This window comes from Gobius niger (genome assembly GCF_951799975.1).
Source record: "Gobius niger genome assembly, chromosome: 22".
NCBI classification, from domain to species: domain Eukaryota; kingdom Metazoa; phylum Chordata; class Actinopteri; order Gobiiformes; family Gobiidae; genus Gobius; species Gobius niger.
In genome coordinates, this window is record NC_136873.1 from 5,867,177 (window position 1) to 5,939,265 (window position 72,089).

Here is a 72,089-nt window from a genome sequence, read left to right on the forward strand (position 1 = left end):
CAGAATGCACTTGGTTCAGGTGGGAGTTAAGAGGTTAAACAACTCAACGAATCAACTGAAACATTACAATGAATTATCAAATTAAAATGAGTAGAAATGGCACAGTTTGAGAACCACTAGAAGCTTCACAGATTGTATTCTATTTATTTATTTACTCTGACTACGGATTTAGTGACAGGTTTTGAAAATACTGAACGACACGAGCGTGAGCGTGAACGTCACCTGTTGGGAGCAGTCGTCTCGCTCAGCTCCGGGGATCACGTACGCGCCTCTCGCCCCCGTCACCCCGAAAAGCAGCGCCAAACACGGCATGAGGGGAGCGAGGGAGCCCGCTCCGAACCGAGCCATGGTCCAGCCTCCGGTCCGGGTCCGGGTCCGGTCCCGAGCCGAACCGAAACGTGTCTGCAGTAGAGTATAGAGCCACCAGGAAGTTTACAGAAGCAGGAAGAGGGTCACGTGACGCACCTGTTTACCGTAACGCACGCGCTCAGGTGTGTCTACGTAAGAAATATTGACGTGACGCCGTTGAGAGAGAAATGTGCGAGTCAAAAACGATTAAGTAAACAGAAAGAGGACTAAATAAGCGTCTGACTGTATGGAGGACCAGGGCTGCCAATAAAAAAAAACTAAGAACACAAAGAACACTCAAAAAACTTCTGAAATGTTGAGTTTGAGTGAAGTAGGTCGACAACAGAGTCACTAATGTGTGGGTTATGAACAAGGAAGTGACACGAGGGACTTTCCACAGTAACATACTTTTACAAAACAGAAACATGAATGCGTTTGATTCAAGAAGACAATGTGGAAACGTCATTTATTATGCAGATTATGGAACATTTTATCAACAACAAATCTTAATGTACTTTTAACAACACTTGTTTAACCGATTGGTATAGTGGTATAGCTAGTTTAGGCTATGCAGTTGGCTATTATTATTATATTATACAGGTGCTCGTCATGTAATTAGAATATCATGAAAAAGTCTGTTATAATTTTGATCACAAAGGCTTACAGTTCATTTTTAACCTCTTAACTCCCGCCTGAACCGAGAGGATCTTTTTCCCCACGTTATCAGATTATTTTCCATCATTTTTTTGTTGGGGTTCAACTCATTTTTGTAACTTTTTTGTCATTTTTTCCTCACATTTTTGTCTTTTTTTTTTTTTTCATTTTTTGGTCAATTTTTTTTCATTTTTTCATTAATTTTTTATCAAATTTGTCATTTTTTTGTTACATTTTGTCACATTTTTGTCATTTTTTGTCACATTTTTGTCAAATTGTTATCACATTTTTGTCACATTTTTGCAATTTTTTGTCAATTTTTTAATCTAATTTTTGTAATTTTTTTTGTCACATTTTTGTCATTTTTGGGTCAAATTTTTGTCATTTTTGGGTCAAATTTTTGTCATTTTTTTGTCCATTTTTTAAATTAATTTTTTCTCATTTTTCCGTCAATTTTTTTTATCAAATTTGTCATTTTTTTGTCACATTTTGTCACATTTTTGTCACATTTTCGTATTTTTTTTGTCATATTTTGTCAAATTTTTGTCATGTTTTCAGCAATTTTTTTATCACATTTTTGTCATTTTTTCGTCCATTTTTTATCAATTTTTTGTCATTTTTCCGTCCATTTTTTTAAATCAAATTTGTCATTTTTTTAATCAAATTTGTCATTTTTTGTCACATTTTTGTCATATTTTGTCAAATATTTGTCATGTTTTCAGCAATTTTTTATCACATTTTTGTAATTTTTTGGTCAATTTTTTAATCTAATTTTTGTAATTTTTTGGTCACATTTTTGTCATTTTTTCGTCCATTTTTTGTCCATTTTTTGTCAAAAAGTGGCAAAAATGTCACAAGAACATTTTTGCCACTTTTTCATCAATGTTTTCTCACTTTTTTGTCACATTTCCCTCATTGTTTTCGTCTCAGATTTGTTGCTATTTTCACAGCTTTTCTCCAGAAGCTTTTGGATTGGGGTAAAGCCAAACTGGAAAAAATGTGCTCAGTTCAGGTGGGAGTTAAGGGGTTAAAATATTCCAATATTCTGAGATTTTTAATTTGGGTTTTTTTTTACAAGCTGAGCCACAATAACCAAAGTCACATGACAAAATTATACAAAATCCGACGCTTTTTAATCAGTTTTACCTGAAACTAGTTCCAGCTCACTTGTTTATCGTTACAATGGAAACGGCTGCAGTGGAGTGATACAGAACGTGATTTAACTGTGGTACATTATCACGTTTTAACCAGCCAATCAGAATCGAGTATTCACCCAGACCATGGTATAACAGCAGTGAATGCACTTTTTCATGATATTATATGACAAGCACCTGCATATATAGATTATTTTTCCACAGTCCTTTCCTTTGCTAATCTCAGCCGGAAATAAGAATCCCCAGTGCCATATCTTCGACCAATGAGACGAGCTTTTCCTGTCAGCTGGTCCAATCAGGAGGGAAGGGGGCGGGAGCTTGATCGTCTGCTTTAGAAATGTCTGTTATTTCTCTTATTATTCACTTTAAAATAAAGTAGAAGCTTCCGGGTAACTTCAAATAAATCACTCAGGAGGTGAAAGGTAAAGCGACCGATTTTACTAAAGTAAAAACACTCACATGACGTCAGCTGTAGCGTTTTATTACATGATTTGGTTCAGGTCTTTTGGAGACAGACGAGATACATTTCAGTCATGATTATAAATAGATAAAACACATAGAATTTAAATGGACAGTTCATACTTTCAACAACATGTTTCCTTGACCCCGTCCTGATCACACCTCTTGTCTATATGGCAGGGGAAGAAAAACGTCTGGACCGGGGATCAAATCTGGCCCCCGAGATTTAGAAAAATACTAATTACACAATATAGTAATGAAATACTCAGGTTCTCCACTGGTTTGGCTTTGGAACCCGCGATCACGCAAGGTTGGACAAGCCGGCTTTTAACCCCTTAACCCCCACCTGAACCGAGCACATTTTCTCCAGTTTGGCTTTACCCCAGTCCAAAAGCTTCTGGGAAAAAGGTGTGAAAATAGCAACAAAACTGAGACAAAAATAATGATGAAAAAGTGCCAAAAATGTCACAAAAAATGACAGAAATTTGATTAAAAAATTGACGAAAAAATGGAAAAAATGTGACAAAAAATGTGACAAAAAATGTGACAAAAAATGACAAAAAAATGAAAACAAATGAAAAAAATGACAAAAAAATGTGACAAAAAAATACAAAAAATGACAAAAAAATGACAAAAAAATGACCAAAAATGTGACAAAAAAATACAAAAAAATGACAAAAAAATAAAAATACAAAAAATGACAAAAGAAATGACAAAAAAACGACAAAAAATGACAAAAATGACAAATGTGATAAAAATTTGACCAAAAAAAAAAAGACAAAAATTTGACAAACAATTACCAAAAAAATGACAAAAAATGACCAAAAAAATTAGTTGAATACCCACAAAAAAACAATGGAAAAAAAATCTTATGACGTGAGGAAAAAGATCCTCTCGGTTCAGGCGGGAGTTAAGAGGTTAAAGTTGCATTATGGAACTTTGTGTGTATGACCTTACAGTGACCCAGTGGAAGTGTGGGTGGTTAACATGGCACCTTGTCCTTTACTTTCCATCCAGGTGGCCTCTGGATGCTCCTGGACCAACTGTCTTTAGGGGTTTCTGATAGGTTTTCACTGCTGATGGAACCGTCTCCATGGTAACGCCTACATTCCATCCTGAAAACCTCCCAGAACCCCCCAAAAAAACTTGGACTAAAAGCTGGGATAGAAAGTAAAGCTGTCAATATAACCAACCCCTGCACCCGCTGGGTCACTGAAAGGTCAAATACTTACAAATATGATTTATTTTATACACAAAAAGTACAAATACTGCTGAGCCACAACCCAGAGAATTTGCCTTCCCCTGGCATATGGGACATTAGTACTAGTTGTAGTAGAAGTAGTAGTGAAAGTACAAGACAAAAACAGAATCAAACCCACAATCCCCAACTGACAGGCAGGAGACAGTGAGTATTTTTTTCTTTTTAAACATTCAATAATATCCCAGGTTTTAATCAAAATGAAAAGATAAATATCGTGTTAGTAGCTTTGGCCTTTAGCAGCGAGTCCCTCCCAGTTAAACAGCCGTGTTGAACTGGGGCGGAGGCAGTAGATACAAACACAAAAGATTGTCCCGAGTTCTGTTTGACCAGTGAGGAGTGTGCAAGTCCTGCTTCGGTCCGGCTTTGGCACAGCTGAAGACCCGGTTCAGTCCCAGTTCGGTCCTGGTTCAACAGTGTTCATAAGTCTAGTCAAAGTGGTGGTTTTGCTGACTTTAGTTATTACTAAAAGCAGTTAATGAATAAATGAATGACCATGAAAATGAAAAGGGACTAAAAACATCTGAGACAGTTTGAAAGAGCCAAAAAGGGCAGATTATTGAAATAGTTTAGTAATGGATTAATTATTTGTGGTAAACAATCAAATAGAGCGAGAATGACATGAAGATTTTTGTATTTTTGCTTAACCTCTTGACTCCCGCCTGAACCAAGAGGATCTTTTTCCTCACGTCATCAGATTTTTTTTCCATAATTTTTTTGTTGGGTATTATTGTCATTTTTTTGGCACATTTTTATCAAATTTTTGTCGTTTTTTCGTCATTTTTTTTATCAATCTTTTGTCATTTTTTGTCACATTTTTGTCATTTTTTGGTCAAATTTTTAATCACATTTTTGTCATTTTTTTGTCACATTTTTGTCGTTTTGTCAATTTTAATCAAATTTTGGTCATTTTTTGGTCACTTTTTTGTCATTTTTTCATAAATTTTTTGATTTTTTTCATAAATTTTTTATCAAATGTTTTTCTTTTTTTTCGTCAATTTTTTGTAATTTTTTTTGTCAATTTTTTATCAAATTTTTGTCAAATTTTTGTTATTTTATTGTCATTTTTTAATCACATTTTTGTCATTTTTTTTGGTCAAATTTTTATCACATTTTTTTTTTTTTTTTTTTTTTTGTCAAATTGTCGTCACATTTTTGTCATTTTTTTGTAAATTTTTGTCAATTTCTTGTGACTTTTTTGCCTCTTTTTCATCAATTTTTCATCACTTTTTTGTCACATTTCCTTCATTGTTTTCGTCTCAGCGCTGTTGCTATTTTCACACCTTTTTTCCAGAAGCTTTTGGACTGGGGCTAAAGCCAAACGGGAGAAAATGTGCTCGGTTCAGGTGGGAGTTAAGGGGTTAATGAATCCTTTCCGTAGTCCAGGGGTAGGCAACGTCAGGCCCGGGGGGCAAATCCGGCCCTCCAGCACAGAGCCTCTGGCCCCCAATAGGATTTTGAGAAATATGATTATGCAAATACCTGTTAAAGTACACTAACAATGCGAGAAATAGTGTCTTTTTATGGTGTATTTTTTAAATGTCTTTGCAGAACATCCCACTTGGTCATATATATAAAGTAAAACAGTGATTCTCAACTTGTGGGTCGGGGACTCAAAAGAGGGTCGCGAGCCTACAGGGAACTTTCTTTCAATATTTTCCATCTGAAACTACACGGAAACACACTATTGGGTTGTTTTGATCATAATTTCAGTCTTCAAAGCAAATCTACGGCTTGTTCAATAAAAACATGTGGTAAATGCAATATTTTATGTGACAAATGACAGTTTTATTTGGGTCACACTTTGTCATTAAGCTAATGGCGGGTCTCGGAGCCGGACCACTTTAGAACCACTGATGCAAAACATTGGCATTTGCAGAAAATGGTTCTTAACTTTTAGCTACAATAGTGAGGTCCGGCCCTTGGTGTTCATAGAATCACAAAGTAGAAGCTAACAGGCTAACGGGTAAAGCTAACTGTGGGCTAGCGTCACTTAAACAGTATTTACAGCAGAGTTTGAGTGAAAAAAAAACATCTCCATTGTGTAATTGGATGTACAATATCCCTCTGTCCCTTTGTCTTTTCTGTCAGCGTAGTATTTACTCTCACGGACAATTAATGAGTAAAAAAACGTAAAATGCAGTGGCGCTTATGGCCTCTAGGGGCATGAGTTACTTATTACTGCTTTAAAGTTAGGGTATGCAGTGTTTTGTACGTTGAACATGTCTCACCCAATCCGAAAGCAGAATCAGCACCAAGAGCCTCACACAAATACTTTAAGAAATTCAAATAAAGATCGATTAATCGCCTAATCGTTATAAAATAATCTGTAGGTTAAAGGATTGCCAGAAAAAGCAGCGAAGAACATTAAATATCACATGTTATTAGTCCCTTTTTTTTTCATTCTATTTTTTCATTCTATCTAGTTTGAGTCAACAAAAATATCTGAAGATTTTAGCCATAGTTTTGGAATCATTACCTACTTTTAATTTAGTTTCAGTCTAATTCTTTATGACCTGGTTTAGTCCTGGTTTGGTCCTCATTCAGGCTCAGTTTTCTCAGAGTAAAAGAATGCAGAATGTCAGGCCCGGCCATATTCATATTGCACATTGGCTGAAGGGCATCTGATCATTGCAGATCCATAAAACAAACACAAGAAAAGGATATAAAATATGTTAAAGTGATGTAAAAATGTTGCATATACAAGAGACAAAAAAGGAATGATAAAAGTAGCAAAGGAGGCACTTTTTGGTTTAAACTGGCAAAGTGAGGTCAGTCACAGAATGGTGCAGCTGGACGACGGGGTCTCTGCGCTAAAGGGAGCACATGGATGTTAGCACAGATTTAATAACAGGTTTTATCCCCCAGGTTAACCCATTAACTCCCACCTGAACCGAGCACATTTTCTCCAGTTTGGCTTTACCCCAGGAAAAAAGCTTCTGGAAGAAAGCAAAACTGAGACGGAAATGTGACAAAAAAGTGAGAAAACATTGACAAAAAAGTGACGAGAAATGGATGAAAAAGTGTCAAAAATGTCACAAAAATGTCACAAAAATGTCACAAGAAATGGACAAAAAAATGACAAAAATGTGACCAAAATATGACAAAAATTTGATAAAAATTTGACATAAAAAATACAATGTGACAAAAAAGACCAAAAAATGACAAAAATGTGATAAAAATTGGACCAAAAAAATGACAAAAATGTGACAAAAAATTACCAAAAAATGACAAAAATTTGATAAAAATTTGACAAAAAAATGACAAAAATGGGACCAAAAAAGACAAAAAAAATTGACAAAAATGTGACAAAAAATTACCAAAAAATGACAAAAATGTGACAAAAAAGACAAAAATGTGACAAAAAAATGACAAAAATGTGTCAAAAATGTGATAAAAAATGGACCAAAAAATGATAAAAATGGGACCAAAAAAGACCAAAAAAATGACAAAAATGTGACAAAAATGTGATAAAAATTTGACCAAAAAATGACAAAAAATTGACAAAAAAATGACAAAAATTTGACCAAAAAAACGGCAAAAATGTGACCAAAAAAGACCAAAAAATGACTAAAATGTGACAAAAAATGTGATAAAAATTGGACCAAAAAATGACAAAAATGTGACAAAAAAAATGACAAAAATGTGTCAAGAATGTGATAAAAAATGGACCAAAAAATGACAAACATGTGACCCAAAAAAATGGCAAAAAAATGATAAAAATGGGACCAAAAAAGACCAAAAAATGACAAAAATGTGATAAAAATGTGATAAAAATTTGACCAAAAAATGACAAAAATGTGACCAAAAAAACGGCAAAAATGTGACAAAAAAATGACAAAAAAGTTGATGATGGAAAAAAATCTGATAACATGAGGAAAAAGATCCTCTCGGTTCAGGCGGGAGTTAAGAGCTTAATATAAACCTACCTTTGGCCTGCTGGTTCCGGTCTGCTCCTCTTGGGGGCGCTGCTGTCCGTGTTGTCAGGACTCTGCTCGCTCAGCTGCTCAGAACAGAAACATTTTACAGGTTTGACGAGTGTCCGACGCTGCACAGCTCTTAACGTGACCTGGATCCTCACCGCTGTCCTCTTCCTGCGGGGGGCGCTCTCTGGCGGCTTCTCCTGAATCACCGTGGACTTGGACTGCAGCTTCCTGTCAACGAAAACAAGGAAAAACATTTCAAATTTGGCTTTTCCAGGAGTTATCGCACCAAACATTCATGGGGACAGTTCCTTTGACCCCCAGCCCCACTCCAGTCACAAGAAAACAGAAAATATTTGAGTATCTGGATTCGACAGACCGATGTGAACCTATGAACTGAAGTTCCTTGTCAAAAGATATTGAATTAAACCCAACTTGTCTTAAAGGGAATAAATCCTCTATGTTTCTTAACTTGCCTTTATTCTGTCAAGTTTAACGGACCTTTGTTGCTTATGGATTACGGAAGCGATTTATTAAGCCCTTAACTCCCACCTGAAACGAGCACATTTTCTCCCAAAAAAAAAGACCAAACTGCAACAAAAAAATGACAAAAAATGTGACAAAACTGTGATAAAAATTTGACGGAAAAATGACAAAAAATGGGACAAAAATGTGATAAAAAAATGACAAAAATGTGACAAAAAATGACCAAAAAATTACTAAAATTTGACAATTACAAAAAAATGACAAAAAAATGTGACAAAAATGTGATAAAAATTGGACCAAAAAAAAAAAAAAAATTTACAAAAAAATTGTTATTTTTTTTCACAAAAATGTGATAAAAACTGAAGAAAAAATGACAAAAATGTGACAAAAAATGACAATAATGTGATAAAAATTTGACAAAAAAAAATACAAAAAATGTGATAAAAATGTGATAAGCACGGACAAAAAAATGACAAAAATGTGACCAAAAATGACAAAAAAGTTACAAAAATGAGTTGAATACCCAACAAAAAAATGATGGAAATTTTTTTTTTTGATAACGATCCTCTCAGGCGGGAGTTAAGATGTTAAAGTCAACAAGTTACTCAGTACTGCTTTAAAGGGACTAGACGCAAGTTAGTCATTTTATACTCACTACTGCCACCTCAGGTCTTATGCGTAACTGCAGCTTCTATATTAAGCTCGTGCATGACGGAATTAACACCTTTTTGAGTGACAGTGCAGGATTTTCCCCCTAATCCTATATCTCACTGCAAAGAGATGAAGATCCTAACGGGGCTAAACCTGGAGAGGGGCAGAGGGGGCAGAGGACAGGAGGCAGAGGGGGTAGAGGAGGAACAGGACAGGGGGCAGAGGATGACCTGACTGCAGAGGTGAGGCAGTTGAACCAGTCGTTGAAGTCGTCCTGGTCACTGGACATCAGGAGCAGCTTGGCCTTCGGGAACGACAGCTGCAAAGAAACAGAGACATCCGAAACTACAAGGGGCTGCACAAACTAGAATAAACTACAATACTCAATCTAAATTCATCATACTGTGTCAAAACAAAAATACAGAATCAGGAAATGAGGAAAATCAGGACTAAAACTGAACTTCTGCACATTTGAGGTTGTGTTTTTGTGTAAGGGTGTGTCCGTCAGATGGAGACCTCTGGGATTTTTATTGGGACAGGGACATTTAGTTCAGCCAAACAACTGCAGCCTTTAGGATTCTCAAAATGTTATCATTGAGATTGCAATTAGTCTTCGGAAAGGTAAAAAAAAAAAAGCAGCATAAACCAATACAAACTCAACAAGAACTAATCTAGTCTAAGTAAGAACTGAAACATTTAATCATCTATATGAATTTCAGTTTGCTTATAGAGCAGAGATACAGTAGGTGATGCAACATCAATCCTCTAGAGTCTAGAACTTGAGCCAGCTGCTTTTCCAATACTCTCTTTTGATGAGCATCCCCTTTGCAGATTTTTCCTCTGCCTTCAGCACTGACAGAATGGACCTTCTTGTAGCTGACCCTATCTATTTAATTCTGGTTTTGATTTTAAGAAATTTTATTGATTTTATTTCATTGCTTCTATTTCTACCCCGGATGGAGCCAACACACCACCTTCGTGGACCTCAAACTGGCGGTCAACATGGTGAAACATTTAAATGTGTCTAAGAGAAGTTTTAACTGTGTCTCACACCTTTTATTTGGACTTGAACCTTAAAGGGATATTTCAGGATTTTTGACATAGGGCCTCATTTCCTAGTTATCCAGAGTGTTGCTGATTTCTGGAGATTTTTTTTTTTTTGTAATTCATGCAGTTCTTATATTTGAAGAATTACGTGGCGCTAGGCTAGCACATTTCTATGGTATCAGCTAGCCTGCATTAAAAACAGTCTGACCCACAGAGCACCTGAGGCAAATCACTTATAACACCAGACTAACCATATAAATGTCTAGAAATGTATTTCATATAAACAGAATAATGTTTGGAATATAACTGACCTTGCATCACATGAATGATCGCATTTTGAGGGACTATTTTCTAGCAGATCACTCCGCCGCTGCGTAGCTTATACAACCACGAAGCTGATGCTGCTCAAATATAAGTTCTTTTAAATGGTTAAAATGACTCTATGGACACAAACATTTATATGGTCAGTCTGGTGTTATAAGTGATTTGCCTCAGGTGCTCTGTGGAGCGGGTCACACTGTTTTTAATGCAGGCTAGCTGATACCATAGACATGCACTAGCCTAGCGCCACGAAACTCTTCAAAACATAAGAACTGCATGAATTACAAAAAAAATATCTCCAGAAATCAGCAACACTAACTAGGAAATGAGGCCCTATGTCAAAAATCCTGAAATATCCCTTTAATGCAGCTCGGTCTCTCAGAACAATATTAGTTTCTGAGGCTACAATAGTCTAGAATGATTAAATTTGCAGGTACAGATGCTACTCACCAGAGCCGTGGGAGGATGTTTTAGTTAGGGGGCGCTGAGGGACAAAATTTACCCCCAAAATACTTTTCTGTGCATGAATCCTGTTTATTAACCTCTTAACTCCCGCCTGAACCGAGAGCATTTTCTCCAGTTCAGCTTTACCCAAATCCTGTAGGCCAGTGTAACGCCTCATTTGAAAGACCTACAAAACTAAATTGATCTTTTTCCCTCACGTCAGATTTTTTTCATCAGTTTTTTTGTTGGGCAGTCGTCTCATTTTTGTCAAATTTTTGTGACTTTTTTGTCACTTTTTCGTCAAATTATTCACATTTTTTTGTCAAATTCTTATCACTCTTTCGTCCATTTTTTGTACATTTTTCGTAAAAAATTTCTGACTCTTTTGTCAAATTTGTGTCATTTTTAAAAAAAAAAATTGTCACTTTTTTGTCACTTTTTCGTCAAATTATTCGCATTTTTTTTGTCAAATTCTTATCACTTTTTCGTCCATTTTTTCTCAATCTTTCGTCAAATTTTTCTCACTTTTTTGTAAATTTTTTGTCACTTTTTCATCAATGTTTTCTCACTTTTTTCACATTTTCATCCTTGTTTTCGTCGCTATTTTCACACCTTTGTTTCCAGAAGCTTTTGGACTGGGGGTAAAGCTGGAGAAAATGTGCTCGGTTCAGGTGGGAGTTAAGGGGTTGATATTGCCTGCAGTTCACAAACTATCCACCAGGGGGTGCTGCAGGGCCCTCAGCACCCTGGGTTCCCACGGCCTTGTTACTCACGCTGAGCAGACCACCCTGGCTCCGCGTGTGTCCAAACACTTTCTCCACAGCGCACTGGTCCAGGGGGAACACCCGGCGCACCTCGAACCTCTCCGTGCTGGACAGGGAGAGGCCGGCGGAGCGTCGCGTCTGCATCAGCATGTCCGAGAAGAGGAAGAACATCTGCGCTTTGGCCTCCGAGCCTTTAGGGGGCACCACCTTCAGCCAGCCCTCGCGGATGTACCAGCGCCCTGCGACACACAGCGGGTCACACATATCCTATATTTTCAGACATTTGTGGGACCCTAGTTGTGGTGGTTACCTGGTGTGTTGACTCGGACTCTGCGGTTGGTCATGAGCCGCTGGACCCTCTGGAGCTGGAGCTGGTTTTCGTGGCGTCTGGCGTTTTCCTCAATGCGGGCGCTCAGCTCAGAGACCGCCTCCGCCGCTCCTACAGCAGAAAAATAACTACGTAAGGAAGTTACATTAAACCCTTACCTCCCGCCTGAACCGAGCACATTTTCTCCAGTTTGGCTTTACCACAGTCCAAAAGCTTCTGGAAAAAGGTGTGAAAATAGTGACAAAACTGACGAAAACAATGATGGAAATGTGAGAAAAATGTGAGAAAACATTGATGAAAAAGTGGCAAAAATGTCACAAAAATGTCACAAGAAATTGACAAAAAAGACAAAAATGTGACAAAAATTTGATAAAAATTTGACCAAAAAAAATGACAAAAATGTGACACAAAAATGACACAAAATTGATGAAAAATTGACAAAAAAATGACAAAAATGTGGAAAAAAAAAATGACAAAAATGTGACAAAAAAATGACAAAAATTTGATTAAAATTTGATTAAAAAATTCAAAAAATTGACGAAAAAGTGACAAAAATGTCACAAAAATGTGATGGAAAAAAATAAATAAAAAAAAGAGTTGAATACCCAACAAAAAAATGCTGAAAAAAAATCTGTGACAAAAATGTCACAAAATTATCACAAGAAATTGACAAAAAATTTATGAAAAATGGACAAAAAAAGTGACAAAAAATGTATGAAAAAGTGACAAAAATGTGACAAAAAATGACAAAAAAAAAGAAAAAAAATGACAAAAATGTGAAAAAAAGACAAAAAAATTATAAAAATTTGACCAAAAAAATTTAAAAAATTGACGAAAAAGTGACAAAAATGTCACAAAAATGTGATGGAAAAAAATAAATAAAAAAAAGAGTTGAATACCCAACAAAAAAATGCTGAAAAAAAATCTGATGACGTGAGGAAAAAGATCCTCTCGGTTCAGGCGGGAGTTAAGAGGTTAAAGCAGTACTAAGTAACTCTTCCCCCTAGAGGCCATAAGCGCAACTGCAGGTGTCGTAGCAAGTTACGACTTTTTAACTTATTAATTGTCTTGGAGAGTAAATACTACGCTGACAAAGGAAAAGGCGAAGGGACAGAGGGATATTGTACATCCAATTATACAATGGAAATATGTTTTTTTCACTCAAACTTGGCTGTAAATACTGTTTAAAGTGACGCTAGCCCGCAGTTAGCTTTGCCCGTTAGCATGCTAGCTTCTTCTTCGTGATTCCATTAGTGTGTTTTGGTGACTCCGGTCCGGTGGGAGATGAAAGACCCTCCAATCATCCCATAAACACTTGTATTACCCCCACAGGGACTACGGAAAGGATTTATTAAGTAAACACGTTACTTAGTACTGCTTTAGTTTCTTACGTGAGAGCTGCTGGAACTCCGGGTGGTGAGGGCTGGTGTTGGCGGCCAGGTCGTCCAGGAAGTGCTTGTATCTGAGGGAAACACGGGGACAGGTTGGTTTTGGTACCAGAAAGACCTTTTTCTTAGTAGAACCTTCTAAATTCCACTCCCTGACCATTCAGTGCTGCTTTATTTCTTAATACAATACTGGCATCGTTTAACCCCTTAACTCCCACCTGAACCGAGCACATTTTCTCCAGTTTGGCTTTACCCCAGTCCAAAAGCTTCAAAAAAAAGGTGTGAAAATAGTGACAGAACTGAGACAAAAACAATGAAGATGTGACAAAAAAGTGAGAAAACTTTGACAAAAAAGTGACAAAAATATGACAAAAATGTGACGAAAAAAATGACAAAATGTGACGAAAAAATGACAAAAATGTGATGAAAAAAATGACTAAAAAGACAAAAAAATGACGAAAAATGACGAAAAAATGACAAATATGTGACAAAAAATGACCTAAAAAAAGACAAAAAAGTACAAAAAATTACAATAAAATTACAAAAAATGTGACAAAAAAATGTGATGAAAAATGAAAAAAATGTGATGAAAAAAATGACAAAAATGTGACAAAAAAGTGACAAAAAAATGACAAAAAAGTGACAAAAAAATGACAAAAATGTGACAAAAACATGACGAAAAAGTGACGAAAAAATGACAAAAATGTGTCGAAAAATGACGAAAAAATGACAAAAATGTGACAAAAAATGACATAAAAAAAGACAAAAAATGACAAGAAATTACAATAAAATAACAAAAAATGTGACAAAAAAATGTGACCAAAAAATGACCAAAAAATGTGACAAAAAATGACAAAAAATGACATAAAAAAGACAAAAAATTACAAAAAAATTACAATAAAATAACAAAAAATGTGACAAAAAAATTACGAAAAAATGACAAAAAATGACCAACAAAATGACAAAAAAGCTACAAAATGAGTTGAATGCCCCCCCAAAAAAGATGTAAAAAAATCTGATGACGTGAGGAAAAAGATCCATTTAGATGAGTTTTGTAGATCTTATCTTTCAAATGAGGTGTTACACTGGCCTACAGGATTGGGGTAAAGCTGAACTGGAGAAAATACTTTCGGTTCATGTTAACAATACTCAGGCAGACAAGTACAGAGAACAATCGAAAAGTACCCAGTGTTTAGCCCTCTCTGTCTGGCGTTATTATGAGTGACCTGTAACTGTATTACAGAGAACATGAAGGTCATTCTCCTCTTACTGTTGGACTCTGGTGATGGGCAGCTCCAGCAGCTCCTCCAGGCTCTGTCCTCTGAAGTCCGGCCTGCTCTCCTGAAGCTTCTTAAAGTGACGGAAAGCTTTGCTCTTCTTCAGCTGCGTCTGAAATGGGAACAAGGCGTCAGGCTACAGACAAAATGTGCAAAACCTTCCCCCTGGTCTTGCATTTTGCTGTAAAGTAAGTAATATTTAAAGATTCTTGTAAAGCCCCTCCTTCCCGGATTTCAGCGACTAATCAGAGTCTAGTATTCGACCAATGAGACGAGCTTTTCCTGTTAACCAGCCTGGTCCAATCAGGAGGAGGGGGAGGAGCTTGATCATTTACTTTTGAAGATCCTGTTCCTGCACTCCTCAGTTTAACCTCTTACCACCTGCCTAAACCAAAGGCATTCTGTCCTCTTTGGCCATTATATAGGCCTGTGTAACGCCTCATTTGAAAGCTAAGACCCACAAAACTGATCTTTTTCCTCGCGTTGTTGCTGTGTTGAGACACCTTTTGTATGTTTTTTTTTTTTTTTTTTTTTTTTTTGAATTTTTGTCATATTTTTGTTGAATTTTTGTCACATTTTTGTTGAATTTTTGTCACATTTTTGTTGAATTTTTGTTGATTTTTTTGTCACATTTTTGTTGAGATTTTGTCACATTTTTGTCACATCTTTGTTGAATTTTTGTCACTTTTTTGTCACATTTTTGTCACATTTGTTGAATTTTTGTCACATCTTTGTTGAATTTTTGTCACATTTTTGTTGAATTTTTGTCACATTTTTGTTGAATTTTTGTCACATTTTTGTTGAATTTTTGTCACATGTTTGTTGAATTTTTGTCACATTTTTGTTGAATTTTTGTCACATTTTTGTTGTACTTTTGTCACATTTTTGTTGAATTTTTGTCACATTTTTGTTGAATTTTTGTCACATTTTTGTTGAATTTTTGTCACATTTTTGTTGAATTTTTGTCACTTTTTTGTCACATTTTTGTTGAATTTTTGTCACATTTTTGTTGAATTTTTGTCACATTTTTGTTGAATTTTTGTCACATTTTTGTTGAATTTTTGTCACATTTTTGTTGAATTTTTGTCACATTTTTGTTGAATTTTTGTCACATTTTTGTTGAATTTTTGTCACTTTTTTGTTGAATTTTTGTCACTTTTTTGTCACATTTTTGTTGAATTTTTGTCACATTTTTGTTGAATTTTTGTCACTTTTTTGTCGCATTTTTGTTGAATTTTTGTCACATTTTTGTTGTACTTTTGTCACATTTTTGTTGAATTTTTGTCACATTTTAGTTGAATTTTTGTCACATTTTAGTTGAATTTTTGTCACATTTTTGTTGAATTTTTGTCACATTTTTGTTGAATTTTTGTTGATTTTTTTGTCACATTTTTGTTGAGATTTTGTCACATTTGTTGAATTTTTGTCACATCTTTGTTGAATTTTTGTCACATTTTTGTTGAATTTTTGTCACATTTTTGTTGAATTTTTGTCACATTTTTGTTGAATTTTTGTCACATGTTTGTTGAATTTTTGTCACATTTTTGTTGAATTTTTGTCACATTTTTGTTGTACTTTTGTCACATTTTTGTTGAATTTTTGTCACATTTTTGTTGAATTTTTGTCACATTTTTGTTGAATTTTTGTCACATTTTTGTTGAATTTTTGTCACTTTTTTGTTGAATTTTTGTCACTTTTTTGTTGAATTTTTGTCACATTTTTGTTGAATTTTTGTCACATTTTTGTTGAATTTTTGTCACATTTTTGTTGAATTTTTGTCACATTTTTGTTGAATTTTTGTCACTTTTTTGTTGAATTTTTGTCACTTTTTTGTCACATTTTTGTTGAATTTTTGTCACTTTTTTGTCGCATTTTTGTTGAATTTTTGTCACATTTTTGTTGTACTTTTGTCACATTTTTGTTGAATTTTTGTCACATTTTTGTTGAATTTTTGTCACATTTTAGTTGAATTTTTGTCACATTTTTGTTGAATTTTTGTCACATTTTTGTTGAATTTTTGTCACATTTTAGTTGAATTTTTGTCACATTTTTGTTGAATTTTTGTCACATTTTTGTTGAATTTTTGTCACTTTTTTGTTGAATTTTTGTCACTTTTTTGTTGAATTTTTGTCACATTTTTGTTGAATTTTTGTCACATTTTTGTTGAATTTTTGTCACATTTTTGTTGTACTTTTGTCACATTTTTGTTGCGTTTACAGGCTATTTTGGTGTTTTTTCCCAAAAAGGTTTTTGATTAAAGAGAAAAGGGGATCCGTTCAGGTGGGAGTTAAGAGGTTAACAAAATAACTTCTGTGTAAAAAGGGGAGGAGTTTGATACTTTCTCTCCTCACTTTACAAAGCTACAGACTATCACTTTAAGGCTCCAAAATGTGCAACTTTTTACTCACTAAAAAAAAAACTATTTCAGACATGCAACTGAACGGACGAGCGTACCCCGAGGGTCCTGTGGGCGTTGTAGATGTTGTCCACATACGTGCTGTAGTGATGGAGCTGTGGACAGAACTGCTCGAAGCCTCGCCCCACATACCCGTTCTCCAGATGAACCAGGAGAGCCCTGTCGAGAGGGAAACAGTGGAATCTACAGTACATCCCCAGGAGAGGGTCAGACGGAGCAGGAGATACTCACTGGTTCACGCTGTAGATCTGTTTTATTGAACTGAAGATGCTCTCTCTGGCAGCCGGCTTCAGGGTTCCTTTGGCGTTCAAGATCTCCACAAAATACTGAGGAATGAGAGAAAGTAAAATGTACAATTTAATTTGCTCTTGCCTTCATGTTCTTTCACTACATCCAGAATTAATCTCCTCTAAGCTTGTCACATTTTTGTTAAATTTTTGTTGAATTTTTGTTGAATTTTTGTCACATTTTTGTTGAATTTTTGTTGAATTTTTGTTGAATTTTTGTTGAATTTTTGTCACATTTTTGTTGAATTTTTGTCACATTTTTGTTGAATTTTTGTCACATTTTTGTTGAATTTTTGTCACATTTTTGTCACATTTTTGTTGAATTTTTGTTGAATTTTTGTTGAATTTTTGTCACATTTTTGTCACATTTTTGTCACAGTTTTGTCATAGTTTTGTCACAGTTTTGTCACATTTTTGTTGAATTTTTGTCACATTTTTGTTGAATTTTTGTTGAATTTTTGTCAAATTTGTCACATTTTTGTTGATTTTTTGTTGATTTTTTGTCAAATTTTTGTCACATTTTTGTCACATTTTTGTTGATTTTTTGTCACATTTTTGTCTAATTTTTGTTGATTTTTTGTCACATTTTTGTTGAATTTTTGTCACATTTTTGTCACATTTTTGTTGAATTTTTGTCACATTTGTGTTGAATTTTTGTCACATTTTTGTTGAATTTTTGTCACATTTGTGTTGAATTTTCGTCACATTTGTGTTGAATTTTTGTCACATTTTTGTCACATCTTCTCGGCCCAGCATTCTCAAACAGAGGGTCGGGTAGTTCTGTTTTTAGTTCTGTTCAGTCTCGCCTTCTTTTTAGTTCCAAGTACAGCTAAGTCATGGTTTATACAATCAAACTTAATGCTTTTTAATGCCATTTGTAATGCTCAAATACATATTTAATGCCACAAACGCATATATTTTATTTCTCAAGGTCTGCAAACAGTTCATCAAACAAAGAAAGAGAATTGAACAAAACAAGCAACTTTTTTTGTCGCTCTTTTGATTTTGCAAAAATTAATTTAATGACTTTGGATGCTTTTTAATGCCCTGCGGAAACCCTGTAAGAGCTCGTACCCCTGGTTGAGAAACACTGCCTTACTTCACAAATGCTTAAATGTGTTTTTTTGCACAGTTTAAAAGTTATATTCACACACTCCTCTGTACTACTACTACTACTACTGTTGACTGTACTGTTGTGTACTCACAGTGGTGATGAGCTGCAGTTGTTGGCTGTACCGCTGCTCTGTCTGGACCAGTTCTTTGATGGTCCTGGTGCGTTTTCGGTCCCAGCGCTCTCTCTGCTCCTGGATGGTGCCGGCCTGAGGGCTGCACGAGGTCGGGCTGAAGCTCATCTTCAAAAAAAACCCACAACGGAGCAGGACCTAAATGAAAAATACTGTCAGAATCCTAATCTGATGATAGGATTAGGATTTTCCTCAGTTTTAGAGCGCTTGATCGTGTATTTGTTCTCTTATTTGTGTAATATTTTTCAAAATCATCTGGAGGTTCTATGCTGGAGGGCCAGATTTGACTCCCGGGCCTGATGTTGCCGACTCCTGCCATACGGGGATCATGTAATGGGACCGAGCACTACTCAGGACCTTCTATAATAAAATGTAATCGCCATTTATTACTTTAAGGTGCAAAAACATTTAAAGCCTGGTTTAACCTCTTAACTCCCGCCTGAACCGATAGCATTTTGTCCAGTTCAGCTTTACCCAAATCCTGTAGGCCAGTGTAACGCCTCATTTGAAAGCTAAGATCTACAAAACTCATCTAAATGGATCTTTTTCCTCACGTCAGCAGATTTTTTTCCATCTTTTTTTTGGGAGGCGGGGGGGATATTCAACTCATTTTTGTAACTTTGTCATTTTTTGTCAGATTTTTTGTCATTTTTTTGTGGGTTTTTTTTGTTGCTTTTTTGTCCTTTTTTTTGTCTCATTTTTTTGTTGCTTTTTTGTCATTTTTTGTCTCATTTTTGTCACTTTTTTGTGTTTTTTGTTGCTTTTTTGTCATTTTTTGTCTCATTTTTGTCACATTTTTTGTCAATTTTTTTGGCTTTTTTTGGTTATTTTTTTTGTCAATTTTGTGTCATTTTTTGTCACATTTTTGACGCATTTTTGTCATTTTTTTGCCTTTTTTGTCAATTTTTGGTTATTTTTGCTTATTTTTGTCTTTTTTTGTCACATTTATGTCACATTTTTTGTCATTTTTTTTTGTTTTTTGTGTTGCTTTTTTGTCATTTTTTGTCTCATTTTTGTCACATTTTTTTGGTTATTTTTTGTCAATTTTGTGTCATTTTTTGTCACATTTTTGACGCATTTTTGTCATTTTTTTGTCTTTTTTTGTCAATTTTTGGTTATTTTTGCTTATTTTTTGTCACATTTATGTCACATTTTTTGTCATTTTTTTGTCTTTTTTTGGTTATTTTTTGTCATTTTTTTGTCATTTTTTTGGTCATTTTTTGAAATTTTTTGTAATTTTTTTGTGTTTTTTGTGTTGCTTTTTTGTCATTTTTTTGTCTCATTTTTTGTCACTTTTTTGTGTTTTTTTTGTTGCTTTTTTGTCATTTTTTTGTCTTTTTTTGTCATTTTTTTGCCTTTTTTTGTCAATTTTGGGTTATTTTTGCTTATTTTTTGTCTTTTTTTGTCACATTTATGTCACATTTTTTGTCATTTTTTTGTGTGTTTTTTTGTTGCTTTTTTGTGTTTTTTTGTCTCATTTTTTGTCACTTTTTTGTGTTTTTGTGTTGCTTTTTTGTCATTTTTTGTCTAATTTTTTTGTCTTTTTTTGGTTATTTGTTTGTCAATTTTGTGTCATTTTTGTCACATTTTTGATGCATTTTTGTCATTTTTTTTGTCTTTTTTTTGTCACATTTTTTGTAATTTTTTTGTCACATTTTTTGTCCATTTTTTTGGTTATTTTTGGTCATTTTTTGTAATTTTTCGTCACTTTTTTGTCAAAGTTTTCTCACTTTTTTGTCACATTTCCATCATTGTTTACGTCTCAGTTTTGTTGCTATTCTATTTTCACACCTTTTTTCCAGAAGCTTTTGGACTGGGGTAAAGCCAAACTGGAGAAAATGTGCTCGGTTCAGGTGGGAGTTAAGGGGTGAATAACGTTAGCTTGGATATTGTATTTTGACATTTGACTTACTTTAACTAAAATATGCTGCACTCAGAAACACAAAACACAAAATGTCATAGCCTTGGTTGTCATTGTCAACATTATGCACGGCTAAAAGCAGCAGAGGGGAAGCGAACATATAGTACAATGTAACACTCTGGGGCGGGGTCGTTTTCTATAATAATCTATAATAATCTGCGACAAAAACGCGACTTTAACGTCATCACTGTTAGAGATCACCACCTGTGCAGTGACATACGCGAACACACCGTAGAAATGTTGTTTTAGCAGCAAAACAAAGATAGTCTTCCGGTTTTGCGAACCCTACGCGGTTATACACGGCACCATCTCACATAATTACAATTTGCAGATAAATAAACATTGCGTTTCTTCATAAATAACCCCCGTAAAGCAGATTTAAAAGCTGCAGTTACGAAGTTTTAGCCACATACCTTCTCAAACGTCTGGAAGTTGAATCTCGGCGCTCTTTCCACTCACTTCCGCATTTCCTAGCCGTGACTCAGTGGAGGGCGCTGATTGGCTGGTCAGTACAAACCCGGAAGAGTGATGCGGTTTGTGATTGGATAACTTAAATGACAGTGTGGATTGGATGTTACAGCTTGGATCCGCCTCTTCAAACAGCTGGAGACGATTTTTTTTTTTGATGACAACAAGAATAATACGTTTATGTCCACACAAAGAGACATAATAGTGTTCTAAAATGTAGATGGCGCTCCTTACGTTTCCCTCTGTATCTCTTCAATGATGATACGCAACGAGATGAGTGAGATGAGTGTTGTGTCCAAAATGAAGCGAAAATATTGTCAAATTTAAACCGTATACAGAAAAGATTAACCCCTTAACTCCCACCTGAACCGAGCACATTTTCTCCAGTTTGGCTTTACCCCAGTCCAAAAGCTTCTGGGAATAAGGTGTGAAAATAGCGACAAAACTGAGACGAAAACAATGATGGAAATGTGACAAATAAGTGACAAAAAATGGACAAAAAAATGACAAAAATGTGACAAAAAATTTACAAAAATGTGACAAAATGTGATGAAAATGTGATGAAAATGTGATGAAAAAATTACACAAAAATTACAAAAATATGACAAAAATATGATAAAAATTTGACAAAAAATTACAAAAATTTGACAAAAAATTACAAAAAAAATTTGCTTAAAAATTGACGAAAAAATGACAAAAATGTCACAAAAAATGAACAAAAAATTACAAAAATCTGATGAAAATGTGACAAAAAAATACAAAAATGTATAAAAAAAAATTACAAAAAATTGATAAATAATTGAATGAAAAAATGGAAAAAAAATGTGACAAAAAATGACCCCAAAAATGTGACAAAATGTGACATAAAAATAACAAAAATGTGATAAAAATTTCACTAAAAAATTACCAAAAATTACCAAAAACATGTGATAAAAATTTCACAAAAAAAGGACAAAAAATTACAAAAAAATTACCTAAAAAATGTGATAAAAAATGGACGAAAAAGTTACAAAAATGAGTTGAATATCCAACAAAAAAATGATGTAAAAAAAATCTGATGACGTGAGGAAAAAGATCCTCTCGGTTCAGGCGGGAGTTAAGAGGTTAAAACTTAAGTAAAAAGTAAAATTGAAATAATACTCAGTTTAACCTTTTTAAAATCTGAAATCAGTCCAAGTACCCCAACTCAGTGTTCTAGTACCCCCAAGGGTACCCTCAGTTGGGAAACACTGGGCTATAGGACCTGAAAAAAGAAAAGATCTCTCCCTCCTTCAGTCCAGCTCTTTCTAGCCATTAGCCATAGCATTATTTCGGCCTAAACATGGTGTTGGTAGTTTTGACAATGGTGGCTCTATCTGTTACAACATGGATAGTCTCGCCTCATATGTGCTTAAATCATTAGCAGAATAAAAAATGATGACACAGATGATTATCAATAACATATTTATTGTCCAGTATTTCCAAGTCCATATATACATATTTACATCAATGTTTTGACTATGTACATCTTCCCCCCTCCCTCACTGATCAGGGCAGGCTTCTATGGCGATAACGCTGACCGATTCTCCAGCGCACCTGCGGGCCCCGGCCTCACACTCGCTGATCGTCGCGTTGACATCGCTGTCGCCAAATCGGGCACATAAGAGGGCGGAGCCTGGGGGGCAGTCAGACACTTTCTGGCAAATGCATTTATCTGAGGATGCTGAGGAGAAAAAGTGAGGCAAAAGTTAGGCTTTACTAGTAACCCTTGAACACCGTTGCCGGGTGCAAATACATTTATGTGATTTTCATTATGCTGTGTTAATCTCATAGACTGTATATATAAACGGACGGCTTCTGCTCACTCCTCCCCGTTTATGCTATGCTATGACGAGGCATGTTCATAACTCCAATGCTTTTCAATGGGAGACTAGCGGCGATATGGATGTACAGCAATGGCGGAGCACGATGAATGTCGACCCACACGTCTCAACAACCACCTACACAATGCGATTTGATTTCACCTCTTAACTCCCGCCTGAACCGAGAGGATCTTTTTCCTCACGTCATCAGATTTTTTTTCCCATGATTTTTTTGTTGGGTATTCAACTCATTTTTGTAACTTTTTTGTCATTTTTTGGTACTTTTTTTGGTACATTTTTCATCATCCATCCATCCATCCATCCATTCATTTTCTTCCGCTTTATCCGGGGCCGGGTCGCGGTTCATCACATTTTTGTATTTTTTGGGGGGTCATTTTTTGTTACATTTTTGTCATTTTTTGACACATTTTTGTCTTTTTTCGTCATTTTTTGTCCCATTTTTTGTCATTTTTTGGTCAATTTCTTATCAAATTTTTGTAATTTTTTATCACATTTTTGTCCCATTTTTGTCATTTTTCGTCCCATTTTGTCCCATTTTTGTAAGTTTTTTAGGGTCATTTTTTGTCACATTTTTGTCACATTTTTTGGTCATTTTTTCGTCCCATTTTGTCACATTTTTGTAATTTTTTTGGGGTCATTTTTTGTCACATTTTTGTCATTTTTTTGTCAATTTTTTATCAAATTTTTGTAATTTTTTGTCAACTTTTTGTCATTTTTTCGTCATTTTTTCGTCCCATTTTGTCCCATTTTTGTCATTTTTTTTGGTCATTTTTTGTCCCATTTTTGTCATTTTTTTGTCAATTTCTTATCAATTTTTTGTCATTTTTTGTCACATTTTGTCCCATTTTTGTATTTTTTTGGGGGTCATTTTTTGTCCCATTTTTGTCATTTTTCGGTCATTTTCTTATCAAATTTTTGTCATTTTTGGTCATTTTTTGTCACATTTTTGTATTTTTTTGTCCCATTTTTGTCATTTTTCGTCCCATTTTGTCCCATTTTTGTCATTTTTTTGTCCCATTTTTGTCATTTTTTGGGGGGTCATTTTTTGCCACTTTTTCATCAATTTTTCGTCACTTTTTTGTCACATTTCCATCATTGTTTTCATCTCAGTTCTGTCGCTATTTTCACACCTTTTTTCCCAGAAGCTTTTGGATTGGGGTAAAGCCAAACTGGACAAAATGTGCTCGGTTCAGGTGGGAGTTAAGGGGTTAAAGAGATTGATATATGACCTGTATATTCAAATTTATGGCCAATACTGGATCTTACACATTTATAGCATATAGTAGCATCACAGATCTGGAGTCTGCAGCCTTCAGATTAGCTGTTAGTGATGACGACACACATGCCTCTGTTCGGGTGAGTGTTGGTGCTTGTCCACAGAAAGATGGTACTAACCGTCACACTTGGTCCCGGGCTCACAGTCCCCACAGGACGGCTCCTCCCATGCACACTGCTCATCCGAGAGCAGCGTCAATCCTCGGCCCAAACAGCGCAACGCCCCCAACTGGCAGACCCCCAGAGCGCGCTTGAACACTCCCAGGTCTGCACACAGTCGCAGGGACGGCCTAAAGGTGCACAAGATCGCAAAGCATTAAAAAAAATCACTGGAACTTCAGGTGTAGGGGGTTATGTGTGGACTTACTGGCACTGAGAGGGCATCTTGCACACACAGCCTCTGCGCCCCACGCTCTCCCACGGGGCACAGAGCAGGCCAGAGGGCAGCGGGCGGGCTGTGGGGGCTGAGGGAACATCAGAGGGCAAAGGTCATTCAGCTTTCAGGGATTTGTCTGATCATTCAAATCCTGTACTCAGTTTTTTGAGAGTTTTGCAGTACACTCTTTGGCCACTAGCGTCAAATTGGGGGCGCTGTTTCACTCCTTTTACAAAGTTAAAGAGGGCTGTATTATGCAAAACCGACTTTTTCAAGCTTTCCATCATGTTATTCTGTCACTCCCTCATTAAAAACATGCCTGAAGTGTTGCCTTGGCACATTCACGTATTTTTGAGTCATCTGTAAAAACTCTGATGGCGGCCATTTTAGGGATAGCTTTGCCTGAGTCCTCCTAGGAACGCCCCCACCTCCTGGAGACGCCTCCGAGCTTTCGTCACCAGCCGAGTAACCAACCACTGCTCCTCAGCAGAACCCCCTCCCCACTGATGCCACAGACAGCGTGTGGAGGGGGCGTGTCGGAAAGAGTCAGAGGTTCTTAAAGAGACAGAGGCCTATTTCAAGACATTCACTACAGCCATTTTGAGAGAGACATTTTATACAAGGCAGTTATTCTAATTTACTGCACTTCCCTCTCTTTGCAGACTCCCTCACATTTATCAGATGTTTTTTTTTTACCCGAAAATAAACCAGGACTAAACCAGTTCTAATCAAGGTCTGAGCCATTTTCATCAAGTTGAAAAAATATGTTCTTATTGGTCATGCTAAAATACATGAAAATGCACCAAAATGCCCTATTAAAATAAAAAAGATCTCTGTGGGAGGACCCCCAGACCCCCCCTTTTAAATGAGTCCCCCCACCAGTCTGGCAGTAGCAAAGGTTCTTTTCGGCAAGGGTCACGGAGCATCATTTTTTTTTTAAAACTAGTACTGTGTTTAAGAAGTTACTTCTGCATGTTCAAATAAAAATAAAAAACTCATTCATTTATCCTTCATTGTAGAGCAAGAGAAATCCGACATACAGTGTGTTGTTAAGGTGCTGTATAATTAAATATTGATTGGTTATGGGGGGCCCTGAAAAAACTTTAGCCCCGGGGCCCATTTTACTTAAATCCGGCCCTGCCTTGATCTGATCTAACTTGTTTCATCCATATTTACTTCACTGTGGGGATCAGGCAAATGCTGTATTCGCTATGGGGTCATTTTTGTTTGGCTAAATAGGGTAAACGTACCCGGTTTGCAGCTGGTCTCCTCGGGAGCCGGGGACCACTGCAGGCTGGAGCTGCACATGCTCTGAGACACGTCCCCGTCCAACACCCGGCCCGCGGGACAGGACAGGGACACGCTCTCCCCCATCTCATACACCGCTTTCACAGGCGTGGCTTTGACGTCGGGCAGGAGCTCAGGAGCCGCACACAGAGAAGCTGAGGGGAATATTTGTATCACAATCTTACAATCTTACAATGAGCTGAGAGTGTGAGTCTGACCTTCACAGCGCCGGCTCCCTGTGCTCCACGTCTGCTGCTCAGTGCACGTGGACAGAGCGCCGCCCTGGAGGTGATATCCGTGTATGCAGGAGAACTGCACCCGGTCCCCCACCAGGTACACGTCTTTGGCGTCCTGAACATCGCACAAAAACAAGTCATCAAAAAAACGAGATTTGTGTCCATTTGCACCTAAAATATTAGGTTCATTTATTAATTAACATTTCAAACCCTCTCCCAGCGGCTGGAACATTGACGCCTTTTATTTTGTCGGGACAACAGGAAGTGTTTCGTTGCTGTTAGCGGAGCTTTGACATCAGTGTCACTGCAGGTTTCTGTTTCGTTTTTACCGCGGACCGGATTATTTGTTGTTATCTTGTGTAAAAGGCGAGTTTAGACGGAGCGTTTGTGTTTGTGATCGATCATGAGACTGACCCGAGAGAAGACGAGACGCTCGCGCTGATGGGAGGAGTTATTTTGAGGCGGGACTGACCTGCACACGGAGCAGCTGGACGTGCTTTGAAGACGCGATGGAGACTTTATTAAAACCCTGGAGGGTCAAACAACATTTGCTGCTTTCCCTGTTTCTACAAATAGTCACAGGAGGTTTGAAAAGTGGCTAAATCTGTGTCAAAGTTACGCTGGGATCAGCTCCTCCGCAGCGTCCCCCCTCGGCCCGGGTTCCCGTTTGTTACTTCCTGCACGTGAGTTTTCATCTACACCAGTATGAGACAAATTCATAACATGGGGAATATTTCTACTGCTCTAGTTTCTAATAAAAGCCCCGGCCTGTTTTAGAGACCGGCTTTAATTTGCCTCCGCCAGCTGCGAATTTGCCTCTGTTAGAGACCCGGCCACTGTTAGAGACCCGGCCTCTAATGGAATACAGGCCGGTATTAGAGAATTTACGGTATACATTTTTACCGATTTTTCCACTAATGTTTCCACAATTTCCACCAATTGTCTCATGTAAAGCGCTTTGTGACCATATGTCTGTGAAAGGCGCTATATAAATAAAGTTCTTCTTCTTCTTCTTCTTCTTCTTCTTCTTCTTCTTCTTCTTCTTCTTCTTCTTCTTCTTCTTCTTCTTCTTCTTCTTCTTCTTCTAATACAGCTTATTTGAAAACTAGAAACTAAGATATTCAAAATCCTCTCTTGAAAAGTCAAAATAACACCATGAATTTAAACCTGGCTCGATCCATTTTGTCGCCAAAAATCTGGGAAATTTTTGTCATTTTTTTTTTTTTTTTTGAACTTTATTGTGTTAACACACAAATATAACATGAACATTGTCCTGAGACTGGGCTTCATACATTATTTACAATCAGTGACAGAGTTCAAGACTAGACTTGTGACCTATATCAGAAAGTCAATAACAGGTCCCCATCTTCTCTCAAAAACTGGGGTCTTCAATTGCAATTGTGCTGTCAACCGCTCCATTAAATAAACTTGTCTTGTTTTTTGTATCCATTGCGTGACTGTAGGTGGCTCAGGTTTTAGCCAACAGATCGTTATCATTTTCCTTGCCGTCATTAAGAGGAGGTGGAGAAGAAATGCTTGGTCTTGAGAGAGATTGTCTGGAAAAATGTCAAGTAGAAATATTTGGCAGTCTAAAGGAATTTCTACTTTTAATAAATTTTCCAAAATGTCCTTAATATCCTTCCAAAAGCTTTGTACGGTGGGACAGTCCCAAAAGATGTGAGTTTGATCACCAACAAATCCACAGTTCCTCCAGCATTTGTCACTCATGATACTCTTGGCGTGGAATGACTTTAACGGAGTCCTGAAAAATCTGGTTTTCGTCTTCCAATCAAACTCCTTCCAGACCTGACTGCCCACACCCCTATGACAGCCAGAGCAAATGTCAACCCAAACATCATCATCCAAGGTAACATTCAGCTCCATTTCCCATTGCTGTTTTATGTGTTGCGTGTTATCTGACATTTCAATCAACAATTTTTTGTACATCAAGGACACTTGTTTTTTCATAACACCACCGTTTTCGATCAAATTAATAAAATGTTTCTCTATATTTGTGGGCTCTCTTCTGATCAGTTCCCAATCCTTATGTTTTGTTACATAGCTCCTTATTTGTAAATACTTATATAAATCACTTGAGGGTAACTTGAATTTTGCTCTTAATTGGGCAAAGGTTTTAATTACATTTCCGTCAAACAATTGATTCAATGTGAGGAGACCTCTCTCAGCCCATCCCCGAAAGCCGCTGCTGTCTGATAAGGAGGGAAGGAACTCTATATTTCCATTAATAGTCATCGCCCGAGACAAAACAATCCTTCCCTTCAACTGCTTTTGGACCTTATTCCAAATCTTTAATGTATCATTGACCCATAAATTTGTAATTTTAATTTTTTTCTGAGATCGATGGCTTAGAAATGGAAATTGGGAGAGAGAGACCCCCGGCATCGAATATTCTTCCATAGAGACCCACTGTGACTCCGGATCACGAATGATCCATGCCACCACAGCTTTTAATTGGGCAGCCCAATAGTACAATTTGAAATTAGGCAAATTCAAGCCCCCATTTTCTTTAGGAGACCTTAAAATTTTAAGGCGCACTCTTGGTCTTTTATTTTGCCAAATAAATTTTGATGTTAATTTATCTAGAAATTTGAAAGTGGATTGTGGTATACCAACAGGGAGGTTTTGGAATAGGAATAATAATCTAGGAAGAATATTCATTCTTATACATTCTATTCTACCCAAAAGAGAAAGCGGTAGTAAATCCCATCTGTTTAAATCAGTTTTGATTTCCTTTATCAATTTATCATAGTTTGATGAAAACAACTGCGTAGTCTTGGGGGTAAGAATTACTCCAAGATATCTGAATCCCTGCTTGGAGTGTCTGAATGAGACAAGATTATCCAACTGCAACGGCCAAGCCCCAACAATCATTAAGGCCTCGGATTTGTTTGTATTGATTTTGTATCCTGATATCAAACTATACTCCTTAAGACTGTGGAGCAAGGCTGGAACAGAGGTGATAGGATTTTCCAGAAACAATAAAATATCGTCTGCAAAAAGTGATAATTTATGCTGAACATTTGAATCGTCTCTTATTCCCTGTATGAGAGGATTGGATCTAATCAGTTCGGCTAACGGCTCTATACTCAAAGCAAACAGTGAGGGCGAAAGAACTTCACCCTGCCTAGTGCCGCGCCCCAGTGGAAAAAAATTTGAGCAATGCCCGTTAACCCTTACACGTGACCTTGGATTTTTATAAAAAGTTTGGACCCATTTTATAAACTTCTCATTGAAGCCCATATGCCTCAATGTCTGTTGTAGAAAGCCCCAGTCCACCCGATCAAACGCCTTCTCAGCATCCAAGCTGAGAAGCATTGATGGGGTGTTCCTTCTCTGTGCCAGTATTTGAAGGTTTAAAGCTCTTCGAACATTATCAGTCCCCTGTCTATGGGTGATAAAACCAGTCTGATCTGGCTTTACCAGTTTTCTTATATGTCTTTGTAATCTGTTTGCAATGATGGCAGTCAGTATCTTTAGATCAACACAGAGGAGGCTGATGGGGCGATAAGACGAGCACACAGTAGGGTCCTTACCATCTTTATGAATGACACTAATAATAGCTTCAGACCATGACTGAGGAGGATCACCCTCTGAAAGTGCATAATTATAAACTTTATCCAAAAGCGGAGTAAGCTCTTTTTCAAATATTTTATAATATTCTCCTGGGAGGCCATCCACTCCTGGAGATTTGTTATTTTTTAGTTTTAGAATACTGTTTTTAATTTCCTCTCTTGTAATTGGGCCTGTCAGTAGGTCTGCTTCCTCCTCAGTCAATTTGGTAAGACATATCGAGTTGAAAAAGTCCTCTGTTTTTCCCCCCTTATTTTGACAGCAATCTTCCTTGTACAATTCTTGGTAGTATGTGGCAAACGCCTTTGCCACATCCTTGGGTTGTGATAGCATTTCCCCAGAATTTGGACACTTGATTCTATGGACAGCTCTACTTGATTGTGCTTTTCGCAGCTGAAATGCTAGCAGTTTGCTTGCACGGTTACCAAATTCGTAATACTTTTGATTTGTGAATCGAAGCTGCCCCTCTGCTTTATAAGTCAATAAGTCATTTAATCTCTGCCTATTTTCCTTCAATATGCTAAGTGTGTCATTATTTTGTACTTTTTGGTATTCTTTCTCAAATTGTCTAATTTTCTTTTCCAATCCCAATTGTTCTGCAAGCCTCTCTTGCTTTAATCTTGATGAAATTGCAATAATGTTTCCCCTTAGGACACATTTGGCTCCCTCCCATAATACTGATGGACTCACAGTCTCATTGTCATTAAATTGAATATACTCTAATAACACTTTTCTAATTTGTTGTTGAATCACTTCGTTATTTAGAATAGATACATTTGCTCTCCAGTATCTAAATTTATTATTTGGATTCAACTTTAACGTCAAAGAGACCGGAGCATGGTCTGATATAGTAATTGCTTCAATAGTACACTGGGTCACTCTATAGCAATCTGCACCAGGCATCAAAAACATATCTAATCTTGAGTGACTACAGTGTACATGTGAAAAAAAGGTAAAGTCTTTTTCCTTGGGATGCAAGTGACGCCAAACATCTATCAAACCCAACTCATCCATCAGTGCACAAAGAGTTAGAGACTTCCTGGACCTTGGACCAAAGTCAGCAGGGAGCCTATCAACAGATGCTCTCAGAACACAGTTAAAATCTCCCCCTATAAGAATAATCCCTTCTGCTTTGTCTGCTATCAATGAAGCAATATTTTTAAAGAATTTAGGACAGTCCTCATTTGGAGCATATAAATTTACTAAAGTCATTTTAATGCCCCCTACACATCCAATCACCATCAGAAATCTCCCCTCTTTGTCACTGAAAGTTTTCTCATGGCAAAAATATACTGATTTGTTGAAAAGAATAGCAACTCCTCTTTTCCTCCCACTTTGATGTGAGGAGCTGTATTGCTGGTCTATCCACTCTCTCCTCAGCTTCTCGTGCTCCTTGTCTGACAAATGCGTTTCTTGGAGCATTGCTATGGCACAGTTAAGTTTTTTCAATTGATTCAGCACTTTTTTCCTTTTAATTGGACTACCTAAGCCTTTAACATTATAAGTAATACATATTAGATTATCCATCTGTTGTTATGTTGTACGGTATTTAGCAACAATAATCCTGTCTTGACTCAAAAATAAATCACAATAATAAGAATCTTTACCAAAAATAACAGTAGAATGGCCCAACAGAAGTCTCAGGACAAAAAAAACATTTGCAAATGAACACATAGCGAACAAATTGAACAAAGTAGGCTTCCACATACCCGACTGGGTCGAATGTAGTTCTTTTACGTAGTTCTCAAACCTGAATGACCCAGTCCCCGGTGTATCTTGGACGGAGGCTGGTGACTGGTCCTCCGCGGGGAAACACACGGCGTGTGCGGTGTCGCTGTCGCTCCCAGAGCGATTCATGTGCGACTTGGATGCGGAAAGATGGCCCTCCACCTGGTGGGTCACACGTCTCGTCCATGTTGGAAATCTTCACTCTTCTTCTCCTAACTCAAACTGGTATACCTAGATAGCTGGACTCGGCGAAGGTATAAATTAGTTCTCGGTGTTGAAAAAAGCTTTGATTTCGGCGTTGGGGAGTGTCGCTGGGCCTCCGTTGGCTCTCCTTCCCGCTGTACTCCACCCGTCCCGGCACAGCTCCGTCTCCAGTCGCTCCCTCTCGTCCACTCGGGCGTGCACCCCCAGCTTCTCAAGTACCGGCACAGCGTCTGTCAGAGTCGGGTAGGTTTTCACGCCATCCTCGATAAAAACTCTGAGCTGTGCGGGGAAAACACACTTTGCCCTGATGCTCTTCATCTTCAGCTGCTTTACAACATCACGCACCAGCGCTCTTTTCTTCTGCAGCTCGGGAGAGAAGTCGTGGTCAAAGTAGATCTGTTTTCCTTCGTACATGACTTTTTTCTGCTCCCAGGCCTGTCGTAGTATGATTTCTTTTACTGAGAAGTCCAAAAACCTAACGACAAGCGAGCGAGGGGCTGCCTCGGGGTTCTTGGGCTTGGCAGTGAGCGCTCTGTGTGCTCTTTCAATGACGATGTTAAGTTCAGGGGGAAGTCGAAGAACAGATTTAAGCAGATCATGAACAAAAAGCTTAACATCTCTTCCCTCGCTTTCTTCGGTCACTTGATAAATTCTCAGGTTATTTCGTCTTAGGCGATTTTGCATATCTTCACATCGTGCATTCAAATCCATTTCTCGGTGCAGTAGGTAGCGGAGGGCCCGTTCATGGCGCCTAGCCGTGTCTTCATTTGCGCTAATACGGTCCTCCGCCTCTGTGGTTCTCTTTTGAAGTTCAGCAAGATCCCCTTTTAATTCACCGAAGGACATCTCCAGCCGCGTTAAAGATAGCTGGGTCTGAGTGTGTCCATCCTGGTTGTCTTTCCTCATTTTCTCGAGCTCTGCTAGTATTTTAGCTTCGGAATCACGCATGCTAGCATCCGCTTGTCCACTCTGCGTTTGCATCAGAGTTAGCTGCTTCAGGTTGTCGCCTTTTTCCTTAGTTGAGTCCTGTTTAGATTGTCCTTTGCCTCTAGTCAGCGACATGTCGAATTTGTTGAAAAATCACCGAGTCTTATGTTGGTTTTGTTAGGAAATGATCAAATTTTGGACGGAGCGCGTCCCTCAAGCTGCTACCAACATGGCGTCACCGGAAGCTCTCCCCAATTTTTGTCATTTTTTATGCATAAAAGGTCTTATTTTTTATGAAAACGTAAAATTTGCAATACATTTTTTTTTCTCATATTCATTACAGTAATCTAGAGCGAAAGTGGTGTAGGTGTGTGATACTGACCCGTACAAAGCCGTTGCTCAGGGGGGGAGGGGACGGGCATGTTTTGGGAGGAGGCACCGACAGGCCCAAACACTGAGGCTCCATCAACCTGCCACACAGAAGGGAGTTTTTAATACAAAATCAACTTTTTTGAGTTTTTTAATATGGTACAAATGTTGTTCTCTTATCAAAAACATCATCAGGAGCTCCCAGTAGATATTGGACCGTGCTATAATGATTTTTATCAGATGTTTATCAGTTCACTGTCTTTTGTAAACCTCTTTCATAATGCTAAACTCTGACTAACTGTTGCTGCTTCTGCCTCTTCAAACATCTCCACTTATTTTTGATGTATGTATTTGTGTTTACGTGGTGCGGGGGCAGGTGTGTCGGGGTGAGCTGGGGGGCGGAGCTCGTCTCTGCTTCTGCTTGTAAAGTTAACTCGCTGTTTCGAAGGTGGTGAATCTAGTGATGCAATGTGGCAATGCAACAATTCCGGGCCGGTAAAAATGTAATAGCTTTGGGCAGCTTTAACCTCTTACCACCCGCCAAAACCAAATGCATTCTCTCCTCTTTGCCATTGTCGTCACTTTTTATTTCCCTTATGTGTTTTTGCCACTTTTTTATAGCACTTTTGTTACTTTTTTGCTGGATTTTTGTCGCTTTTTTGGCTGAATTTTTGTCGCTTTTTTGCTGGATTATTATCACTTTTTGTTGGATTATTGTCACTTTTTTTGTTGCTGTTTTGTCGCTTTTTTGCTGGATTATTGTCACTTTTTTTGTTGCTTTTTTGCTGTTTTTTTGCAGAATTTTTGTCTTTTTTTTGGCTGGATTTTTGTCGCTTTTTTGGCTGAATTTTTGACGCTTTTTTGCTGGATTTTTGTTGCTTTATGTTGGATTTTTGTCGCTTTTTTGCTGGATTTTTGTTGCTTTTTGTTGGATTTTTGTCACTTTTTTTGTTACTTTTTTGCCGTTTTTTTGCAGAATTTTTGTCTTTTTTTTGGCTGGATTTTTGTCACTTTTTTGCAGGATTTTTGGCCCCTTTTTTTACTGGATTTTTGTCGCTTTTTTACTGGATTTTTGTCACTTTTTTGCTGGATTTTTGTCACTTATTTGCTGGATTTTTGTTGCTTTTTTGCTGGATTTTTGTCTTTTTTTTGCTGGATTTTTGTCGCTTTTTTGCTGGATTTTTGTCATTTTTTTGCTGGATTTTTGTCGCTTTTTTGCTGGATTTTTGTCACTTTTTTGCTGGATTTTTGTCGCTTTTTTGCTGGATTTTTGTCTTTTTTTTGCTGGATTTTTGTCACTTTTTTGCTGGATTTTTGTCATTTTTTTGCTGGATTTTTGTCACTTTTTTGCTGGATTTTTGTCATTTTTTTGCTGGATTTTTGTCACTTTTTTGCTGGATTTTTGTCACTTTTTTGCTGGATTTTTGTCATTTTTTGCTGGATTTTTGTCACTTTTTTGCTGGATTTTTGTCATTTTTTGCTGGATTTTTGTCTTTTTTTTGCTGGATTTTTGTCACTTTTTTGCTGGATTTTTGTCATTTTTTTGCTGGATTTTTGTCACTTTTTTTGCTGGATTTTTGTCATTTTTTTGCTGGATTTTTGTCACTTTTTTGCTGGATTTTTTTTCACTTTTTTGCTGGATTTTTGTCATTTTTTGCTGGATTTTTGTCACTTTTTTGCTGGATTTTTGTCACTTTTTTGCTGGATTTTTTTTCACTTTTTTGCTGGATTTTTGTCATTTTTTGCTGGATTTTTGTCACTTTTTTGCTGGATTTTTGTCATTTTTTGCTGGATTTTTGTCACTTTTTTGCTGGATTTTTTTTAACTTTTTTGCTGGATTTTTGTCACTTTTTTGCTGTATTTTTGTCACTTTTTTGCTGTATTTTTGTCACTTTTTTGCTGGATTTTTGTCACTTTTTTGCTGGATTTTTGTCTTTTTTTTTGCTGGATTTTTGTCACTTTTGTCAATTTACATCCTTATTTGTTTCGCTATTTTGAAGAAGCTTTTAGAACAGGTGAAAACATGTTCAGGTGGGAGTTAAGAGGTTAAATAAACACAGTGAACTCCTTAAAATCAAACTTAAACTAGAAGTTCTGCGAGGGCTGAAGCCTTAGCCACATAATTACATATTTCGACTAATTTGATCAGCCCCAAACCCATGCTTCCCTCTCTGAGTGAGAGGGGGCAGACTGACCTGAGGTAGTGCAGGTCTGGCTCCTCACACGGCTGCCGCTCCAGGCCGAGCCCGCTACACTGGGCCCCCCCTTGGCTGGGAGCGGGGTTATTGCAGCTACGGGAGCGAGTCTTGTGACCCCCAGAACAGGGTCTCCATGGCGACCAGCAGCTCCAACCTCCATTCACCAGTCCTGGGACAGAGGACAGAAGACATGAGGCGAGATACGTGTCCTGATGGAAAACATTAGCCCTGGTTTCGTCCTGGTTTAGTCCTGCTTTCATCCCCGTGTCCCGTCCCGTCTCACCAGGCTGTTCTCCGATGACGGCCCCCTTCTCGCAGGCAGCCCCGGACGTCCCGGGCCGGCACACGCAGGTGCACTGCGCCCCCGAGAGCAGGGGGGCGCCGTTGTTCTGACAGGGTCTGCATTGACAGGGGTCCTGCTCTGAGAGGTACTGCTCCGTGGCCCGCCGCAAATACCACTTCTTCAAACCGGAGCACGGCACCTCCTTCACCAGATCGTACAGGGGGCGCAGCTGCACACCAGAGGGTAAAGAAGACGTTAAAGGGGGGGTATTATGCAAAATTGACTTTTTCAAGCTTTACATCATGTCATTATGTCACTCCCTCATTAAAAACATGCCTGAAGTGTTGCCTTGGCACATTCACGTATTTTTGAGTAATCTGTAAAAACTCTGATGGCGGCCATTTTAGGGATAGGTTTGCCTGAGTCCTCCTAGGAACGCCCCCACCTCCTGGAGACGCCTCCGAGCTTTCGTCACCAGCCGAGTAACCAACCACTGCTCCTCAGCAGAACCCCCTCCCCACTGATGCCACAGACAGCGTGTGGAGGGGGCGTGTCTAAAGGCTCAGAGGTTCTTAACCTCTTAACTCCCGCCTGAACCTCACGTCATCAGATTTTTTTTTCCATCATTTTTTTGTTGGGTATTCAACTCATTTTTGTAACTTTATTGTCATTTTTTTGTCAATTTTTTATCACATTTTTACCTTTTTTTGTCATTTTTTTGTCAAATTTTTGTATTTTTTTGTCAAATTTTTATCACATTTTTGTCATTTTTTTGTCAATTTTTGGTCAATTTTTTGTCTTTTTTTGTCAAATTTGTATCAAATTTTTGTCATTTTTTTGTCATTTTTTGTATTTTTTTTGTCAAATTTTTATCAATTTTTTTTGTCAAAGTTTGTGAAATTTTTGTCATTTTTTGTCAAATTTTTATCAATTTTTTTTCATTTTTTGTCACATTTTGTCACATTTTTGTCATTTTTTTGTCCATTTTTGTCATTTTTTGTCATTTTTTGTATTTTTTAGTCAAATTTTTATCATTTTTTTTTGTCAAAGTCTGTGAATTTTTTGTCATTTTTTGTCAAATTTTTATCATTTTTTTGTAATGTTTTGTCACATTTTGTCACATTTTTGTCATTTTTTTGTAATTTTTTGTCAAATTTTTATCACATTTTTTTGTCAAAGTTTGTCAAATTTTTGTCATTTTTTGGGGTAAAGCCAAACTGGAGAAAATGTGTTCGGTTCAGGTGGGAGTTAAGGGTTTAAAGGGGCTAGATGCAAGTTCGCTATTTTATACTCAATACTGCCGCCTCAGGTTATATGTGTAACTGCACCTTCCATATTAAGCTTGTGCATGACGGCAATTCAGACCCGATTTTTTGAGTGACAGTGCAGGATTTTAGAGGCAGTTGTGGTGAACAGGTCTGGGCTCATTCTACACATTAGGACATTGCTGGAACTAGAGATGGAGGAAAATACAGAATTTTAACTCTGTATAGTCCTTGTCTGTCTACAATTTGGAAGGTCAAAATTCCACTGATTTTTTGGGTCTAAACATGAGGGTCTGGGGAAATGAAGACACCTGGTCACCCGATAAAGATGAACTTGTGGAGGGCTGTACCTTGGGCTCGATGATGTCAGGGAAGTCCTGCACGGACGCGGCCCAGTTGTCGTAATGTTCTCCGTTCCGCTCGGGGTTCTCCAGGTCCAGGACTGACAAGGCCGCGATCAGAGACACGTCCCCCCCAGCTATGTTCACCTTGATGGGCATGCTGCTGCGCTCGAACCCTGCAACACATCCGCAAGCACAAACCTGCTCAAGAACCTCGAATAATGTGACTGAATGGTTGGATTAGTCTTGTCTTTCAAACGCAGTCTTCAAATACATGGCCAAATGTACTTTTTTACTGAAGAAAGAAAAGGTAGTGGAGTAGAAGGCATTATGTTTATCTTTCAAATGGAGTGGAGTAAAAGTTTTCAACAAAAATGCTCCAAAGTATACATGCAATGACATCTACTTCGGCCATTTTGAATACCGAAGTAGAATTATGCAGTACTACAACGTATAACTATATCTCTTTTGAAAATTAAAGACAAATTAAAGGCATTTTTATGTACTTGTAATCATTGCTCAAGAAGATAACAATTAAAAAGACTAAATTAACACATCACAAAACCTTTCTCTATGATTTTTACAGTTTGTCATGTCAACAGTCTGAGTCAGTGTCATGCTCAAGATGTTAGCATGCTACCGGTTAGCAACTGTCATCAATCAGCTGCCGATGGTTTCAACACATAAACACATGTGTGGCTCAGATCTATGAACACTGAGGAAATACTACAGTAACAGCTCTGACCTCTGACCTCTGTCACATGTTGTATCCAAGGCTACAAGTTTGGAGTGTGGTTCAGGGCTTTCTCTTGGAGAGGTCAGAGCTGAGCCGTTGAAGCTAAATGCTCTATTAACATATTGCTCCAAAACACATTATTTATTACTTACAAGCCATAAAAAGTATTAAATAAAATAGAACTTCTCTTAAAATCACAAAAAAAAAAAAAATAGCTAAATGCTAACCAGTAGCATGCTGACGCCTTGAGCATGCTACTGGTTAAACACTGATAAATGTGCATCTCTGGGGTCGTTTTTTAACTGTTACCTTCTTGAGCAATGATTACGAGTACAATCAGTTGTCTATTTTTTATATCCTGAGTATAGATATTGTTACATGTTTTAGTTGAGCATAATTCTACTTTGGTATTCAAAATGGCCACCATAACAACAAAAGTCACATGACTGAAAGGCACGTATAATACAGATCCTCAAAAACTCTACTTCAGTAAAGTACTACTCTGCAAAAAGCATTTAACTAGATCAGAATAAACATCTCAATTTGAGCATAATAATCCAAATTTTAGTTGTTTTGACTAGTTAAGTGAGATGTTTCTGACTCGTTTCGATGCATTTCGTCCTTATTTCAGGTCATTTTCTTTGCCAATGGGGTAAGAAAATTGGTCTTATCTCATTGGCAATTTTACTTTCTTGTTTCAAGCGAGATTTACCCTAGAACTGGTCTGAAATGTCCTCAAACAAGCAAAGCAAACTTGGTCCGATCAGGAAAAGTGTCTAAATGAGTGAAAACCGCTCAAAACAAGATACATTTCCTCAATTCAAGTCATTTAAGCCAATGCTTGATATTTACTTTTTGTAGTGTATTCATTTACTTCTTTGTTTGTTTCTGATTATAAATGGAATTGACTGTAAATGGAAGTTTAACACCATTATTATATGTATCCAGGTCAGGGCACTAACCTGGTGCTGTGGGCCTACATCTTGGTCTCTTGTAATCTTAATTCAAGATTAACGTATGAAAGAAATCGTGATTGAACATGAGAGGCAAAGTGTCCACTCACCGTCATTGGATGCCAGAGCCTGCGTTAGCCGTTTGCACGTCACCGTCACCTTCTTCCTGAACAGACGCCGCTTCACTTTTCTCCAACACCTCTGGTACTCGATGTCTGTGGTACCTGCAAAACAAAACTTTCCTCAGTTCTCCAGTAAAAAAAAAAGTCTTTTTTTTGTCATTTTTTGTAAATTTTTGGTATTTTTTTTCAAATTTTTATCACATTTTTTTCACATTTTTGTCATTTTTTGTCAATTTTTTGTCAATTTTTTGTCAATTTTTTGTCCATTTTTTGTCAATTTTTTGTCCATTTTTTGTCCATTTTTTTGTCAATTTTTTATCAATTTTTTGTCATTTTTTTGTATTTTTTTGTCAATTTTTTATCACATTTTTTTGTCACATTTTGTCACATTTTTGTCATTTTTTTTGTCAAATTTGTGTATTTTTTTTGTCAAATTTTTATCACATTTTTTATCACATTTTTTGTCACATTTTTGCCATTTTTTTTTGTCAATTTTTTATCCAATTTTTGTCATTTTTTTGTATTTTTTTGTCAATTTTTTGTATTTTTTTTTGTCAATTTTTTATCACTTTTTTTTTTGTCACATTTTGTCACATTCTTGCCATTTTTTGTCAATTTTTTGTATTTTTTTGTCAATTTTTAATCATTTTTTTGTCACATTTTGTCACATTTTTGTCATTTTTTTGTCAAATGTTTGTATTTTTTTTGTCAAATTTTTATCACATTTTTTTGTCACATTTTTATCACATTTTTTTGTCACATTTTGTCACATTTTTGCCATTTTTTTTTCAATTTTTTGTATTTTTTTTTGTCAAATTTTTATCAATTTTTTGTCATTTTTTTGTATTTTTTGTCAAATTTGCAGAGCACCAAGTAAGTGCGCGTGGCTCTTACTCGTGGACTCCATGGCGTGCTTGGTGAGCTGCAGTAACGCGCTGTACTCTCCGCCCAAAGCCCCCCCGGACAGGTAGTGCGTCCCGTAGGTGTGCAGGAGCTGGCGGTAGGACGCGTAGTCGTAGGTGAGAGGGAGGGCGGCCAGAGCGCGCCAAAAGCTCTCCGACAGCCTGAGGTATGCGGGGGCGGAGTTCTGAAACTGTCCCAGCAGCACACGGTTCTTCAGGATGATGAGTCTGTGCGCCTGTCGACACAACGGGACAGTTAGACCTGGACATGTACAAGTTAAGTCTGGGTTCAGAAGTGCTAATACTAATGCTAATGCTAATGGCAGCATGCTATGATTGAAGCACCGAAAGTAATACAATAAAATAGGCCACTGCCGGAGCGTAGGCTATTTATGTTTTTACAGGATTATAGACCAGACATTTGGAAAAATATCAGTTGAAAATATCAGCCTAGTATATCGGCATTGGCCAATATAAATCCTCAAAAATCAGCATCGGTCTTAGAAAAACTCATATCGGTCGAGCTTTAGTGCCAGTACTTCAAGTTCTATTCAGTTCCTATGAGATTAGCTTAGACTCGTTCAAATAATCTTTATGTGGTCAATGTTTAGAAGGGTTGGCAAATTTGTCTTGAATTGAAAGCTAACATGTAATGAATAATAAAAAATAAATGATAAATAAAATGAATAGTATTAATAGTATTTTTTTAAAAATATAAATTAGTTCCTAGATGGAATATCGGGGAACTCATGTACCGGGGAACTCATGTACCGGGGAACTCATGTACCGGGGAACACAGGTACTGGGGACACAGGTACCGGGGAACTCATGTACCGGGGACTCAGGTACCGGGGAACTCTGGTACTGGGGAACTCAGGTACAGGGAACACAGCTACCAGGAATCTCAGGTGCCAGGGAACACAGGTACCGGGGAACACAGGTATCGGGGAACACAGGCACCGGGGAACATAGGTACCAGGGAACTCATGTACCTGGGAACACAGGTCCTGGGGAACATAGGTACCAGGGAACACAGGTACCAGGGAGCTCATGTACCGGGACACTTAAGTACCAGGGAACTCAGGTACCAAGGGAACTCATGTACCGGGGAACACAGGTACCGGGGGAACACAGGTACCGGGGAACATAGGTACCAGGGAACACAGGTACCAGGGAGCTCATGTACCGGGACACTCAGGTACCAGGGAACATAGATACCAGGGAACACAGGTACCGGGAACTCAGGTACCGGGGAACACAGGTACCGGGGGAACACAGGTACCGGGGGAACACAGGTACCGGGGAACATAGGTACCAGGGGAACTCATGTACCGGGGAACACAGGTACCGGGGGAACACAGGTACCGGGGAACATAGGTACCAGGGAACACAGGTACCAGGGAGCTCATGTACCGGGACACTCAGGTACCAGGGAACATAGATACCAGGGAACACAGGTACCGGGAACTCAGGTACCGGGAAACTCAGGTACCGGGACACTTAGGTACCAGGGAACTCAGGCACCGGGACACTTAGGTACCAGGGAACTCATGTACCTGGACACTTAGGTACCAGGGAACTTAGGTACCAGGGGAACTCAGGTACCAGGGGAACTCATGTACCAGGGAACTCAGGTACCGGGACACTTAGGTACCGGGGAAACTCAGGTACAGGGGAACTCATGTACCTGGACACTTGGGTACCAGGGAACTCATGTACCAGGGAACTCAGGTATCGGGGAACACAGGTACCAGGGAACTCAGGTACCGGGACACTTAGGTACCAGGGAACTCAGGTACAGAGGAACACAGTTATCAGGGAACTCATGTACCGGGAAACTCAGGTACCGGGAAACTCAGGTACCGGGACACTTAGGTACCGGGAACTCAGGCACTGGGGAACACAGGTACCGGGGAACTCATGTACCGGGACACTTAGGTACCGGGAACTCAGGCACTGGGGAACACAGGTACCGGGGAACTCAGGTACCGGGGAACACAGGTATCGGGGAACACAGGCACCGGGCAAAACAGGTACCGGGGAACACGGGTATCAGGGAACTCAGGTACCAGGGGACTCAGGTACCAGGGAACACAGGCACCGGGGAACATAGGGCTAGCCCCGTTCTTAACAAGTCTGTTTCCACCAGGTCTAAACACAGTCCTAGCCCGCGCCCTTTGACCGGCACCTTGTTTTCAGACAGCTCCTGGTGGAAGGTGCGCTTGTAGTTGGTGAACAGAGCCTTGGTCTGAACGTGCTGCATGTAGGACCAGGACGACTCGAAAGACTCGTCACTCTCGTCGTTGTTCACCGTCACCTGCACGAGAGCATTTATCCACAAATCAACACACGACACGAGCAAAAGGCAAAAATCATGAACACGGGGACTAGGGAAGCACATTCTGTTCAATTTCCTTCATCCAACAATTGGTTGAGTAACTGTTTCATGAAATTTAACATTACGTTTTATATATATTATTTATATTACATTCTGGAAGAGCACAGAAGGGCCACTGGCTCTAGGGCCACCGGTCCCGCCTCAACCGAGCTTTACCCAAATCTAAAAGCTACAAAGAAAAGCATCAAAATAGCGAGAAAAAGAGGATGAAAACAAAACAAAAATGTGCTGGAAAAGCAACAAAAAAGTGACAAAAAAAACTGCAAAAACGTGAGGTAAAACACAACAAAAAATGATAGAAAAAAATATGAAAAAAAACCAACAAAAATATGACAAAAATGTGGCGACGTGACAAAAAGTTACCATCACTTTTGTAGGTCTTAGCTTTCAAATGGTAAATGGTTCTCTCCAGTCGAGAAGCTTTTAGATTTGGGTAAAGCCCAGTTTAAAAAAAACCTGAATCTAAAAGGAATTCCGTGGAGTATGGTGCACCACAAGGTTCAATTTTGGGACCAATATTATTTATTATTTATATTAATGATTTTGCTTCTGTTTCTACGACCACCTTTCCAGTTATTTTGCTGATGATACCAATAGATACAGACGGCATCTCGGGAATCGCCCATATATGGTCATTTTTGAAAACAGTTAAGGGGGAAAACAATTTTGAAAAAATGTATGTTTTCTCTAATTATTCAAAAACTACTGTAACAAACACTGAAATATGAACATAGTTTCTACTAAATAATGATACAAAGACATGGAGCCCATAAATACATGAATAACGGAGAATGCTAACTTGATGCTACATGTTAGCATCGGGCTAATGCTAACGGTTAGCTAGCGCTTGCTACAACTGCCGTTTTTTCACTTCTACTGAACAATCTGCTGTGAGAAAATATCCATATGGGCCCGATTTACATTTGACTTTATTTATATGTGATTAATAAGTTGATATTCCACCAGAAAATGGCAAAAAAGAGTCTCTAAAGATTCTATTTTTCCCCTCGGCGAAGCCACGCCCCCTGCTATGACGAGATGCCGTCTGTATCCATCCATCCATGTGGTGCATGTCTCACCTGCAGGTCGTAGCTGAGGACGTTGTTAGGAAGTCTGTAGAAGCCGCCGCTCTCCGCATTGTACACCTTCCTGCACTGGCCTCCAAAGCTCCGCGTGTTCAGGACCGAGGCTTTCAGTTCTCCGGTCAGGGCGTTGTACCTGGAAAACAACATGTGACAGGGTGAGCGTTTTGGAAGGCGTGTTCTTCCCCCTGACTACAACGTAACAGAGACTAAAACATGGCGGGTTTGTGTTGACGAGATGAAAGAAATGAAAGACATGGCGCGGATGTCGTACGTCAGGGGTCAGTATAGAACCTTTGGCCCTCAAGATGATTTTGAGAAATGTTATTACCGTAAATTCTCTAATACTGGCCTGTATTCCATTAGCGGCCGGGTCTCTGACAGAGGCCGGGTTCGCGGCTGGCGGAGGTAAATTAAAGCCGGTCTCTAAAACAGGCCGGGGCTTTTATTAGAAACTATAGCAGTAGAAATATTCCCCATGTTAGGAATTTGTCTCATACTGGTGTAAATGAAAACTCACGTGCAGGAAGTAAACAAACGGGAACCCGGGCCGAGGGGGACGCTGCGGAGGAGCTGATCCGAGCGTAACTTTGACACAGATTTAGACACTTTTCAAACCTCCTGTGTCTATATTTGGAAACAGGGCAAACAACAAATGTCGTGTGACCCTCCAGGGTTTTAATAAAGTCTCCATCGCGTCTTCAAAGCACGTCCAGCTGCTCCGTGTGCAGGTCAGTCCCACGCCTCAAAATAACTCCTCCCATCAGCGCGAGCGTCTCGTCTTCTCTCGGGTCAGTCTCATGATCGATCACAAACACAAACGCTCCGTCTAAACTCGCCTTTTACACAAGATAACAACAAATAATCCGGTCCGCGGTAAAAACGAAACAGAAACCTGCAGTGACATTGATGTCAAAGCTCCGCTAACAGCAACGAAACACTTCCTGTTGTCCCGACAAAATAAAAGGCGTCAATGTTCCAGCCGCTGGGAGAGGGTTTGAAATGTTAATTAATAAATGAACCTAATATTTTAGGTGCAAATGGACACAAATCTCGTTTTTCTTCGTTTTCCTGGTCGTCCGTTTTGCTCAAATACAAATAAAGGCCTGTCTCTAATTGTGGCCTGGTTCCAATAAAGGCCTGGTCCTAGATGCCCTTGAGTAAATAAAGGCCCCGGCCTATATTAGAGCATTTACGGTATATCTATGTAGGTAAGTGTTGTGGATGTTGCCGACTGACCCTCGCCCGGTGAGCTCTGAGTTGGGGGGTGTCCTCTGGGTGTCACAGGAGTAACGGGTGTCCTCGCAGCCCCTCTCGTCCAGCCCGTCGTCGCAGTCCTCGTCTCCGTTACACACGAGGGAGTGGCTGATGCACAGGCCTGGACATCAGTAAGATTTTGTTCAAATAATTAGACTCACTCAATGTTGCTCAGCATGTATGAGTGGTGGTGTTACCTGAGGAGCAGCGGAAGCGCCCTCCACAGCCGTCCTGTAGGGGGCAGAGTTTGGGAGAGGAGCAGGGCAGGGTCTCTGAAGAGCCGCCGGAGCAGAGAGTGCCTCCGAACTGAGCAAACGCCGAGATCTGACGAGTGCGCACCTGCACAAAGCACAACAGGTATGTTTAAGAATGATGAAGACGGCTCGAGATCCACATGTTCATTACAGATGATGAAAGAGGGAGTAGAAACAGTCTAGACCAGGCCTGTGTCACAAGTTTCTCAAAGTACTGTAGAACGAGGGGCCGATTTTCTTTATTGTCATTGTATTTCTCATATTTTTACAGAACTTAACCCCCTGCCTTATTAACCCCTTAACTCCCACCTGAACCGAGCACATTTTCTCCAGTTTGGCTTTACCCCAGTCCATAAGGTTCTGGAAAAAAGGGGTGAAAAGAGCAACAAAACTGAGACGAAAACAATGATGGAAATGTGACAAAAAAGCGAGAAAACATTGACAAAAAAGTGATGAAAAATTGATGAAAAAGTGGTAAAAATGTCACAAGAAATTGACGAAATGTGATAAAAATGTGACAAAAAAATGATAAACATTTGATAAAAAATTGACGAAAAATTGACAAAAATGTGACAAAAAATGACTAAAAAAATGACAAAAATTTGATAAAAAATTGACGAAAAAATGACAAAAATGGGACAAAAAATTAAAAAAATTTTTTTAAAAATGACAAAAAAATTTAAAAAAAATGACAAAAAATGTGACAAAAATTTGATAAAAAATTGACAAAAAAAAATAAAAAGTGACTAAAAAATGATAAAAAATTGATAAAAAATTGACAAAAAAATGACAAAAATGTGACAAAAAAAAAATGGCAAAAATGTGACAAAAATGTGATTAAAAAAAATGGCCGAAAAAATGACAAAAAAGTTACAAAGATGAGTTGAATACCCAACAAAAAAATTATGGAAAAAAAAATCTGATGATGTGAGGAAAAAGATCCTCTTGGTTCAGGCGGGAGTCAAGAGGTTAAAAAAAGAATCAAAAGAATAAAAAAAAAAGTCATTTTTTACTCACTCCACACTGTTCGTGCAAGCTTAATTTACCACGTGGCTATAATGTGTTGTTTATATCCTGATCTCGTATGTCAGTGCCCACGTGTGGAATTCTTTATTTATTTAAGTTGCCCCCTAGTGGCTGGATGAGTATACTGGTTATTTAGTTTAAAAAATCATAACTCCGCACAGGAATGGGCTGGAGACTTGTGGAAATATGTGTCTTCTTGTTTTCAGTTTTCTAAATATAATATGTTCTTAGCTTAAAGTGTGAGAGCAACTGTATGGTTTACAAAGTTCTAAAATTAGGTATGTGACCTGTTGCTGCCCTGGGTTGACCATGGGCTGACGTGAGGAACAAAGGAACTCAGGAGGTTGCTAATCAGGCAATTGTAGTCGTAAATTTATATAGTGTGTTCATCTGTTATCTTTTTGGTAAAAGAATGCTTTGATGTAGACCTTATAGATCAGCTCCTTGGTATAAAAGCTGGCTGCTTTGTTAAACCGGCAGACTCTCTGCGACTGTCATCATGCTGTCATCTTGTGCTAATAAAGGCTCTAAGAACTACTTTGCTTTTAGCATTTTTCTTAGCATTTTTGTTAGCCACAACATCCACAGACTTACTTTTTCCCCACCACACTCAGCGGCTGCCTGGCCTGCCAAACTACATGCTTTATCATAGATATTTCAAAGACAGATAGTCTGGGAACGAGCATGATCTCAACGATTTCCCGGTGGGCGTGATTAACAGACGGCATCAACCAATCAGAGCAACACAAGCGGCAGGAAGCCTTTCCAAAAACGTCCTTATTTACGAGGAACGCTTTCAACGCTGTTTCTTGCTCATCGCCATCTCTATTGTTTTGGTTTCTATTGTTTTGCTTCCGCCTCTCGGGGGAATGAAGTCCCGCCTCTCGGTGCGTGATTGGACCGATGTGGGTAAAAGCGTGAAATGATCGGCTGCGAGGAGCCGCCCAAACTCAGTGGAGGGGAAGTAAAGGTAGCGGGCAAAGGCACGCACATCCACAGTTCTAAACAAGTGTGCAGGATCGAGAAATGAAAAATGTCACAAAAAACAATAAAAGATCCGCACAACTTAGTCGCTCCCAAGCTTATTTAATGCTCACAAAACTTGGTGGGAGCGACTAAGTTGTGCGGATCTTTTATTGTTTTTGGGGGAGTAAAGGTAACCACTTATTATTTATTAATGATATCTTTGAGGCTTCCAAGGACATTAATTTTTTGTTGTTTGCTGATGACACAACTGTGTTCAAGTCTGGAACAGATTTAAATGAATTAATGGCCAATATAGAAAGGGAAATGACAGTATTAAAGACATGGTTTGATTATAATAAATTGTTCTTAAACTGGGATAAGACAAATTATATGGTGTTTGGAAATAAGAAAAATGCATGTACAAAACTAGTTATTGAAGATGTAAATATTGAATGTGTCTCAGAAATCAAATTTTTGGGGGTTATCCTAGACAGCAAACTTAGCTGGAAGCCTCATATCGACCACATCAAAGGTAAAGTTAGTAAAAATATTGGTATCCTATATAAGGTTAAACACACATTGGATGAGGCTTCATTACAGCTTTTTCAGCCTTAATAGTTCCTTACATAACATACTGTATTGAAGTGTGGGGAAATGCAGGCACCGGTTATACAGAAAGGTTGTTCTTACTTCAGAAGAAAGCGATAAGAATTGTGACTCTCAAAGGTCCACGAGATCACACAAACAAACTGTTTATAAAACTGCAGACATTGAAATTTAATGAATTGGTCAAATTTAAAATACTACAAATTATGTGGAGAGTGAATAATAAGTTGGTGCCAATACATATTCAAAACAAATTTGTGTTAATTACAGATAGTAACAACAGAAGAAAGGGCAATTTCTGGGTTCCATCTTCACACACTTCACAAAAACAAAAGGGGTTTCTTGTAAAAGGGATCAGTTTATGGAATTCTTTGGACATTGTTCAAAAATCATGTAACGCGATCACTCAATTCAATAAAATGTATTAAAAAAAAAGTACTTGGAAAATACGAAGGCAACGAAACATAAGAACCAATGTTGAATTTGAAACAGTCATTGATTTAGATGTAAAGTATTATTTGTACCTTGATATAGGCTAACACACATCAAAAACCGGTGAGCCATCTGTTCAGAGCCAGCTCAGATTTTGGAGGAAAAAAAAATAAAAATAAAAAAAAGGGGCATGAAATTTATAAGACAATGTCTTCCTCATGCTCCTATTCAGCATTGAATATTTTGCTTTTGCTGTTGTTGTTATTATTGTGTCTGTAATAACGCCATGGCTGAATAAAAAACTTGAACTGAACTGAACTGAACTTATATAAAGTCAAATACGCAGAAATATCCCCTTTTTTTGTCCCATAAAAAGTTGCATAATGCATCTTTAATTGTGTTTCTCCTTTTGTACTTTGTTGCTTTCCACCACCGGGAAACAGGATTACTATATCATACTTATCTTGTAAATACTGGGGAGTAAAAGTAGTAAGTTATCAGCAAAGAGAAAAGGCCACAAAGTTACGTGTGTGATGCAGCGAGCTCCTGTCTGACCTTAGTGCCGGAGCAAGGGTCGCACTCGGACCACGGCCCAAAGTCTGACCAGCGGCAGTTGACCGGCCCGTCTCCGCTGCAACACAACACAAGAAAACGCGGGTCAACCTCATCGTATCGGGATCAGAATGTGTGGGAGATGCTGAGTGTCGTACCGCGCCGGTGAGAGGAGGAGGAGCCACAAGGACAGGAACGCCGCAGAGCCCAGCGGGGAAACGACGCCGCGAAACTGGAAAGACAAAGAGTAGGATGATTTAACGGGACATCACAGCGTTTTAAAGAGCCGAGAGCAGGGGATTTTCTTTATTGTAAAAAAGACCAAGGGCCAAACCTGACAATTTTAGCCAAAAGTAAAGCACCACTTTCTACAAATGCCAGTGCTGTGCAGAATATATGACCTCATTTGGTTTTTCTGTTTGGACATTTGTAAGTAATTGACAGTATTTCTCACGTTTTTACAGCACTGATCCTCCCTGCCTTCTTAACCAAACACATTTTGACCTTCCCAAAAAAAAACACATTGACAAAAAGTGACGAAAAATTGATGGAAAAAAATACAAAAATGTGATAAAAAATTGACCAAAAAATGACAAAAATGTGACAAAAAATGACAAAAAAAAATACAAAAATGTGATAAAAAAATGACAAAAAAATGACAAAAATGTGACAAAAAAATGACTAATATGTGACAAAAATTTGACAAAAAAATGACCAAAAAATTACAAAAATGTGATAAAAATTTGACCAAAAAAATGACAAAAATGTGACAAAAAAATGACAAAAAAGTGACAAAAAAATGACAAAAATGTGACAAAAAAGTGACAAAAATGTGACAAAAAAATGACAAAAAAGTGACAAAAAAATTACAAAAAAGTGACAAAAAAATGACAAAAATGTGACAAAAAAATGACAAAAAAGTGACAAAAAAGTGACAAAAATGTGACAAAAAAGTGACAAAAATGTGACAAAAATGTGACAAAAAAATGACAAAAAAGTGACAAAAAAGTGACAAAAAAGTGACAAAAATGTGACAAAAAAATGACAAAAAAGTGACAAAAAAATTACAAAAATGTGACAAAAAAGTGACAAAAATGTGACAAAAAAGTGACAAAAATGTGACAAAAAAATGACAAAAATGTGACAAAAAAATTACAAAAATTTGATAAAAAATTTACAAAAAAATGACGAAAATGTGACAAAAAAATGACAAAAATGTGACAAAAAAATGACAAAAATGTGACAAAAAAATTACAAAAATTTGATAAAAAATTTACAAAAAAATGACGAAAATGTGACAAAAAAATGACAAAAATGTGACAAAAAAAATACAAAAATGTGACAAAAATTTGACCAAAAAATGACCAAAAAATGACAAAAATGTGATAAAAATTTGACCAAAAAAATGACAAAAATGTGACAAAAAATGACAAAAAAATGACTAAAATGTGATGAAAAATGACAAAAAAATGACAAAAAAATGACAAAAATGTGACAAAAAATGACTAATATGTGACAAAAATGTGACAAAAAATGACAAAAATGTGATAAAAAATTGACCAAAAAAATGACGAAAATGTGACAAAAAAATGACAAAAATGTGACAAAAAATGACAAAAAAAATACAAAAATGTGATAAAAAAATGACAAAAAAATGACAAAAATGTGACAAAAAAATGACTAATATGTGACAAAAATTTGACAAAAAAATGACCAAAAAATTACAAAAATGTGATAAAAATTTGACCAAAAAAATGACAAAAATGTGACAAAAAAATGACAAAAAAGTGACAAAAAAATGACAAAAATGTGACAAAAAAGTGACAAAAATGTGACAAAAAAATGACAAAAAAGTGACAAAAAAATTACAAAAAAGTGACAAAAAAATGACAAAAATGTGACAAAAAAATGACAAAAAAGTGACAAAAAAGTGACAAAAATGTGACAAAAAAGTGACAAAAATGTGACAAAAATGTGACAAAAAAATGACAAAAAAGTGACAAAAAAGTGACAAAAAAATGACAAAAATGTGACAAAAAAATGACAAAAAAGTGACAAAAAAATTACAAAAATGTGACAAAAAAGTGACAAAAATGTGACAAAAAAGTGACAAAAATGTGACAAAAAAATGACAAAAATGTGACAAAAAAATTACAAAAATTTGATAAAAAATTTACAAAAAAATGACGAAAATGTGACAAAAAAATGACAAAAATGTGACAAAAAAAATACAAAAATGTGACAAAAATTTGACCAAAAAATGACCAAAAAATTACAAAAATGTGATAAAAATTTGACCAAAAAAATGACAAAAATGTGACAAAAAATGACAAAAAAATGACTAAAATGTGATGAAAAATGACAAAAAAATGACAAAAAAATGACAAAAATGTGACAAAAAATGACTAATATGTGACAAAAATGTGACAAAAAATGACAAAAATGTGATAAAAAATTGACCAAAAAAATGACGAAAATGTGACAAAAAAATGACAAAAATGTGACAAAAAATGACAAAAAAAATACAAAAATGCGATAAAAAAATGACCAAAAAAATGACAAAAATGTGACAAAAAAAATGACTAATATGTGACAAAAATTTGACAAAAAAATGACCAAAAAATTACAAAAATGTGATAAAAATTTGACCAAAAAAATGACAAAAATGTGACAAAAAATGACAAAAAAATGACAAAAATGTGATAAAAAATTGACAAAAAAATGACAAAAAAATGACAAAAATGTGACAAAAATTTGACCAAAAAATGACCAAAAAATTACAAAAATGTGATAAAAATTTGACCCAAAAAATGACTAAAATGTGATGAAAAATTGACATAAAAAAGAAAAAAAAATGTCAAAAATGTGACAAAAAATGACAAAAAAAATGACAAAAAATTGACAAAATAAAGGTTTTCCTGAGTCCACCTAGGAGCGCCCATTGGATGCCACAGACAGCGTGTGGAGGGGGCGTGTCGGAAAGGGTCAGAGGTTCTTAAAGAGACAGGGGCCTATTTCAAGACATTCACTACAGCCAAAAACGAATTTGCGACCAAACTTCATTCATAAAGCTATACATAAACAGCGTTAATGTGATATAAATAACGTGAGAACTTCCAATACATTTTTCTCCCATGTTTCTACGAGTAAACTACAGCTTCTAATTGTTTCTTTGTTTTGTTATTTGCCATGTCTATCCTCAAGATCATGAATAAAATGTTTCCCCGCCTCAGAATATAAACAACAGATCAGCCAGTCAGTGTTCTTACCTTCATGTTGTGCTGCAGGGGCCTCTGTGTGATGTGTTTCCCCCCCCTCGTCGTGTCTCATTTATAAAGCTGCCGGCGGGACTTTCACACACGCCTCTGTACTTTCGGAGCTTTCCTCAGCCAGATCCCGGCTCTGCGTCAGGGACAGAGGGACCCACTGTTCACGGCCATTGTGCAACACCAGACAAACAAACATATTCTGCTAAGGGGGGGCGAGGTCGGCCTTTGGAATTGGGTAATCTGTGATTTTCCTGATGAGTCAGAGAGAGTTTAGCAAACATTGCAGTGCTGTTTGGATGTTTCCAATAAATCAGAACAGGACACACAGTCTGTTCTCGTGACCTGCGTTCAAACCATCGCTCGAGTAGCAATACTTTTTGGCTCCTGACGACAAAAAATAACCCCTTAACTCCCACCTGAACCGAGCACATTTTCTCCAGTTTGGCTTTACCTCAATCCAAAAGCTTCTGGAGAAAAGGTGTGAAAATAGCGACAGAACTGAGACGAAAACAATGATGGAAATGGGACAAAAAAGTGAGAAAACGATGACAAAAGAGACGAAAAATTGATGAAAAAGTGGCAAAAATGTCACAAAAATGTCACAAGAAATTGACGAAAAATTGACGAAAAATTGACAAAAAAATAACAAAAAATGTGACAAAAAAGTGACAAAAAAATAACAAAAATGTGACAAAAAAATGACAAAAATTCGATACAAAATTGACAAAAAAATGACAAAAATGTGACAAAAATTCGATAAATTGACAAAAAATGGACAAAAATGTGACAAAAAAATTACAAAAATGTGACAAAAAAAATGACAAAAATATGACAAAAATTCGATAAAAAGTGGACAAAAAAGTTACAAAAATGTGACAAAAAAATTACAAAAAAGTTACAAAAATGTGACAAAAAAATTACAAAAATGTGACAAAAAAATTACAAAAGAGTGACAAAAATATGACAAAAAAATGACAAAAAATTGATAAAAAATTGACAAAAAATGTGACAAAAAAGTGACAAAAAAATAACAAAAATGTGACAAAAAAAATGACAAAAATTCGATACAAAATTGACAAAAAAATGACAAAAATGTGACAAAAAGTCGATAAATTGACAAAAAATGGACAAAAATGTGACAAAAAAATTACAAAAATGTGACAAAAAAATTACAAAAAAGTTACAAAAATGTGACAAAAAAATTACTAAAAAGTGGCAAAAATGTCACAAAAATGTCACAAGAAATTGACGAAAAATTGACGAAAAATTGACAAAAAAATTACAAAAAATGTGACAAAAAAGTGACAAAAAAATAACAAAAATGTGACAAAAAAAATGACAAAAATTCGATACAAAATTGACAAAAAAATGACAAAAATGTGACAAAAATTCGATAAATTGACAAAAAATGGACAAAAATGTGACAAAAAAATTACAAAAATGTGACAAAAAAAATGACAAAAATATGACAAAAATTCGATAAAAAGTGGACAAAAAAGTTACAAAAATGTGACAAAAAAATTACAAAAAAGTTACAAAAATGTGACAAAAAAATTACAAAAATGTGACAAAAAAATTACAAAAGAGTGACAAAAATATGACAAAAAAATGACAAAAAATTGATAAAAAATTGACAAAAAAATGACAAAAATGTGACAAAAAAAGTGACAAAAAATGACTGTCTGAATTTCATTTCTCCATCCACCCATCCATCCATCGCTCATTGTCTGACCCGTCACCTAGGACCTGTTTCCCATGGGAGACCCCAGGGGCACGAAGTTCCCGACAACAGAGCATTCGGGCGCTCAAACCCCTCCCACCACGTTATGGGAGCGGTTCCAGGAGGGGTCTTTTCATTTTTATTTAGTCATATTTTAGATGAGGAAAAATATCTAGACATTTTAGTCATAGTTTTATTTTTAAATACTTTTAATTTAGTTTTGGTTTAGTCATCGAAATGAACATGGTCTTTGGAGCCGGTCATGCATTTTTCCACTGGCAGGCCCGACACAGCCCAGTGCCTGCTGGTCCGGCGAGCATTTCCCCTCCGAGGCCAGAACTAATCCGGGCTGACCAGCAGGGACGGCCCAGCTTATAAGGATATCCCAGTCACGTCGACCATTTTGACGGAAAATGCATTCTATCGTGAACACAACATTGTGAAGATGAATTGCTGAAACGGAGGAACAAGAAGCATTAGACATTAGCCATGGGTGCACATAACCATAGATCAATTGGAATTTTTGGAATGAAGTAAAACCAGTTAGTGTTTGTCATCATTATTTTCAAATCCCTTTTCATGGAATTTGAGATTGTGCAGTTTCTGTTTTAGTTCCATGTTTTTCTGAACCGAGTGCTAAATCCATCTAAGGGCGTTTTCACACAGGCTCGAGTTAGGTCGACCTAAAGGGGCTCTCGGCCCGAGAACAGCACTTTTGGGTCAGTGTGAATGTTCTGTTCATCACGTAATGTTTCCCAACGCTCAATGCCTTAATATTATACAGTCGTTTGCTGCCCCCTAGTGGACGGATCTAATTTATGTTTTGTTTTTTGCTCCGTACGTGCATGGCCAGCCTACGGTGCGGCAGCCTCGGAGTATCTTAGTCCATAAATCACAAAATATTCATGTTGCAATGTTGTTCTTCCAAGAAATGTAAATTGTTGATTAGCAAAAGCGTGTAATAGGCTACGCTGTTGCTATGCTCCAAAGTCACCTCCACCTTCTGAGGAGACTGAGGTCCTTCAGAGTGAGCAGGCCTCTGCGGTCAGGAGGGCCAGCTCCGTCCTGGGCTGCCCCCTGGACTCTGTGGAGGAGGTGAGGGACAGGAGGGTGTTAGCCAAGCTCACTTCCATCATGGACAACACCTCCCACCCACTGCACGGGACTGTAGAGGAGCTGAGCAGCTCTTTCAGTGGCAGACTGAGACACCCCCAGTGCAAGAAGGAGCAGGTCCTTCATCCCCACTGCTGTCAGATTGTACAACAAGACCGTAAAGTAACTCATGTGCAATATACAATGCAAAAATTAAGTGCAATAATCTCTGTACCTGCACTAAGACTGAAAGAATTTGCACTGCTGACATTTTTTATCGTCTGCTCACTTTATTTTTATTTATATTCATTGAATGTAAGATACCTGTATTTACTATTGCACATTTAGTGTCTTTTTTTGTTTTGTTTTGCACACCCTGTTTCTTGAGAAGTGAATGTAACAAGTGAATTTCTCCATTGTGAGATCAGAAAAGGATTATATTGTCTTATCTGATCTTACAATGTCAGTACCTACAATGGGCCACTAGAGGGAGTAAAGCTACATGCAACATGTGCGTGACTGGAGCTGGACAAATACAGCATATTCAAAATGCACAGATAAATAGTACATACTTCCTTAAGCTCTTAACCAAGGGCATTTTCTCCAGTTCAGCTTTACCCAAATCTAAAAGATGACATTTCTTCTTTCTTTCTCACTTTGTTTCCCCTTTTCTGTCACTCTTTTGCTGCATTTTTGTCTCTTTTTGTTTAACTGTTTTTCTTTCTTGGTTTCGTGAATTTGTCACTATTATGTCACTAGTTCCTTCGAGAATCTTTTAGATTTGGGTAAAGCCAAACTGTAGAAAACGTGCTTGGTTCAGGTGGGAGTCAAGAGGTTAAATGACAGATCCAGCTGATCCAAGTTTCCATCCAAAACTAAAAATCTGTATTTGGGAAACTGTGCTCAGCTTTTCAGGTAAGGTAGTGCATTAGGCCGTACATCAACATATATAAGATTTTTATATTACATTTTTTGATTATTATTTCAATTCCTTTTTGGAAATGGGCTCAGGATGTGGCATGAGAAGAGGGCTGCAGGGGCGGAGCAGAGAAGCTTAGGTTCTGGGGCAAGGGGGCACCAACTATAAACTCTTAATAATTGATTTTTGAAATGATTTTTTTGAAATAATTTTTTAATTAATATTTTAATTTTTTTTTTAAACTGTAAATTCTCTAATACTGGCCTGTATTCCATTAGCGGCCGGGTCTCTGACAGAGGCCGGGTTCGCGGCTGGCGGAGGCAAATTAAAGCCAGTCTCTAAAACAGGCCGGGGTTATAATTAGAAACAATAGCTGTAGAAATATTCCCCAAGTTAAGAATTTAATAATAATATTTTAGGTTCAAATGGACACAAATGTCGTTTTTCTTCGTTTTCCTGGTCGTCCGTTTTGCTCAAATAGAAATAAAGGCCTGTCTCTAATTGTGGCCTGGTTCCAATAAAGGCCTGGTCCTGATGCCCTTGAGTAAATAAAGGCCCCGGCCGATATTATATTGATTTATTCAAATGATCTGACCCTCTCCCTTTTTCTCCGTGCTGCTTCACTGAAATAAAATTACAATTATTACTCACAGCAGATTTTATCTATCCAAACAAGTCCATATTTTCAAAGGCATTCAAACCTGCCGTCTGCACTTTAAAGCCACACTGCGTAACATTTTACCCACTAAACTCTTAACTCCCGCCTGAACCGAGAGGATCGTTTTCCTCACGTCATCAGATTTTTTTCCATCATTTTTTTGTTGGGTATTCAACTCATTTTTGTAACTTTTCTGTCATTTTTTTGTCATTTTTTGTCATTTTTTGGTCAAATTTTAGTCAATTTTTTTTATTTTTTTTTGTCCCATTTTTGTCTTTTTTGTCATTTTTTGTGATATTTTTGCCACTTTTTCAACAATTTTTCATCAATTTTTCGTCACTTTTTTGTCAATGTTTTTTCACTTTTTGTCACATTTCCATCATCGTTTTCGTCTCAGTTTTGTCTCTATTTTCACAGCTTTTTTCCAGAAGCTTTTGGACTGGGGTAAAGCCAAACTGGAGAAAATGTGCTCGGTTCAGGTGGGAGTTAAGGGGTTAAATTGAAATACACGCATTTATTTTATGACATATTTTCATCGTTGAAAAATACCTCATAAATCCACAAACAAACATTTATGAGGCTCAGCTCTCCTACGATACGATTGTAAACTTTACTGGGAGTGGGTGGGTCTCCAGCTCGTCTCCATGGAGATGTCGACTAAGATTTTGAGATTTAAATAGGTTCGGTCCTCATCTGCCTATGCTTTGTTTACTTACTGCAGAAGTCGCATTTGCTGTGTTGAACTGATCAATATATAGGAGCTAGTTATGTGTTGATGGCAACAGTAGTCCAAAATGTTACGCAGTGTAACTTTAACCCCTTAACTCCCACCTGAACCGAGCACATTTTCTCCAGTTTGGCTTTACCCCAGTCCAAAAGCTTCTGGAAAAAAGCTGTGAAAATAGAGACAGAACTGAGACGAAAACAATGATGGAAATGTGAGAGAAAAGTGAGAAAACATTGACAAAAAAGTGACGAAAAATTGATGAAAAAATGGCAAAAATGTCACAAGAAATTGACAAAAATTGACAAAAAATGTGACAAAAACATGACAAAAAAATGACAAAAATGTGACAAAAATGGGATATAAAATTGACCAAACAAATGACAAAAATGCGACAAAAAATGACAGAAATTTGACAAAAATTGACGAAAAAATTACAAAAATGTGACAAAAAAATTACAAAAATTTGATAAAATTTTGACTTTTTTTTTTTTTAATGGTCAAAAAATTACCAAAAAAACGACCAAAAAATGACGGAATTTGGCAAAATATGACAAAAATTGGATAAAAAATTTACAAAAAAAATACTAAAAATTGATGAAAAATGTACTAAAAAAATTACGGAAAAATGACAAAAATGTGACAAAAATGTGATAAAAAAAATTGACCAAAAAATTACAATAAAATGACAAAAATGTTACAAAAATGAGTTGACTACCCAACAAAAAAATGATGGAAATCTGATGACGTGAGGAAAAAGATCCTCTCGGTTCAGGTGCGAGTTAAGAGGCTAAATTTACAACAACATTTACAACGCATTTACTCACAAGACTTCTATGGACGTACACCAATCAAGGACCGAGACGTCGCCCGGCATGGCGCAGCCGGGGCCCCACCCTGGAGCCAGACCTGGGGTTGGGGCCCGAACGCGAGCGTCTGGTGGCCGGGTCTCTGCCCACGGGGCCCGGCCGGGCACAGCCCGAAGGGACGACGTGGGCCCGCCCTCCTGTGGACCCACCACCCGCAGAGGGATCCGTAGGGGTCGGGTGCTAAGAGGACTGGGTGGCAGTCGAGGCCGGGTGCCTCGACGACCTGGTCCACATGCACAGCTTCTGGCGTTCGGGACATGGAACGTCACCTCGCTGGGGGGGAAGGAGCCTGAGCTTGTGCGGGAGGTTGAGAGATACCGACTAGATATAGTCGGGCTCACCTCCACGCACAGCTTGGGTTCCGGATCCCAACTCCTGGAGAGAGGCTGGACTCTCCATTTTTCTGGAGTTGCCCGCGGGGAGAGACGGCGGGCTGGGGTGGGTTTGCTCATATCCCCCCAGCTCAGCCGTCACGTGTTGGAGTTCACCCCGGTGGACGAGAGGGTCGCGTCCCTACGCCTTCGGGTCGGGGACAGGTCTCTCACCGTTGTCTCGGCCTACGGGCCCAACATCGGTACAGAGTACCCGGCCTTCTTGGAGTCCCTGGGAGGGGTAATAGATAGTGCTCCGACTGGGGACTCCATTGTTCTACTGGGGGACTTCAACGCCCACGTGGGTAACGACAGTGAGACCTGGGAGGGAGTGATTGGGAGGAACGGCCTCCCCGATCTGAACCCGAGTGGTGTTCTGTTATTGGACTTCTGTGCTAGTCACGGTTTGTCCATAACGAACACCATGTTCGAGCACAAGGGTGTCCATAAGTGCACGTGGCACCAGGACACCCTAGGCAGGAGGTCGATGATCGACTTTGTAGTTGTGTCATCTGACCTCCGGCCGCGTGTCTCGGACACTCGGGTGAAGAGAGGGGCTGAGCTGTCAACCGATCACCACCTGGTGGTGAGCTGGATCCGCTGGCAGGGGAGGAAGCCGGTCAGACCTGGCAGGCCCAAGCGTGTTGTGAGGGTCTGCTGGGAACGACTGGCGGATCCCTCTGTCAGTGGGGTCTTCAACTCCCACCTCCGGAAGAGCTTCACCCAGATTCCGGGGGAGGCGGGGGACATGGAGTCCGAGTGGACTCTGTTCTCCTCCTCCATTGTTGATGCGGCTGCTCGTAGTTGTGGCCGTAAGGTCTCTGGTGCCTGTCGCGGCGGCAATCCCCGAACCCGGTGGTGGCGCCCGGAAGTAAGGGATGCCGTCAAGCTGAAGAAGGAGTCCTACCTAGCCTTGTTGGCTTGTGGGACTCCTGGGGCAGCTGAGAGGTACCGGCAGGCCAAGCGTGCTGCAGCTCGTGCGGTCGCAGAGGCAAAAACTCGTGTCTGGGAGGAGTTCGGGGAGGCCATGGAGGAAGACTATCGGTCGGCCTCGAAGAAATTCTGGCAAACCATCCGGCGCCTCAGGAGGGGGAAGCAGTGCTTCACCAACACTGTGTACAGTGCGGGTGGGGGGCTGCTGACCTCGACTGGGGATGTCGTCGGACGGTGGAAGGAGTACTTCGAGGACCTCCTCAACCCCGCCGTCACGTCTTCCGATGAGGAAGCAGAGGCTGGGGACTTGGAGGTGGGCTCGCCCATCACCGGGGCTGAAGTCACCGAGGTGGTGAGAAAGCTCCTCGGTGGCAAGGCTCCGGGGGTGGATGAGATTCGCCCTGAGTACCTTAAGTCTCTGGATGTTGTAGGACTGTCTTGGCTGACACGTCTCTGCAACATCGCGTGGCGGTCGGGGACAGTGCCCCTGGATTGGCAGACCGGGGTGGTGGTCCCTCTCTTTAAGAAGGGGGATCGGAGGGTGTGTTCCAATTACAGAGGAATCACCCTCCTTAGCCTCCCCGGTAAGGTCTACTCCAGGGTGCTGGAGAGGAGGATCCGGCCGATAGTTGAACCTCGGATTCAGGAGGAACAATGCGGTTTTCGTCCTGGTCGTGGCACACTGGACCAACTCTATACCCTCCGTCGGGTGCTCGAGGGTTCGTGGGAGTTCGCCCAACCAGTCCACATGTGTTTTGTGGACTTGGAGAAAGCGTTCGACCGCGTCCCTCGTGGTGCCCTGTGGGGGGTGCTCCGGGAGTATGGGGTCCGGGGCCCTCTGCTAAGGGCTGTCCGTTCCCTGTATGACCGCAGCAGGAGCTTGGTTCGCATTGCCGGCAGTAAGTCAGACCTGTTCCCGGTGCGTGTTGGTCTCCGCCAGGGCTGCCCTTTGTCACCGGTTCTGTTCATTACTTTTATGGACAGAATTTCTCGGCGCAGCCAGGGGCCGGAGGGTGTCCGGTTTGGGAGCCTCAGAGTCTCATCTCTGCTGTTTGCAGATGATGTTGTTCTGTTGGCTTCAACAAACCGGGACCTTCAGCACGCACTGGGGCGGTTTGCAGCCGAGTGTGTAGCGGCCGGGATGAGGATCAGCACCTCCAAATCCGAGGCCATGGTCCTCCACCGGAAAAAGGTGGTTTCCCCTCTCCAGGTCGGTGGGGAGTCCTTACCTCAAGTGGAGGAGTTCAAGTATCTCGGGGTCTTGTTCACGAGTGAGGGACGGATGGAGCGTGAGATCGACAGACGGATCGGTGCAGCGTCAGCAGTGATGCGGTCGCTGTATCGGTCTGTCGTGGTGAAGAGGGAGCTGAGTCGGAGGGCAAAGCTCTCGATTTACCGATCGATCTACGTTCCCACCCTCACCTATGGTCATGAGATTTGGGTAATGACCGAAAGGACAAGATTGCGAATACAAGCGGCCGAAATGAGTTTCCTTCGCAGGGTGGCTGGGCGCACCCTCCGAGATCGGGTGAGGAGCTCAGCTACCCGGGAGGAGCTCGGAGTAGAGTCGCTGCTCCTCCACGTCGAAAGGAGCCAGCTGAGGTGGCTCGGGCATCTGTTTCGGATGCCTCCTGGTCGCCTCCCGCGGGAGGTGTTCCAGGCATGTCCTAGTGGGACAAGGCCTCGTGGAAGACCCAGGACACGGTGGTGGGACTATGTCTCCGAGCTGGCCTGGTGTCGCCTCGGGGTCCCCCCAGAACAGCTGGAGGAAGTGTGTGTGGATCGGGAAGTTTGGGCATCTCTGCTGAGACTGCTGCCCCCGCGACCCGGCCCCGGATAAAGCGGAAGAAAATGGATGGATGGATGGATTTACAACGCATCCTCATTATGTGGTAAACGCTTTGAAAGAGTACAAGTTTAGTTTGTTTAGTTTATTACATAGTCATGATAGTGACCAGTCTGTAATCAAACCTCAATGAATTAGGCTTCCAATTAGATTATCCACTGCTGTGTCTATCTGGTCATTAGGAGCATGTTTGATTTTACACGGTTTAACCTCTTACCACCCGCCAAAACTAAATGCATTCTCTCCTCTTTGCCATTGTCGTCACTTTTTATTTCCCTTATGTGTTTTTGTCACTTTTTTTTATGGCACTTTTGTTACTTTTTTTGCAGAATTTTTGTCACTTTTTTGCAGAATTTTTGTCACTTTTTTGCAGAATTTTCGTCACTTTTTTGCAGATTTTTTGTCACTTTTTTGCAGAATTTTTGTCCTTTTTTTGCTGATTTTTTGTCCTTTTTTTGCTGAATTTTTGTCTTTTTCTGCTGGATTTTTTTCCTTTTTTTGCTGGATTTTTGTCACTTTTTTGCTGAATTTTTGTCTTTTTTTGCTGGATTTTTTTCCTTTTTTTGCTGGATTTTTGTCACTTTTTTGCTGAATTTTTGTAACTTTTTTGCTGGATTTTTTTCCTTTTTTTGCTGGATTTTTGTCACTTTTTTGCTGAATTTTTGTAACTTTTTTGCTGGATTTTTGTCACTTTTTTACTGGATTTTTGTCACTTTTTTGCTGGATTTTTGTCACTTTTTTGCTGGATTTTTGTCACTTTTTTGCTGGATTTTTGTCACTTTTTTGCTGGATTTTTGTCACTTTTTTGCTGGATTTTTGTCACTTTTTTGCTGGATTTTTGTTTTTTTTGCTGGATTTTTGTCTTTTTTTTGCTGGATTTTTGTCTTTTTTTGCTGGATTTTTGTCTTTTTTTTGCTGGATTTTTGTCTTTTTTTTGCTGGATTTTTGTCTTTTTTTGCTGGATTTTTGTCTTTTTTTTGCTGGATTTTTGTCTTTTTTTGCTGGATTTTTGTCTTTTTTTTGCTGGATTTTTGTCTTTTTTTTGCTGGATTTTTGTCTTTTTTTGCTGGATTTTTGTCATTTTTTTTGCTGGATTTTTGTCTTTTTTTGCTGGATTTTTGTCACTTTTTTGCTGGATTTTTGTCACTTTTTTGCTGGATTTTTGTCACTTTTTTGCTGGATTTTTGTCACTTTTTTACTGGATTTTTGTCACTTTTTTTGCTGGATTTTTGTCACATTTTTGTTGGATTTTTGTCACTTTTTTGCTGGATTTTTGTCATATTTTTTTTGCTGGATTTTTGTCTTTTTTTTGCTGGATTTTTGTCTTTTTTTGCTGGATTTTTGTCATTTTTTTTGCTGGATTTTTGTCTTTTTTTGCTGGATTTTTGTCACTTTTTTGCTGGATTTTTGTCACTTTTTTGCTGGATTTTTGTCACTTTTTTGCTGGATTTTTGTCACTTTTTTACTGGATTTTTGTCACTTTTTTTGCTGGATTTTTGTCACATTTTTGTTGGATTTTTGTCACTTTTTTGCTGGATTTTTGTCATATTTTTTTTGCTGGATTTTTGTTACTTTTTTGCTGGATTTTTGTCTTTTTTCGCTGGATTTTTGTCACTTTTTTGCTGGATTTTTGTCACTTTTTTGCTGGATTTTTGTCACTTTTTTGCTGGATTTTTGTCACTTTTTTTGCTGGATTTTTGTCACATTTTTGTTGGATTTTTGTCACTTTTTTGCTGGATTTTTGTCACTTTTTTGTTGGATTTTTGTCACTTTTTTACTGGATTTTTGTCACTTTTTTTGCTGGATTTTTGTCACATTTTTGTTGGATTTTTGTCACTTTTTTGCTGGATTTTTGTCATATTTTTTTTGCTGGATTTTTGTTACTTCTTTGCTGGATTTTTGTCTTTTTTCGCTGGATTTTTGTCACTTTTTTGCTGGATTTTTGTCACTTTTTTGCTGGATTTTTGTCACTTTTTTGCTGGATTTTTGTCATTTTTTTGTTGGATTTTTGTCAGTTTTTTGCTGGATATTTTTCACTTTTTTGCTGGATTTTTGTCACTTTTTGTTGCTGTTTTGTCCTTTTTTTTGCTGAATTTTAGTCGTTTTTTTGCTGGATTTTTGTCAATTTAAATCCTCATTTTCTTCTCGTTTTTTGTCGCCATTTTGAAGAAGCTTTTACATTTGGAGAATTTGGAGAAAACATGTTCAGGTGGGAGTTAAGAGGCTAAACAAAGACAATATCTAAATCTATGGAGAAACTGTGATTCATTGCAATACTTAAGCAACTTATTGTGAAAAATTAGGAAACTAGAGAAAGTTTATATACTGTTCAAAAGTGTTTAAAAAGTTGTGACCAGGCAGTTTGGGCCATTTAAAGCCCCTGTCAGGATGATCCCTCACCACAAATAAACTACACAAGGAAGTCCTCCCTGAGAGCTCCTTAACGCCGCTTTTGTTTCCTCTGGATGAAGCTAATGCCTGGGGGGCCTGTTACTGTAATGGCACACTCCGCCGGCCAATCAGAGCGCAGAGCGGTGCCGTCGCCGGGTAGATCTGGGGTGGGGTGGGGGGGGGTTCTCCATATGGTAGAGCTCAGAGTCTCTTTTGTGCTGACGAATGGATTTGAGGAGGGGGTTTGGAAGCTGAGGGGCTGATATTGTCTCTCTGTTTTTCATGTAATAAATATATTAAAAAAATAACTCTCTCTAACTTTGATTCAACCTTCTCCAATTTGTCCAAGTTTTTTTTTTTTTTTTGAACGGCGACGGAAATCTCGTATGCCCAAAAACCTGTAGATTAACCTCTTAACTTCCACCTGAACGGATCCCATTTTCTCCAGTTAGGCTTTACCCTAATCAAAAAGCTTCTCGGGGAAAAAAGCACCAAAACAGCCACAAAAAATAAGAAGAAAACAAGGATGTAAACGCAACAAAAATGTGACAAAAATTCAACAAAAATGTGACAAAAATGAGACAAAAACTCAACAAAAAAGTGACAAAAATTCAACAAAAAAGTGACAAAAATTCAACAAAAAAGTGACAAAAATTCAACAAAAAAGTGACAAAAATTCAACAAAAATTCAACAAAAATTCAACAAAAATTCAACAAAAATTCAACAAAAAATCAACAAAAATGTGACAAAAATTCAACAAAAATTTGACAAAAAAATCAAAAAAAATTTGACAAAAATGTGACAAAAATGTGACAAAAATTCAACAAAAAATCAACAAAAAATCAACAAAAATTCAACAAAAATTCAACAAAAATTTGACACAAATGTGACAAAAATTCAACAAAAATTCAACAAAAATTCAACAAAAATTCAACAAAAAAGTGACAAAAATTCAACAAAAATTCAACACAAATTCAACACAAATTCTACTAAAATTCAACTAAAATTCAACAAAAATTCAACAAAGATTCAAGGTAGGTAGGTAGGTAGGTAGGTAGATAGATAGATAGATAGATAGATAGATAGATAGATAGATAGATAGATAGATAGATAGATAGATAGATAGATAGATAGATAGATAGATAGATAGATAGATAGATAGATAGATAGATAGATAGATAGATAGATAGATAGATAGATCATAGTCCATACGAAGTCAAGCTGAGGACCAAACGCAAAGATCTTGGGAGTCTGTAAAAGAACATTTTCCAAACTAGCTCCCAGAGTGGAAAGATCTCAAAACGCTGTTTACGTGACTCCGTTGTTACGACGTCTCCGCAACTTTTACTTTTAAACGATGACATCACAGCTCCAGAGTCTGTGATCCATAATCTACTGACCTTATAATGGGTTTTCCTCATGGATCTATGATGGTTTGACTCCGCCCCTCTTTGCTCCACTGCCGTCCACAAGCCACAGGTGACGAGTAGAAAAACACGAGTCAGTCTGTGTTTTTGGACTGACAGTAAAAGTCACTCACAGGTTTTTCTGCTTTAGTCCCGTTACGTCTGAAGAATAAACTCTCCTCCTCGTCTCTTCTGTAGATCCTAAATCCTTGAATCAGTTTCATTTTCACATTTCCACAAAAGTTTACTGCACACGCCCCCTCTACGTCTTGTTCTATTATCTGTGTTAGCGTCACAGCGCCTCACACAGGCCTGGAGGATGAAGAAAGTTTCTGAAAACATAAGCGTTTTGTCTCCACACTGCCACAACCTGTTTTATATGCAAACTGAAATGGATCCAGTTTGGCACTGATTGAACTTTGCAGATGTTTTAGCAAAGTTCATGATGACTGAGGTTGGAGCTCAAGGTCCTGCATCATCCTACAGGCCATGGGGATTTGTAAGTACAGGTGCTAGGTCCTTCTCCAGCAAAGATCCTCGATGGGATGAAGATCTGGACTCTGTGGTGGCCAATGCATGTGTGAAAATGATGTCTACAGCTCCCGATGTGGGCCCGATGAATCCTGGGATGACGGAACAACCTGGTCACTCAGGAAGTTCGGGTAAGAGCCTAGAGTGAGTTGTGGAAACGTTGAGGAGCCTGCCAGTCGTCTCCGCAACTCGGATTGATTGATTGGCCTGGAGACGAACTGGAAACTCGAGTTGGAGACTAGAGTCGCAATAGGAGACTAGAGTTGGCAATGAGGTGAGTCTCCAAGTAGTGAAAAAGAACAGGTTTGATTTCAGCTGAGTTTCCGAATGGTCTCCGAAAGGTCTCTGAGAGGTCTCCGAAATGGATGGATGGATGGACGGATGGGTGGTTGGATGGAAGGATGGGTGGATGGTAGTGAAAGTAGTGAAAACGAACAGGTTGGATTTCAGCTGAGTCTCCGAATGGTCTCCGAGAAGTCTCTGAGAGGTCTCCGAAAGGTCTACGTGGTCTCAAGCAGCTGTGAGAATGTTGCCAACGCTATTTGTTGGATGGATGGATGGATGGATGGATGGATGGATGGATGGATGGATGGATGGATGGATGGATGGATGGATGGATGGATGGATGGATGGATGGATGGATGGATGGATGGTTGCCCTCACACCATGGGACGTTTCCGTGACGTCCCTGTTATATCTCACAGGTTGAGGACAACAAATAATATTCGTGACACAACTGTTTGAGACCGCGTAGACCTGTCGGAGACCTCTCGTACAAAACAAAAAGTAAATATCAAGCATTGGCTTAAATGACTTGACTTGAGGAAATGTATCTTGTTTTGAGCGGTTTTCACTCATTTAGACACTTTTCCTGATCGGACCGAGTTTACTTTGCTTGTTTGAGGACATTTCAGACCAGTTCTAGGGTAAATCTCGCTTGAAATAATGAGATAAGACCAATTTTCTTACCCCATTGGCAAAGAAAATAACCTCTCTTTTTTTGTCACATTTGTTGTCACATTTTTGTCATTTTTTTGTCATTTTTTGTCGTTTTTTTTGGTCATTTTTTCATTTTTCGTCATTTTTTTTGTCATTTTTTGTCATTTTTTTTGTCGTTTTTTGTCATTTTTTTGTCGTTTTTTTCGTCATTTTTTGTCATTTTTTGTCATTTTTTTGTCATTTTTTGTCTTTTTTTTTTTGTCTTTTTTTGTCATTTTTCGTCATTTTTTAGTAATTTTTTTGGTCATTTTTTGTCACTTTTTGTCATTTTTTTGTCATTTTTTTTTGTCATTTTTTTGTCATTTTTTGGTCATTTTTCGTCATTTTTTGTCATTTTTTGGTCATTTTTCGTCATTTTTTTGTCATTTTTTGGTCATTTTTCGTCATTTTTTGGTCATTTTTGGTCATTTTTTTGTCATTTTTTTTTGTCATTTTTTTGTCATTTTTTTGTCATTTTTCGTCATTTTTTGTCATGTTTTTGGTCATTTTTTGGTCATTTTTTGTCATTTTTTTGTCATTTTTTTGGTCATTTTTTGGTCATTTTTCGTCATTTTTTTGTCATTTTTTGGTCACTTTTTTTTCATTTTTTGAAATAAGGACGAAATGTATCGAAACGAGTCAGAAACATCTCAGAACAAGTGAAATAATCCAGGACAAATGCCCGAGAACTTCTCAACTAGTCAAAACAACTAAAATGTGGATTATTATGCTCAAATTGAGATGTTTATACTGATCTAGTTAAATACTTTTTGCAGAGTAGACCTCTCGGAGACCTCTTGGAAACCTCTCGGAGACCATTCATAGACTACGCTGAAATCAAACCTGTCTGTTTTTACCGAGACTACCTGGAGACTCACCTTATTGCCAGGAGTCTAAACTTGATCTAAGCTGTTAGTAAATATCCAAGTTTTTTGAGCAGCTTATTGATAAAAAGGTTACAGAAAATCAAGTTTACAAATGTCTGGTTCTTGTAGTTTGTGGTGCAGTGAAAGCGTGCCCCCCCCCCCCCCCTTCTTTTCTGCCGTCCCCCCTGAAAAAGTCTCAAATGTCCCCCACGCCAGCTGCTCCGGCTCTCGTCCATTCTCCCGCACAAAGGAGGCAGGCCGGGTGTGTGTCTGTGTGGGGAGGGGGGGGTGCTCCTATTGTTCCCCGGGGCCACTCCCTCCTCCTGCTGCTCGGGGGGCCCCATTGGGCAGTGGGTGGACCGGGGGGGGGGGGCTTTGTCTGCGGGTGTGTGCGGGGGCAGAGGGACAGCGGCGGCGGGTCGGGGGCGCTGGAAGACAGACGGGGGACGGACACTTGTTATGCAACGTTCAGAGGTGGAGGCTTCTTCCTTCTGTTGCCATGCAGTGACATAACACGCACACCCCCCCCCTATAGGTTTCAGGTGCATGGCAGTCACCATGGCGATATACTGTACATACCATAGACATAAAAAAGGAGAAGCAGCGTTCGAGGCTACCGTGTGTGGACAGGACTTTTTTCAGAGTCCGTTAGCCTGCTCAGTGTATATATGTATATATATGTATATTCTTCCTCTTAACTCCCGCCTGAACCGAGAGGATCTTTTTCCTCACGTCATCAGATTTTTTTCCCCATCATTTTATAGTTGGGTGTTCAACTCATTTTTGTAACTTTTTAGTCATTTTTTCTCACATTTTTGTCATTTTTTTTGTCACATTTTGTCATATTTTTGTCATTTTTTGGTCAATTTTTTATCACATTTTTATCATTTTTTTGTCAATTTTTTATCAATTTTTTGTCATTTTTTGTCACGTTTTGTCATTTTTTGTCATTTTTTTGTCATTTTTTTGGTCACATTTTTGTCATTTTTTGTCACATTTTTGTCATGTTTTTGTCACATTTTTATCAATTTTTTGTCACATTTTTTATCAATTTTTTGTCATTTTTTGTCACATTTTTGTCATTTTTTGTCACATTTTTATCAATTTTTTGTCACATTTTATCATTTTTTCGTCAATTTTTTATCACATTTTTGTCATTTTTTTGTCATTTTTTTGTCATTTTTTTGTCACATTTGTGTACTTTTTTTGTCAAATTTTTATCACATTTTGTAGTTTTTTTGTCAATTTTTTTGTCATTTTTTTGTCATTTTTTTATCACATTTTTGTCATTTTTTTGTCAAATTTTGTCCATTTTTTGTCAAATTTTTATCACATTTTTGTCATTTTTTTGTCACATTTTTATCACATTTTTGTCATTTTTTGTCATTTTTTTGTCTTTTTTTTGGTCATTTTTTCGTCAAATTTGGTCCATTTTTTGTCAAATTTTTATCAAGTTTTTGTCATTTTTTGTCAATTTTTTATCACATTTTTGTCATTTTTTGTCAATTTTTTATCACATTATTGTCATTTTTTGTCAGATTTTAGTCAATTTTTTTGTCGAATTTTTATCATATTTTTGTAAAATTTTTGTAAATATTTTTTTTCATTTTTTGGTCATTTTTGGTCATTTTTTTCGACAAATTTTTGTCAATTTCTTGTGACATTTTTGTAACATTTTTGCCACTTTTTTTTATGAATTTTTCGTCACATTTTTGCCTGCTCAGTGTATATTTTTCCTATAGCAGTTAGCATTAGCTATCGCAAATTATGAACAATCTAGATGTTTCCAGCTGGTGTCAACCCATCAAGCACATGTAGATGAGGTCAAAGCTTCGTTAGAAATCATTTATGAATGTGCACACCTTTGGAGATTTCACTTTAGATTTAAAATGCTAATTAGCATTTTAAAGTGTTCCCTGAGCTAAATGCTAAACTCCAGTGTCCACAAAACTTCATCTCATAATATGTTAATGATAAAGAAACCACAGAACTCATACAAATGCCATGAAAAGGACAATACACACCTCGCCATACTTTACTTTTGCACCTGGCTTCCCAATTCATTTGTATGGAGATAGAACACTCATCGGGTCCAGGATTCGAAGGCAAAAAAAATGTGTGCATTTGTAAGATCCATGAGTTGACCTGAACTGCTGCAAAGTTCATGTAACTTGCGATTGATATTGTACTTTACACATTTAAGTACATTTCAACAGTTAAACATCTGGACCACTATGGACCACTATGATCCACTATGGTCCGCTATGGTCCACTATGGTGCACTATGGTCAAACAAAAACTTTAGCTGGTGTTAGCATAGTAGCTTGCCTTCATAGTTCATATTTTAGTAGATTTTTCCTCTAGTATTAGCCTTGGCACCTCTGAAAAACATTTCTGCCCCATCATTTTTGTGACCATAGAGATGCACGTACACATATAGGCTAGGCCATCTAAATTTACTTTATTTGTAAATGTTTTTTACAACTGAGCTGACATAGCTAATCGATCGCTAATTTGACAAACAGAAATGTACCACTATATTTAACGTCAACACTGTTTTGAAACTTTTCCCTGTGATTTCAAGACAAATTTAAATCATTTAAAAAGTGGCGGTGACTGTGTCGGGCTGATCCCAGGCCCTGTCGTCCCCCTGTCCACTATGGTCCACTATGGTCCACTATGGTCCACTATGGTCCACTATGGTCCACTATGGTCCACTATGGTCCACTATGGTCCACTATGGTCCTGCCTACGGAGCCGCCGTCCTGACTTTTCCCTCGCTTTCAAGATATTGACAACACAAATATTTGCAAGAAATGTCACTTGAGAGTCTTTAACCTCTTAACTCCCGCCTGAACCGAGAGGATCTTTTTCCTCACGTCATCAGATTTTTTAGCACATTTTTGTCACATTTGTTTGTAATTTTTGTAATGTTTTGAGTCAAAACATTACAAAAATTTGACAAAAAATTACAAAAAAAGACAAAAATGTGATAAAAATCTGTCAAAACTTTTGACAAGTTTTTATCACATTTTTGTCATTTTTTGTCATTTTTTTGCCACATTTTGTAACATTTTTGTCATTTTTATGGTCATTTTTGTCACATTTTTAAATCACATTTTTGTCATTTTTTGTCAATTTTTTAATCATATTTTTGTCATTTTTTGTCAATTTTTTAATCATATTTTTGTCATTTTTTTGTCATTTTTTTGCCACATTTTGTAACATTTTTGTCATTTTTTTGGTCATTTTTTGTCAATGTTTTCTCACTTTTTTGTCACATTTCCATCATTGTTTTCGTCTCAGTTTTCTTACTATTTTCACAGCTTTTCTCCAGAAGCTTTTGGATTGGGGTAAAGCCAAACTGGAGAAAATGTGCTCGGTTCAGGTGGAAGTTAAGGGGTTAAACCAATGCCCGTGAGCCTTGTGGGTCACGGTTATGGCTCAGTGTTCACGCTCCGCTACCTGAACTCGCTCACACATTTCAATGGCGGAGTGGTTTGTTTGGGCCGAAATTAGGAGCCTGATTGCCCTGCACATTTTGGATTTTGCCTAAATTAGCATTTGTCCACTGTTAGCGCAACTTTAGATGGTGTTAGCATAGTAGCTTACCTTCATAGTTCACATTTTAGCAGATTCTTCCTCTAGTATTAGCCTTGGCACCTCTGAATGATCCCATAAACACCACCATAAAGCAGCATTTGTCCACATTTATTCTCATCGCGGCTTACAAAACCTTTAATGCCGTTCTGGACGGACTGAGGCGCACCCAGGGGCCTCCACCCTGACAACTCGGGGCCCACGTTTAGACAACAGCTGCCTCACGCACGCCCCGTCAGACAGTGCGAGTATAAACACGCGGGACAATGCTCCATTAGTAATTTATTGCAAGATAGAAGCGGGGCACACTTTCTCCATTAGGATCGCTGTCTCTGCCCCGGGACGAGCTGTTTTGGGTAAACACTGTGGTTGTTGTTGTTGTTGTTTTAAGTGTGTTAGCACCCCTTCAATGTTATCAGCGGCGATTTACATGCACTTTATCTGATTTGTGGAATTCTTATATCGAACGTGAACAACACAATATAGGGGAGAGTGGATCCACCCATTGTATTTGAAAATAAAACATTTTTATTTTCATGTAGGATTGTAGATTTGATCTTTAACCTCTTAACTCCCGCCTGAACCGAGAGGATCTTTTTCCTCACGTCATCACATTTTTTTCCAGCTTTTTTTTTGTTGGGTATTCAACTCATTTTTGTAACTTTGTCATTTTTTGTCAATTTTTTTGTCAAATTTTTATCACAATTTTGTCAAATTTTTATCACAATTTTGTCAAATTTTTGTCAATTTTTTGTATTTTTTGTCAATTTTTTATCACAATTTTGTCTAATTTTTGTCATTTTTTCTGTCATTTTTTTGTCCATTTTTTAGCAAATTTTTTTCATTTTTTTTGTCACATTTTTGACATTTTTTTGTCAATTTTTATCACATTTTTGTAATTTTTTGTCACATTTTTGTCTTTTTTTTGTCCAATTTTTATCACATTTTGTCACATTTTTTCTGTCATTTTTTTGTCACATTTGTCATTTTTTTGTCCATTTTTATCACATTTTTATTATTTTTTTTGTCACATTTTTGTCATTTTTTTGTCCATTTTTATCACATTTTTGTCAGTTTTTGTCAATTTTTTGTCTTTTTTTTTGTCAAATTTTTATCACAATTTGTCACATTTTTTCTGTCATTTTTTGTCACATTTGTCATTTTTTGGTCAATTTTTTATCAATTTTTTAATAATTTTTTGGTCACATTTTTATAATTTTTTGGTCACATTTTTGTCATTTTTACGTCAATTTCTCGTGACATTTTTGCTACTTTTTCATCAATGTTCTCTCGCTTTTTTTGTCACATTTCCATCATTGTTTTCGTCTCAGTTTTGTTGCTATTTTCACAGCTTTTTTTCCAGAAGCTTTTGGACTGGGGTAAAGCCAAACTGGAGAAAATGTGCTCGGTTCAGGTGGGAGTTAAGGGGTTAAATGATTGCCAGAAAAAATGTCTTTTTGTCTGGCTTGATACAAAACAAATCAAATACTTGTAGGCACTTTTTTTCCCAGACGTTGGAAATGTTTGTTAGGTAAAAAAGCAGATTAATAGTTCAAGCAGATTTCTTCTAAAATAAACACAACTATCTTGGTGTTTTCAAAGAAGAAAAAATTGGTAAATTGACCCAGGAGCCAGGGCCGGATTTATGCAGGTGCTTACAGGGGCTAAGCACAGGGGCCCAGCAGGTTCAAGGGCCCATGGAGGAGAAAAGGAGAGAGTTCCTTCTCTTTGCAGACTCAGTTTGTACCCGACACTAAACCAGGTCTAAACAAGGTCTAAACCAGGTCCAAACCAGGTCTAAACAAGGTTTGCGCCATTTTCATTAAGTTGACACTAGGGAATATGTACC

The 72,089-nt window shown here is 38.0% G+C and overlaps 3 protein-coding genes across 3 annotated transcripts in view; all 3 read right to left on the minus strand.

Moving 5' to 3' along the window:
• The window catches only part of il17ra1a (interleukin 17 receptor A1a), a gene marked incomplete at its 3' end in the record, with an annotated part of 24,393 nt that extends 24,046 nt beyond the window's left edge, over positions 1 to 347 (minus strand). Inside the window, exon 1 of the mRNA XM_079581174.1 lies at positions 223 to 347. Within this exon, the coding sequence (XP_079437300.1) occupies positions 223 to 312 (90 nt within the window). The 5' untranslated portion in view covers positions 313 to 347. The remainder of the gene's footprint in view (positions 1 to 222) is intronic.
• A 6,248-nt stretch (positions 348 to 6,595) lies between these two features.
• arhgef39 (Rho guanine nucleotide exchange factor (GEF) 39) lies at positions 6,596 to 20,836 on the minus strand. The gene is made up of 12 exons (XM_079581282.1): positions 20,784 to 20,836; positions 18,411 to 18,587; positions 17,150 to 17,244; positions 16,957 to 17,077; positions 14,496 to 14,614; positions 13,229 to 13,299; positions 11,820 to 11,948; positions 11,519 to 11,748; positions 9,164 to 9,252; positions 7,955 to 8,027; positions 7,803 to 7,876; positions 6,596 to 6,686 (listed from the first exon to the last, which is right to left on the minus strand). The coding sequence occupies exons 2-12, from the start codon at positions 18,555 to 18,557 to the stop codon at positions 6,650 to 6,652; spliced, it is 1,185 nt and encodes a 394-aa protein (XP_079437408.1). The 5' UTR covers positions 18,558 to 18,587; positions 20,784 to 20,836; the 3' UTR covers positions 6,596 to 6,649.
• A 1,428-nt stretch (positions 20,837 to 22,264) lies between these two features.
• c7b (complement component 7b) lies at positions 22,265 to 51,341 on the minus strand (the record flags this gene model as incomplete). The annotated part of the gene is made up of 18 exons (XM_079581175.1): positions 22,265 to 22,540; positions 24,096 to 24,265; positions 24,343 to 24,439; positions 25,602 to 25,793; positions 25,857 to 25,989; positions 32,707 to 32,794; positions 34,889 to 35,060; positions 35,175 to 35,403; positions 36,790 to 36,956; positions 38,580 to 38,693; positions 39,486 to 39,729; positions 41,682 to 41,810; positions 42,971 to 43,109; positions 44,213 to 44,351; positions 44,428 to 44,569; positions 48,070 to 48,145; positions 48,225 to 48,298; positions 51,336 to 51,341. The coding sequence occupies 18 exons, from the start codon at positions 51,339 to 51,341 to the stop codon at positions 22,359 to 22,361; spliced, it is 2,493 nt and encodes an 830-aa protein (XP_079437301.1). The 3' UTR covers positions 22,265 to 22,358.
• Positions 51,342 to 72,089: the final 20,748 nt, after the last annotated feature.

What these genes read in the sequence shown, in the direction of transcription:
- arhgef39 (XM_079581282.1), bottom strand. Translation starts at nt 18,557, where the DNA reads ATGAGCTTCAGCCCGACCTCGTGCAGCCCTCAGGCCGGCACCATCCAG. An exon ending in AACTGCAGCTCATCACCACT is followed by an intron (nt 17,245 to 18,410) that starts GTGAGTACACAA and finishes CTCATTCCTCAG; the next exon opens with TATTTTGTGGAGATCTTGAA. An exon ending in GCCAGGGTGGTCTGCTCAGC is followed by an intron (nt 9,253 to 11,518) that starts GTGAGTAACAAG and finishes GTTTCTTTGCAG; the next exon opens with CTGTCGTTCCCGAAGGCCAA.